This window comes from Rhipicephalus microplus, chromosome 6 (assembly GCF_043290135.1).
Source record: "Rhipicephalus microplus isolate Deutch F79 chromosome 6, USDA_Rmic, whole genome shotgun sequence".
Lineage (NCBI taxonomy): Eukaryota > Metazoa > Arthropoda > Arachnida > Ixodida > Ixodidae > Rhipicephalus > Rhipicephalus microplus.
In genome coordinates, this window is record NC_134705.1 from 88,766,355 (window position 1) to 88,833,624 (window position 67,270).

Genomic DNA, 67,270 nt, shown 5'->3' on the forward strand with positions numbered 1-67,270 from the left:
TTTCGGACGAAAATCATCAACGCAAACGTTTATGATTGTCTCAATGATCTTAGACATGACTGGCAATGCCGATATGGGGCGGTAATTATTAAAAGTGTAGTCTGTGCCACCTTTGTGCGCCGGGCGCACTCTGCCAGCTTCAGTGCTTCTGGGAACACATTCTGTTCGAGCATACAGTTAATAGCATGGATTAAAGGACTGCAAATTATCTCCATTACATATTTCACTGCAGCTGGTTTGATATCTTTGTAGCCTGCAGCAGCATTGTTTTTTAGGTTACGCATGATTTTTGACAGTTTGTGCACTGTAGCTGGTGCCAGTACAATAGAATTAATTGAACTGATTTTCTTATACGCATCTACACTTGGATGTTCATAGCGCACAGATGGACTGTACTCTCCACTACAAATGAATTGGTGGTTTAGCACATTAGCCGCTTCGCCATCATTTAGAATGCCTTGATTTGTAGTTACAACTATGGATTCTGCGTCATTCTTTCTTTGAGCAAGATTGTTAACCGCCTGACAGAACTTCTTTTTGTTATTTTCTGTACTTGCGAGAACAAATTCTCATAACGTATTTTTGCATATCTAAGTTCTGCATTGAGCTTGTTTCGATATTTTTTTGAACTCATCAAACTTTTGCGGGTCACCCGTCTTAACGAAAGTATGATACGTGTTATTTTTAGCGCCAATCTTACTTTAAAGTACGCACGTAATCCACGGCTTTCTAATCTTTTTCTTCGAGGTACGCTTAGTTGTCTTAATAGGACAGGCTAGCTCGTAACATGACATAACACTGGAATAGAAATTGTTATGTTCTTTATTTACATCACTTTGCTGGAAAATCGGTTCCCAGTTTGTCTTTTTGATAAGAGAGCGGAAATGAGCTAAAGAACTCGAATTGATATTCCGATATGTGCACACGCCCATTTTATGCTTTTATCAATTGTCATTGGCGAGACACAAAATGTCGGTAAATGATCACTTATGTCCACTGATAAGAGACCAGCATAGCTACTTGGGTCAGGTGCATTCGTAATGGCGCTGCTGCTGCTGCTGCTGATTTAAGAATCTTACCTTGTAAGCTAAATCGTTAGACTTTTGGTAAACACACGCTCACTTCTTTTAAATGCGAAGCATTTCTTAGTTAACTTCAGCGACTTTCAGCTGATCTATCTATCTATTTGTTTACGTGTTCTCGTGGCCACTCCCTTAACTTGGCGTGAACCGAAATTAGCAGGAGAGGGTAAGATGATTGGACGAATATGACACGCTGGTTAACACATGCATAATGTCACAATTCTGTCGCGTACGTCGTCAAACACTTCCCGCCAGACAGTGGCACATACCCACGGGCGAGTATGCGCCACTCATATGCGCGTATGTGCCACAGGTGATTAACGCTATCTACCAGTTGATTGATTGATATGTGGGGTTTAACGCCCCAAAACCACCATATGATGAGAGACGCCGTAGTGGAGGGCTCCGGAAATTTCGACCACCTGGGGTTCTTTAACGTTCACCCAAATCTGAGCACACGGGCCTACAACATTTCCGCCTCCATCGGAAATGGACGCTATCTACCGAGGAATGATGAGAACACACATGGGCAATTTTAACAAACGAGCGTTAAAATATACGTGACAACGGTAGCCTCGACCCAACGAATACAAAGGATGACTGTCAGGGTCCCAGCTGGAATCGAACCCAAGCATTCTGCGTGGCAATGAAGCATTCTTCATTGCTATACGCCAGGTCACGGAACTACTTTTCAAGTAGGCGGTGATCGTCGCGAAGCGTCAATAGCGGTTGCTGTGCGCAATATCCCCTGATATAAACATTATGCACTCCTTTCATACAACCGTCACGTTCGGTCAACGTCAATCGTGGTTAGTTGCCATGCGCTGAAGTTGATTTATGTAGCAGTGTCCACGGCCAGCATTCTCGCGATCATCAGCGCTTCATTTCAGCTTCTGGTGCTGCTAATACGCATGTTCCTGTTGGCATCATTGCGCAAGTGCGAAAAATTGGTTATATAAACATCTGCAACTCTTCAACACATGTCTGTCCGTGCGGCATTTGTACTTATATTTAGCGTCATTTCATGACGTGTCGTTCAATTAAGAAAAATGCGACAGGCGCGCCTTCCCTCCACATGCTTCGCATAACGTCGATTCCCAAGTTACGTGGAATCTGCCGAATTTTTTCCGTTTCTTTTTTCGCTCTCTATGCCATGGCGAAAACATTTCGCAGGGAGGGGGAGAGGGGAGCATGCCCGATGTGCCACCCCGTGGCTACGTCCCTGCATGGACGGCGACGCGCTCTAGTGAATCGCCAGCTACAACCACGCAACAATTACGACGTTAATCATCGACAGGAAAACCAGAAATCCAAAGAGGTATGTTTGGATGTTGTCCGTTTCCTTTGTGGCTAAAAGTCAAGTCCAACAATATTTGATGATATCTATGGTTATTGGGAAGCCACGCTGGTGCTACCGAATGAGGAAATGTTACATTAGCGACGACGTCAGCCACCTAGTTCTTGTTTACGTGAGGATGCTGCTGGTTGTGAAACACATGCGGCTTGTTTACTTACACAGGACGGACATCCTGCATGCTGGCTCAGTAATGAAATCAGTGAGAACAGAAGGCACTTCCGTTGAGTCAAAAACAATGTATGAAATGCGCTAATCATGTCAGTCATCGACAGTTTCGTGGATTTCAACGGCGGCTTTTTCCCGCTACAGCTGCGGTTTTAGAGCACAATATTAAGACAACAGTCAGCAGACGACGACGAAGTGCTAGAAGAACGTTCCTTGCTTTATGTGCTCCTGCAAATTAGGTTTTTCCAGCCGTGAAAAGCTATTTGCAGTGTTGACGACAACATCAGCTGTGACTCCTGACAGCAGGAAGTGGTGTGACGTTACTGAACACCGACGTTTCACCGTCACCGTGGCGGACGGAACCAGCCAGGATGTGCAAGCGTGGCAAGGGCCTCCTTTACCACAGCGTGCCTTCGGAACCGACGAGCAAGTGAGCCAACCTGGTTCTTCCAGGGTTTCTTACATCAGGGCACCAACACTCATTTTGGGGGCGATGAGGAAAGCTGGGGACATGTCGAACGAAGTAAGCTCTGCGAAAAAGGTGAGAGCGGAAGAGCAGACGGACAACATGCAGGAGAAGACATCGACCTACTCCTTCATTGATGAAGATATTGAATCTGATGAGGAAGCAGATTCTTTCACTCAAGTGACATATAAAAAGAGTAGATTTGAGGGAATTCCTGTGTTATTCCGACCAATAGAGGAAACGAGAACCTTCTGGAAAGTAAACCCAAACGTTGTAGCCTCGGAAATTGTTGCACTTGCTAAAGAGAAAGTGCGTTCTTTCCGAGTGAACAAAGATGGAAGTTTCTCAGTCACCATGAGCTCTCTTGCTTCAGCCAAAAGCTTGTTGTCTTGTGCGCAGGTGGCTGGCGTGCTGGTGAAGCCTTTCATTCCGGAGTCTTATATGCGAACTGTATACGCAAAATCAGACATGTGCCTTTAGAGTACACAGAACAACAACTTACGGAATATTTAAGAGAGGCAGGTGTGATATCGGCTAGACGCCAGACTCGTTACATACGACTAGAGGATGGCACTGTAGCATCGCACCCACTTAGAAGTGTGATTTTACAACTCAGATATGACATACCTATTCCAGAGAAAGTATTCCTTGGGTTTACAAGCCATCCAGTTGAGGAACATCTGGGCCCAGCAAGACGCTGCTATAATTGTCAGAGGTTCAGACATTTGGCGAAAAATTGCCGAGGAACAAGACGCTGCAAAATATGCGCCGAAGACCACCATCACAAGGACTGCAAATCTAGAACACAACCTAAGTGAGCCAATTGCAAGGGGCCCCACGCTACATCGTTCTCTGGATGCCCGCAGAACAAGGCGGCTTCTCTTCAATATCAACATGACATCATCTACGGTCGCACGCAACAGCATGACGCGCCTGAGCCCAACATGAACACCATGAACCCTGCACGGCCTCCTCGACCGCAGGCACCTAAACTCCAGGACCATGTAATGACGTACGCTCAAGCTGCAAGAGGACAAAGAAAGCAAGAGAAAAGTGTGGGGACATCAATAAGCCAGCAGCAAGCTCTACAAGAGTCTCAGGAGGGACATCAAGAGAAAAGTAACCACGTGGTTAACATCCGAGGAAGCACGAGCACTTCGCGTCCGGTAAGTGTAACGCAACCAGAAAACTCCTCTGGGTCGATAGCTCATATTGTCATACCAATGTTATTCTCGGCTTTAAAAGCCATACTAGCCGCGATCCCACAGGCTAACAACCTTCCCGAGGTCAAAGCGATCTTGTCGATGGAACAGGTAGTGTTACAATTAGACACAACAGTCACTGCGCATGCAAGACATGAATAATTGTTATCAAAATGTCGCGTTCTTCCAATGGAATGCGAATAGTATTCGCCCTAAGTGTGCAGACTTCGGAAAATTTGTGGCTCAGAGCTCCTTTCCAGTGTTATGTATTACAAAGGCCGGGAAGACACTACTTTTCAGTTATCGAACTACGTTGTGTATATGTCCTCTAGATCTACAGGACCGAGCAGAGCGATGATATGTGTGAGAAAAGATCTGCCATCAGTACAGTTGAATGCTACATCATCGGATTATCCAGAATATGTAGCATGTGAGGTTAGATTTGGTCGAGTAAATATAACAGTAGTCAGCGTTTATCTCCAACTTTCCACAAATATCTCACTTTCTGCATTGACAGCACTTTTCCAGACGTATACGAAAGCTGTGATATATTGCGGAGATTTTAATGCTCACAATGTCATGTGGGCAAGTGCGTACTGCGATCATCGCGGAAATGACCTACAAAAAGCAATTCAGGATAGTTAATTATGCTTGTTAAATGATGGTTCAGTGACGTTCCTACGGGGTTTCAATTACTCGAGTTGCCTAGACCTCACGTTCTGCTCACATGATATTTCATCTGGGGCTTCATGGCGAACAGGCATTGAAACAAGGGGTAGCGAACATTTACCTATCCTAATACAGCATTCAAAACTACGCTTTTCTAAATATAGGCCCCCAGCAAAAATAACTAACTGGCAAGCATTTCGTTATCATATATCACATCAAGCTGATACTGTTACTGACACTGACAGCTTAGTATCACTCATAGAAAAAAAAGAATCAGTGTTCCAAGTTCGTTAAAATTCCTGAAGGTTACGCTGAAGTAGACGCTGAATACGAAAGACTTAGGGCCATTCGCCGCAGAGCTGAAAGAAAGTACAGACGCACGGGTCTACTTGAAGATTACCGCGAGTGTCAAAAAACGCATGACCGCATGAGACAACTGGATAGACTACGAACAAAGCCCTGGCGGGAATTCTGCACTTTGCTAACGCCACTTACACTCGAGTCAAATTTATGGAATGTTCTGTGCTCTTTACGTGGGACAGTAACACATCAAAAACCATTTAGAGCCTTAGCTTTATTGAAGAATGTACCGGAAACGACCGTTGCGGACGAATTTTGTCAGCATATTACACGACCAATGGCAGCAGGGCACACGCCTGAATACATTAAGTCTGTTGGGGATATTAAAGCATTGATTACTATTTCTCTCAATAGACATCATGATGACCTAGATCATTCGTTTTCACTGTAAGAATTAAATAATTCTCTTGCAGCGTGCCGACAGAGGACAGCAGCTGGTCCTGATGGGATAACATATGCAGAATTAAAAAACCTGGGTCCTGTGACCACGCATACTTTGTTGAAGATATTTAATGATGCATGGACAACAGAGTACCTTCCACCCTCCTGGAAAGTTGCAAGAGTGGTCCCAATTCTCAAACCCAGAAAAACGCCTTTATCGATAGATTCTTTCCGTCCTGTCAGCCTGACTAGCTGTCTTTGTAAACTTATGGAAAAGATGATAGACGCTATACTTCAGTGGTGGGTGGAATGCACGAACGTGCTTCCAGAAAATATGGCAGACTTTCGTAAACGCCGCTGCAGCATGGATGCCATTCTAGACATTATAACTTATGCAGATCATGAGAGGAGCTGTGGAAGAATCGTCGTTGCAGTATTTCTAGATATAAAGCGAGCATTTGACACAACCAGCCACGCTCATGTACTACACGGTTTAATTCAGTTGGAAATAGTAGGCAGAACACTAAGATGGATTGCAGAAATCTTAAAAGACAGGAAAATCTTCATTGACACAGCTGACGGTAAAAGTAAAGAGCATGAAGTTAGTCAAGAAGTTCTACAGGGTAGCGTACTAAGCCTATATTTATTTGATTGTGTTATGGCTGAAATATCCCATATCTTACCCACTAGTTTCAAATATTTCATATATGCAGACTATCTGTGCATTTGGGCATCAGACACGAGCATTCGGGCAGTTCAGCAAATACTTCAAGATGGACTGACAATAATCAATGACTTTTTTAAGAGTAGAGGCATGATTCTTTCTCATGAGAAATTCAAACTTAAGATAGACTCTAAGCGCTTACAACTTGTGCGACAGCATAAATTTTTAGGGGTTATTTTAGACAGACGCCTGTCTTGGGCACCACAGATAAAATCATTAGAGGACAAAGTCAACTCCCTAATCAATATATTACGTCGACTGACCGGAGTGAAATGGGGTAGTTCATGTTCTTCTTTATTGCGTGTACATTCAGCAATAATTCGACAAAGAATAGCTTACTCTGTCCCGATTTTACATGGGATATCACGTAACTTAGAGGAGAGGATTCAAATATTGTTGGCCAGAAGCCTTCGTATATGTCTTCGTGTACCGCGAGCGTCTGCCAGTGCTTTAGTAATTGCGGAGTCTCGTCAACCGACTTTCCATGCTATGAGATTTACGGAAACTTGCCGGCATTATCTTCGGTTGGCACCTCAACACGCTAATCATCCCCTATACCGAGATATTCAGGAGAGATCAGCTGCAAGAATACATAAAACTATATTAAAATTCAAGAGTTTACTGCCTACGCACGAATATTGGCCTCCATCTGCATCCCACCCACCATGGCGACTCTCCCAGTTATTACAACTTCGATTCCGGTAATAAATTGTAAGAATGATATGCCCATAACTGTGATAAAGCAATTAACTTTAACACACCTTTATACCAATTATGAAGACTATATTCACGTGTACACTGACGGATCATGTCTGAAACAAAGCTCTTCGTCGGCATTCTTTGTACCTGCATACCAAGCGAGAAAAGCTTTTAAACTCAGCCATTTCACAACATCCACAACAGCAGAACTCTATGCAATACTCTGTGCTTTACGCTTCATATGTTTACGGCCAGGTCCACTTCGATGGGTAGTTATCAGTGACTCACAGTCCTCATTAGTTCCTTTAAAAGGAATCAGCTTGGGCAACAAAGCTAGTGAGCTCGCGTATTAAATACAGAGGACGTACGCTATAGCAAAAGATTTAAACCACACCATAATGGTCCAGTGGGTGCCAAACCACTGTGGAATCACACGAATAGACATAGCTGATCTCATTGAACATGCAGCACATCAAGAAAGTAATATATCACTGCTACCTCTATCGATGAGCGATGCACGGTGTCTAATAAATAAGCTGAGCCGTCAACTGTCTAAGGAAACTTGGTTCGAAAATGGTGCGCAAAACTCTCTGTTGTATAACATTGATCCCGTTATAGAATTTAATATTCCGTTAAAGGTTAGCCGATCGGTAGAAACAGTCACCCATAGGCTTCGACTTGGTACAGCCTACACGAAGGCTTTCCTGTATAGAATAAGGAAAGACGTGGAGCACATTCTTTTGCATTGTAAAAATCATGACGTACCTCGAAAGAACCTTTTTCAAAAACTCAATTCTTTAGATAAGCGACCTCCATCAATTGCAAAAATCTTGGATCCATGGCCAAAAGGAAAGCTAAAAGCCACTGCAGAGCGTGCAGTCGTTCACTTTCTGGAGGAATCAGAAATAGCTCAAAAGTACTAAACAAAAAAAAAACAAATGCTCTTCACTGTTAACCGCGGTACGTTTCAAAACAGTATTTTCGTGTTCCACTACGATATTTTTGGGAAAACCTTTCTGAAAACATGTCAGTATTTAAGCTACCATATCACCTTAGACATTTTATTGAACTTTCACGTTTTTGTGTGAACACTTAAATTGGCGTGATTACTTGTGTCGTTTTTTTTTTACAAACTCAATGTGGTGCGGACACAATTCTACGCAGTGTAGACCCATTTCTGTGTGGTTTGGACACTCAGTGTTGAAAAACGTTAACTCATTGTGTAAGTGTTGCGTTATGTACATATGTATAGCCTCGCGTTTGCTACAAAATGTGTGATGTTGACTTTCGTGCAAGAGAAGAGGAGTAGCCGGCGCCGCGCATTGGCACCAACCTCTCCTTACATACATTTAATTTTAAAAAAAGACAACAGTCAATCATAAACAGAGCGCCGTGGCTTTCAATGTCCATTCACGTCATTAATTAAGCCACTTGTGTTTCACAACCAGCAGCATCCCCGCGTAAACAAGAACTAAGTGGTTGACGTCGGGGCTAATGTAACATTTCCTCGTTCGGTAGCATTTGCGTGGCTTCACAATGATCGTAGATATCATCAAATCTTATTAGACTTGGCTTTTTGCCACATATTTGAAGGAAACGGGCAACATTCGAACTTACCTCTTTGGATTTCTGGTTTTCCTGTCTATGATAAACGCCGTGTTGGTTGCCTGGCTGCAGCTAGCGATACACTATAGTGTGTGTCACAATCCGTTCACATGTTGACGCGGAGGCACGTCACCCGCGTTAGATAAGCTCTTTGAACTGGTGTCTATTTCGCATGTAATTGTTCCGATGGCTGCCACATCGGCCGGACCAACATCGTTGACCGAAACGCACCTGACGTTCCCCATGCCAATTAAAAGCACGTTGTTGATCAAACCACCTCCAAGGCTAGATGGTAATTTGGAACATTCAATTGCACGTGAGGGTCCACCGTTCCAGTGACACGGATGATTGAGGGGCTCATAGAAGAAAATTGGAGGACCCTTAAGCTTTGCTTTTGAGCTGCACGCGATAGTGAAATCTGGCCCCTAGTGCGCCTTTCAACCGCTAAGTGCATACTTATTAACATGTTTTGTCACATACACACACGCGCGCGCGCAAGCGCAGCGTATATATAGTAATAGTGTTGATTTTTGGTTATTTAACAGAAATTTTATGACAACTTCATGAAAATATTGTACAGTGATATAGTCACATAATCCCGTGTTATGAACTGCGCATAGGCGTGACACTTGTATTCGTGAATGGTCACAATCTGTCGTCCATCGTGCATTAGTTATCTGGCAATTGTTCGACTTGTTCTTCTTGAGACCTGGCCAACCGCAAAAAGCATCGCCTTATGGTCGGTGAAATGGCAACCGCAGTGCTTCACTTTTTTAATTGTGTCGGGAGAATTAAAAGCTAAATCTATGCAAGTGTCGTGGTTTGTTGAAATGGCATTTCCTTGAATGGGCATACATAGTTTCACAATGCCTCACAGATGGCAGCGCATCATCTCGCATTTGCTGTTAGCTTGATCATTGTGTCTGGAAAGGCATGATATGTTTTTCACTAGATGGATGTAGTTGTCCCTTTTTAGAGCTGTTTTAAAGTTGCTGTGTGTTTTTAGCGGCGATGGCTGCACTATCCCGGCCTCTATCGACATAGTTTGAGGCTACCCAAATGCTCCTACGAATCGCCGAATGGGCTTGTTTTCGTCGTGACACCTGTGGGACGAAATGAGTTAAGGACCTTCCACTACATGCCATTTATGTAGTGTTTTTCCCGAAGCAGCTGCAAGTAACACCGTGGCTTCATTCCTATACGAATGAGGTCAGTGGAGATGCTCCAACTCCTTGTGTCGTAGCTTCGCGGCAGTACCTTCAACACGCTACGACGTTACAAGAGGATATGCGGCTTCTGTGGTTACTGCAATACCTAAGCGCAGAGCCACGCACAGCTCGAAATCAAGCAACGATGTTGACGCAGCAACTGTTAATAAGAAGACGTACCGTCGCCGAACGACCACTCAGAAATAAAAGTGCCGGTGGTCACGATCTAGAAGGCCTAGTGGTGGTTCAAGAGAAGTCTCACCATGGACTTCCCAGACCGACCACATGAGACAATAAGCGCAACATAAGGTATAGTCACCATGGCGCAGTCCGAGCGACTTATCTTTGCAACATTGAATGTACATGGCCTCAGGTCATCGCAAAAACAGGCACAGCTCCGTGGACTTTTCTCTCGAAAGCGTCTCGACTTTGTCGCCATGCAGAAGACAAAGATCGAGACCCTTTCTGTCTAAGTATAATGTATGCGTTTCACACGTAAAAGGATTACCTGCGGACTGTTAGCTGCTTCTGAGAAAGAACCTGTCATGTTCGGCATTCAGCACATAGGTTAATAACGAGGGTCGATACATATGTTATTTTGTGTTGCAAGGAACGCCGTGGTGAATTATTAACCTGTATGCGTTTAATAAGATTTGGAAGTGTCTTGAATTATTTAAAAATACGTCCAGTCTAATTGACTCAGACCATGTCACTGTGCTAATTGGTGACTTTCGAGTGCGTATGTGACCTGAACGATCGTAGCAATCATAATGGTCAGCGAGACAGGAGTTGCGAGCTTTTATCCGGAATAGAAGACAACGCAGGGCTCATTGACATTGGTGTGTCGGGCCAAGTGACTGCATATACAAGAGTTCAGGGAAGTTCTTATGCTCCCCTTGACCGGATTTACGTGTCCTCATCACTACTTTCCCGCCAAATCTCCTGTACTACTGCACCTGCATCGTTCTCAGATCGCTGTATCGTTATTGCACAAAATGGTGCAAATTGTAGAAGCCAATTTCGACGACGATGGGCCTTTTTGAAGTTAAACACAGAGATCTTCTATGATTAGGAATGCAATAGTCGTGTGCGGAGAACAATAGCGCAGTATTTTTCAAGAGGTTTACGTTACATGCTGCTTAGGAGCTATTTAAACAAGAAGTTCGTGTTATGGCTATAGATATTGCAGCTAATATGTCTTTCTATAGGAAGAACGAGGAAAAGACACTTAAAAGCTTAAAAGCTTGTGCAATCTTTATGAGATGGAATGGGAGACACCGGAATTGTTTTTAAATAAAAATGAAGATATTAAATGTCAACTTCAAGGTATGATGCCACTCGTTGATGCCGATATACGGAGGAGCATATATTAGAGCTTAATAATAAACATACCTTAAACTTAGAACAGCCAACGCGTCAAGCTTTACTCGATGAAAAACTCCACCCAATTTCTAATATAATCCTAGATCTTTACTCCAATGGTGTTCTTGCAACAGACGTAAGAAACATATAACGTCGACATTCCAGAAGTGCTATGAAAGTGCACTTAGTGCTCTCCCTAACCCTGACGTCAACCTTACCACGAGTTCTGTTTCCCTTTTGAGCCCATTGGAAGACGATGATTGTGCAGCCATTAGTGGTACTAATACAATACAGGAAATTGAGCACGCTATTGACAGCTTACCGTCATCGAAGTCACCTGGCCCTGACGGCATTTCTGCTGAATTTTACAATTTTTTTAATACTGTCTCTCCTATACTGCTGGATATTTTTAAAATAAGTTGTGACATAGAAACACTCCCGAGATCTTTTTGCAAGAACCACACACTTTCGATACCAAAAAATTCAGACAGGGAAAACTTCGCTCTGTTGAGGGTTACCGGCCAATAGCGCTGTCAAACGTTGACTACAAAATTATTATTAGCAGTAGTAGTATTATCAAATAGGTTGCGATTCGCCATGTCTATTCTCATTGGGTCCCAAAAAACATGTGAGATTAAGGGCCGATCCATACAAAACAATATACACGTCGCTCGTACTGTCCTTTAGTACTGTTATGGACTACAAAAACACCTTACAATGTTACAGGTAGACCTTGCAAAAGCCTTCGATCGTGTTAGTCATTCGTTTCTTTTCTCTCCTCTGGAATATGCTAATGTCGGCACTGTTGTGCTTAAAGGCGTCCAACTATGCTATAATCAATCTTCGACCCGTCTTGTTGTTAGTGGTCGCCTGTCGAAACCAGTTTCGATTTGTTCGTCTCTAAAGCAGCGCTGCCCTATGTTCCCACTTCTGTTTGCCTTTTATCTAGAGCTGCTACGCTTAAGTATATTACGATGAAGGAGTATTCACGGATTTGATATATTAGGACCTGAAATCAAAGCATTATCTTATGAAGACGACGTAGGAGTCTTCTGTACAGATAAACAAAGCATAGAAAATGCGTTATCCGTAACAGACAAATTCAGCATAGTATGAGGATCATAGGGGTACTTTTACAGCGCAAACACGACACACCACAAAGAAAGAGACGACACACACAAGCGCTGTGTGTGTCGCGATAGTATGAGGAGCTCGTTTGAACACTTCGAAGAGTTTGGAATTATGGTCTGGCTCGTGGGGTAGCAAATCTAGTCAATATACAGGAATTATTTGGACAAGAACTCCACCGACGTACCTCGGTGTACCGTTAGATGCGTATAGATTCAGTGCGCATTACTCGAAGGAGCGCGTCCCTAAGCTTGATCGACCAGCCCAGGCATTTGTTCCCCATTGCCTATCAATATTTGGGAGAGCTGAAGCTTGTGATACTTTTCCAGCAACAAAGCTCTACTACGTATTGCAACTTATTTATTGTGCAAGCTTTTATGTACAAACGATTTCATTGGATTTTTGCAACTTGCCCCGTCGTGGTGGCCTAGTGGCTAAGGTACTCGGCTGCTTACCCGCAGGGCGCGGGTTCGAATCACGGCTGCGGCGGCTGCATTTCCGATGGAGGCGGAAATGTTGTAGGCCCGTGTGCTCAGATTTGGGTGCACGGTAAAGAACCCCAGGTGGTCAAAATTTCCGGAGCCCTCCACTACGGCGTCTCTCATAATCATATCGTGGTTTTGGGACGTTAAACCCCACAAAACAATGGATTTTTGCAACTTTTATATGGTCTTCTACTTTTGAGTCCACGGGTCGAGACAACGTTTTCCAGTCAGTTAGTGCTGGTGGGTTAGGATTAAAACATCTATATTTATGGCAAACAGTTTCCCGCTTTTTCTTTTTCTGTAACAATTCCCATCCCGTGATTCGTTCGTTCTTGCAGGTTAATCTCGTAGATTGCTTCTCTGACCTAGTCATTTCTTCAAACTTTTCCGAACGACCATGTTTGTGGGGATTCATGCAAGAGGATTATTCCGCAGTTATAGGTTCCTTAAAGCTCGCTTTTCTATAAAATACTTGCACAAAGTGCTCCGTAAGGTATTATACAAAAATTTACTATCTTTGCTTTTTCCGCCTCCGTTGTACCGTTCATTGCACACTAATATGCCAGGCCATGACGTCATGAAATGAGTGCGCAAAATGTGTGTCCAAATTCTAAAGCATCCTTCTATAAACTACATACTGAAACGCGGCCCGTTAAAACATGGTTACAAAGAAAAAGGTATTTTTGTTTCCTGTGTTGACTACGGCCTATGTGATGTGCCAGAGACCATAGAACACTGCTTTGTAAGTTGCAAAGATGCTATCTCGTTCTTGGATGTCCGTCAGCGGACTCCAAGAAAACTTTTGATATTCTTACACTTTCCGTTATCTTTTGCCTACATCACTTGATGAAGTGTCTTTTGATATGTTGTTTTCTCCTGGGTATACACAGTCTATGGAAGATGCGTATGCAAGATCGCAACGCAGCCCCCACCATTTCTTCGAGCTCGCATGTCATTAGAATGGCTGTCCGCCTAAAAGACATGTATGATGAACTGGACTTCAAACCAGACTGGTATGCCCCATCTTGTGGGCCAGGCAGCGGCACTCAGGGCGAAATGCTCACCAAACCATTCGTCTTTGTGGTGCAGGTTGTGGCGACCATCTTCGGAACGGAAGCTGCTGAATATAAATCCGTTTTGACAGACCCATCACATGGCTGGAAGGAGCTTCACGGCATCGAGATTCCGCTGCGTGGTCACCGTTGTCTTATCGAAGAAGCCGCCCTTTCCTTAGTCCCGACTCCGACGCATGCGCCAACATCGGTGACGTCAGCAACCTCGGACCTTCCAACGGCTATAAGAAGCCACGTACCTCCGTCGAACTTCAGTGGGCCAGGCAGCGGCACTCAGGGCTAAATGCTCACCAAACCATTCGTCTTTGTGGTGCAGGTTGTGGCGACCATCTTCGGAACGGAAGCTGCTGAATATAAATCCGTTTTGACAGACCCATCACATGGCTGGAAGGAGCTTCACGGCATCGAGATTCCGCTGCGTGGTCACCGTTGTCTTATCGAAGAAGCCGCCCTTTCCTTAGTCCCGACTCCGACGCATGCGCCAACATCGGTGACGTCAGCAACCTCGGACCTTCCAACGGCTATAAGAAGCCACGTACCTCCGTCGAACTTCAGTGGGCCAGGCAGCGGCACTCAGGGCGAAATGCTCACCAAACCATTCGTCTTTGTGGTGCAGGTTAGTTCCTACTTGCCTACGCCATGTTACCGCAGTGAAAACCGCTTTTTAGTGTTGCTGCCACGCCCACTTGGTAGCTTTTTTTCATGCATTTGTGCTTTTGGCGTGGATTTGTTAGTTTGCGGGGATATTGAAGCAAACCCAGGCCCTTCAGATAAAGAAATACTGCAGCAGCTTCTTTCAGGACAAAAACACATCACTGATATGATGAACAGTGTCTTATCAAAACAAGAAAAAATCGAAAAAGAAGTTGCTAGCTTGACTGAAAGGATGAGTTCCGTCGAAATACAGACAAAACCTTTGATTGAACTGAAAACAGATGTAAACGACTTAAAGCAAAGAGCAACACAGCTTGAGAAAGACTTTGAATTCGCGGTCAAAAAAATTGACGAGTTAGAGAACAGAAGTCGACGAAATAACTTGATTGTTTTTGGCCTGGGGGAAGAAGCTAATGAAACGACTGCTGACCTTACTGAAACAATAAAAAAGGACTTGTTTGAGGGAAAGCTGGGAGTGAATGTCAGGGGCATAGAAAGATGTCACAGATTGGGAAAAAAGAATGGCAAAAAACGCCCAGTAACTATAAAAATACTCGATTACCGAGACAAGGTAGCTATTCTGCAGAGGTGTTCCAAGCTGAAGGGCACCGAGCTGTCGATAAGTGAAGACTTTTCCGCTCGTGTACGTGATATCAGAAAAAAGTTGTGGCAAAGTTCGTCGCGCGAGCGTGCAAGTGGATCTAAAGTGAAGTTAGTTTTTGACAAAATAAGCATTGATGGAAAGTTTTTTTGCTGGGATGATAATAAGAATACAAGATATAAGTTATCTAACCAAATTAAGGTTCGGGGAAACTAGATGAACGATGCTTAGTGGTGTTAAATGTAAATTGCCGCAGTATTGTTAATAAGGCTGAGAAGTTGGAAGGCATGCTTTTAGCACATGACCCAGATATTGTATTACTAACTGAGACATGGCTACGAGATGATGTTTTTGATAGTGAGTTTGTGCCGAAAAATTACAGAGTGTTCCGTAAGGATCGAAATGGGAGGGGAGGGGGCGTTGCTATTCTTTTTAGGAATAATACACGTGTCGTAAATATGCCAGACGTTCAAGACATAGAAAGCGTCTTCTGTAAAGTGTATATTGGCAATATTAAATATCTTCTTGGTGTCGTTTACAGGCCACCAAATGCTTCCCTTGATGTTATCGCAAAGCTTAAGGATTACCTTCATTGTCACGTAAAAACCGAAGATAAATTAATCATAGCGGGAGATTTTAATATGCCAAATATGAATTGGGAAACGTTTATATCAGACCCATGTCAAGCTGCGGATACTCAAATATCCGATATCATGTTTCAATATGATTTGACGCAAATAGTCACCGACCCTACCAGAATAGATCAGGGGACGAAATCTATCCTAGATATATATCTTGTAAGTGGCAATATAAAAGAAAGCATGTTGTGCAGCGTCACAAATGGCATATCGGATCACAAGGCTGTGGTACTAAAGCTAAAGGGAGTTGAACTTAGTCAGCAGAGGATGGTGAAGAAATTTCCCAATTTTTCAAAAGCAGATGATGAATCTATAATTGATGTTCTGGCCTTTGAATATGATCATTTCAATGCAAGTAATCGTAGCGTTGAAGATCTGTGGCTTTGCTTTAAGAGAATGATTGAAGATTGTGTGCAGCGTTTTATCCCTTTAATTACAAAGAAAGTAGAGAATCACAATCCCTGGATAACAAGAGAGACGTTACAGCTGAAGCGAAAGTTGAAACGGTTAAAAAAAAGGTCGAACAAGGCTAACAGTCCTAATTTAAAAACAACTATTTGCAATATACGTGAAGAAATTAAAGAAAAATCTTTTCGTGACAAAGAAAAGTATTTTAACGAAAAATTGCCGTCATTTATTAAAACGTGTCCAAGAAAATTTTGGAAAGAGGTCACTCCGGGCACGTGCTCTACCGATGTATTTCTTTTAGATGGAAAATTAGAGAGTGATGAAAAAGCTGTCTGTACGGCCTTTAATAACTATTTCAACAGCGTCTATACAAAAGATAATAATCATCTCCCACCTTTCGATGCGAACCTACCACCAATATCAGATGTCACTATTTCTGAAGAGGGTATCTTTAATTTATTGCTAAATCTGGATGTTAAGAAATCTGTTGGACCAGATGAGATACCGAATGCCTTCTTAAAACGGTACGCAGAGTGGTGCGCGAAATATTTGTGTGTGTTATATACTAGGTCTTTGAACGAAGGTGTACTCCCTGAGGACTGGAAGATTGCTCGAATTAAGCCTCTACACAAAGCAGGTGATAAAACTCAAATAAAGAATTATCGACCAGTTTCGTTAACCTCTACAGCTTGTAAAATTCTCGAGCACATAATTCACAAACAGATTGTTACATTTCTTGATGAACACAAAGTACTAACAAAAGCGCAGCATGGATTTAGACGTGGATATTCTACCACTACACAGCTGGTTGAAACCATCCATGATTTTGCTACCGCACTAAATGAAGGTGAACAGCTAGATGCCATTTTTATGGACTTCCAAAAGGCCTTTGATAAAGTTTCACATAAAAAATTACTTCATAAATTGCAATATATCTTGAAAAATCCGAAACTTATAGTATGGATACGAGCGTATCTTGAAAACAGGCAACAATTTGTTTCATTTAATGACAGTTGTTCCAGCAAACTTCCTGTGGATTCCGGCGTACCTCAGGGCTCGGTCCTCGGACCTCTTTTTTTTCTATTATACATAAATGATATAACGAATGACCTTTCTGTAAGTGTAAAGCTTTATGCTGATGATTGTGTATTATACACGAAGGTATCAACTGCTGGAGATCAGATAAGGCTCAATAATCAATTCAACAAGGTCGTCTCTTGGTGCCAGGAATGGCAAATGTCAATTAATTACAACAAAACTGTTTATATGAAAATAACACTAAAGAAAAATCCTTTATGTTATCAGTACGGCACAAATAGCGTCAATCTTACAGAAGTTGCAGAATACAAGTACCTTGGAGTATGGATAACTAATGATCTAAACTGGAACAAACACGTCGATATAACTACAGGTAAATGTCTACGGAAACTTTTTTTTCTAAAGCGATCCTTAAAATATTCTACCCCGTCTGTACGCATGTTGGCATATAAAACACTCATTCGTCCAATGTTGGAATATGCTGTAATAATATGGGATCCATTCACTAAACGTAACATTAATCAATTAGAAAAAGTGCAGAACAAGGGCTTACGTTTTATTTATAACTCCTACGGTAGAACATCCGTATCTGAATTATTGGGAAAAAGCGGTCTGCAACCCGTTGTGGACAGAAACCGCACTTGCCGGCTTAAGTTTTTCTATCAATTAATAAATGGTCATTTAAATGTTGACAATGCAGGCATTCTTCGGTATTCTTCCGGTTACGCAACTCGCAAGCGACATAGTAAAACGATAACTCCTTTACCTTCACGGATTAACTGCCACAAGTATTCGTTCTTCCCTAGAACTATTAATGACTGGAATAGCCTGACAAATGATGTCGTTTTACAGAAGAAACTGTCATTGTTTGAAAACAGCATCGCCTAAACCATCACTACACATTGCATTGTATTATTTGTTTTATTGTAATTATTGTGTTAGTCTATAACCCGTATTCTACGTGTTACGTTATTATGTGTTATGTTACTCGAAAAATTTGTTGAAATAAGCGTTTGTGAACCTTCGCCTTGTATATTCAAATCGTACGATTTATTGTGTTTTCATTATTTTTTTGTATGTACCGATTCTCGAACATTTTTTTCCCACCCTGCCATGATCTTTCAGCTGAAGGATCGCAGTATTTATAAATAAATAAATAAAAAAATCTTGGTGAGGCGCTTGGCCTAGTCACCTGTCGTGAATAACACAATTTGAAGAACTCTTGCTGTTCTACTGAAGTTCAGTAATTGTCGAGTGTTTCTTTAGTAACGCTAAGGCGCTTATTGTCGCTCTGTGAATTTACCTATGTTCCATACTATAGGGGTCATTTTATGTTCATTTTAACACACATTGTAATAAATACGATAAAAAAATTGTGGTTTTGTGGTAGGACACCTTCTTGCCACACGACTGGCCCGGGTTCGATCCCCAATAGAACCGAAAATTGTATTCTTGATTTTATTTGCTTCTTTCTCCATTTTTCGCTCACGGACGACGCTCACAACCAACGGTGCTGACGCCAACGGCGGAATTTCCTCGACACGAGCTCTCTAACGCTATCGCGTTAAAAGAAAACAAGCATTCTTTCAGCAAACCCTTGCGGGTCAGTAATTGTTTATTCATTAAAATTTACAAAAGAAAAACAAGAATGTTGGAGCGAAAAGTTAAGGAAATTGGGAGGAGCGCACGATAACTATTTCTGTGAAGACACCTTAACAGAAAAAAAAAACGCAGCATATTTATGGAGTGAATGATAAGTGGGGAGAAGCGTCTGTCCTTTCGTCACTGTTTCCGCTGTCTGCCTGTCTGTCCGTTCATCAGCCTGTCCGTCCGCCCAGGCGTCCATCCATCTAGTGAACACTTCAAGTACCATCCTCTCGCATACAGCCGGTTACTCGTGACAAGGTTAGACTAAGACGAGCTTCGCCCCTACAACTCGAGGCGGATAGTGATGAAAGACAGTGAGAGGGGAGGCAATGGTTTGATTAAAAATCGAGAGGAGTAAAAAAATAATTTTGATTCGCGCAAAGAAGAAGCGCTGGCTAAGCTTGGCGAGTGGAGTAAAAAAAAAGCGTCAGGCCTGCACGGAACGCGCAGCACAGTCACAGCGAAAGCTGGACGAGCGGCCTTTCACAGCCTTTTCTAAACTCTCTTTGGGTAACTGCAACAAACACACTTGCTGGGTACCCACTACGTCATTAATAATCATAATTTCTGGGTAGTAGCTGGGCATTCACTCTGCTAAGCTTTGTCATTCTTCGAAGACGCGTGGTATTTTCTGAAGAGTTGCAAGGAATTTTCTGTTGATTGTTCCTGCAGTGGCTGACGACGATGATGAATTATGCCTGAAGTGCGTTGATTTATTGAATGATATATATGTGGAGTTTAACGTCCCAAAACCACCATATGATTATGAGAGACGCCGTAGTGGAGGGCTCCGGGAATTTCGACCACCTGGAGTTTTTTAACGTGCACTCAAATCTGAGCACACGGGCCTACAACATTTCCGCCTTCATTGGAAATGCAGCCGCCGCAGCCGGAATTCGATCCCGCGACCTGCGGGTTAGCAGCCGAGTACCTTAGCCACTAGACCAACGCGGCGGGGCATGCCTGAAGTGGGTATGCGACGCAGGTAATCGGTGATTAAGAACAAGCTTTTGTAATGGGTGGGAGCATTGGACGACTCACTCGTTGCTCTATTCGCATTGTGTGACGCCTAGTTGTTCCTTCGCTGCTCAAAAACGCTTTATAACTCATAATAACGTCATTCCTTTCCCGACATCAAGCCTGCCTAAGACAAATTTGCGATCAACTTCCAAGCACCGGCGTAGCTCAAAGGTTCTGTATTAGGTCTTTCATAAGGCGCTTTCTTTTCACGTTAGTTAGGTAATCTATCGAAAACCTGACCCTTAAGAAACGGTATGAGAACACAACTTCGCGCAAAAATGGTGACAAGGTGTGTCGTTCTCGCCTGTCTGAAGATACAAAGAAGTCAGGCATGTGGTGTAACAGCGTTGTTTGAAATAAAGAACGTAAAAAAGAGTCTCTCTGGTCTCTAATAAGCAGGAAATGTGATATTACTTGGTTAAGAAACAGATGGCACAGAGAAAGCCCTCCTTGCTTAACTCGCCGAAACAAGTTCGTTCTAGATGTTCTCTCCCACGTAGAGCTCCAGATGAACGTGGCGAATATCCTGTGGACTTTGTGAATGCTTTTGAAAGACCTAATACAGAATGTTTTTCCTGTGCCCCTGTACCGTTCAAAGTATGAAAAATCACATGGTCATGACGTACTAAAGCGAGTGAAAAACATGTGTATACCACACAATGTGAAAACCTTCTTTTTTAAACTTCATACGAGAACCTTGCCAGTAAAAACGTGGCTTGAAGAGAGAGGGATGTATGTACCATGGGGAAGCAGCTGTCTCCTGTGTAACAAACCTGAGGCCATTGAACATGTGTTTATTGATTGTAAGAACGCTATTTTCTTTTGGGACATTTTACAGAGGACTTTAAAAAAAGATTTACCTCTTACTCCATATGGAATTCGTTTTTTTTTGCCTTGCGATAGTTCTGTGCAAAATTTGGATGTTATATTTTTACTTGGTCTTCATTCGGTTTGGCGTAGTATGCTATCGTACAGACACTGTGATGTGAGAGTTCTATCCGTTAATGAGTGTTTCGTGGAAGCTGTTATAAAAGTGCGAGATGTGTATAAGACTACCGACTGTGTTAAAGATGTAATATCTTTGTTTGACGCGTTATCACGCATGAAACACGTGTGATAGTGATTGTCATATTAGCTTGACCTGTAGTCAAGAAGGCAATAAAGAAAAAAAAAACCGGCGTAGCTCAAAGGTAGAATACTGGTCTGGCCCACAGCTGTCCCGGGCTCGAACCCCACAGTGTCCTTAATGATTTTTTCCCATTTACTCAGTTTTTTTTTATTCGAAGCAGCTTTTTGACTAGCCTGTGAAACCCTGTCCCTCCATGCGCAGCCCACTTCCCTGGCCGCAGGTGTTGAGGCGGTACCAAGTAGGTCACGCCTTCGCTCGCAGTGCGCGTGCGTTGACGTCACTCTCTCCTGTCACCGCTCACTGCGTGGCATCCTTCTCGCTTCACCCTCTCCACCATTCGCAATGTTTGAGCGCACATCGAGCAAACAGTCTTTCTTTGATGAAACACACACGAAACCCAACCCGCCTCCCGTGTCTTTGCGTTTCAAACAAACGTTTTTCGATTAAACGCTACATGGAAATTCACGTCTAACCATTCTTCCAGCACCCGCATCGACACCGTTTAAACCGGGTCGACGCTGTGCGCACCGCTGCTGCTTCGCATCCCATCGGGTTTGCCTTCGGGGAGATGGTCCATATTTTTTTTTTCTTATTGCGTGCGATAGTGGTTACGGGCACCAGTGGTGGCGGCGAGTAACTATGGTGACGTGCGTGACCCGTTTTTTTTTTTTTTATTGCATACTGCCATCCACCTCTTGGTGGCCAAGGCAGGAGTGATACAAACTTTCATACTTGCAGCCACATATAACACTACACTTCACGGCGCAGAAATAAAATCGCCACATAACAGGTTTGCGTGGAACATGAATACTCGGGTTACAGGAGCAACACAAGAGCGGTATCGAAAATACAATCCAAATTTTTGTTCCTAACACGAAGTGTAAAAACATCATTAGAAGAACTGAAATCTGCACATACGACCAGACAGCTTTTACTACGAACAGGCAGTGGCAGCTGATAAGAATGCGTTGGGCGCTGCGATGCAGGTGACGTCATGAGGTAGTTCATTCCTGTCGGAAATTGTTCGTGGAAAGAATGAATATCGCCGAGAATTTGTTTTTGTAAGTGGCACCACTATGGTGTTATCATGCTTGTTCCGAGTTTTTCGCGATGTATTGTACTGCATGTAAGTGTTAAAGGCGAGTCCTGAGTGTCCGTTGACTATGTTATAAAGGAATTTTAAGCGATGTAGCTTTCTACGGGACTCCAATGTGGGAAGAGCGGATCTATTACGGAGTTCAGTGACTGAACAGTGTATACTGTACGCGTGGTAAATAAACCGAAGGGATTTGTTTTGGACTCGTTCTAGTAAGTATATTTCTGTTTGTGTGTGAGGATCCCATACAACGTCAGCATATTCCAACAATGGGCGTACCAATGTAGTGTAAGCGACTAGTTTTGTTTTGCTGGTGCAGTGCCTCATGCGATGCTTTAAGAACCACAATCGTCGCAGTGCTGCTGATGTTATACCTTCGATATGAGTTTTCCAGCTCAAATTAAAAGTGATTGTCAGACCAAGGTATTTGTACTGGTTAACGGTTGTTATAGCAATGTTGTTTAACATGTAAGTGAATTCCGAGGGATTTTTTTACGTGTTATGGTCATCTTGACGCACTTTGCTATGTTGAGGCTCATTTTCCAGGAGTTACACCATGCTGTAATAACCGATAAGTATTCATTTAGGGTCGCGTGATCTGTTCTTGATTGAATGGGCAGGTACGCAACGCAGTCATCCGCGAAAAAACGACACTGCACAGTAGATTCGGATGACATGTCATTTAGATAGACTAAAAATAAAAGTGGTCCTAGGACAGAGCCCTGTGGTACCCCAGAATGCACGGGAGCGGAAGAAGAATTTTTATCTGCTATCCGAACGTGTTGGTGTCGGTGGGATAGATAACAATCAAGCCATCGAAGAATTCTTTCATTTGTTAGGATTCGGCGAATTTTAAACATCAAATGGAAATGGGAAACTCGGTCGAAAGCTTTTTCGAAGTCTAAAAAAATCGCATCAATTTGTCCGCCTTTGTCAAGTGTTTTTAGAAAGTCATGAGTAGTGTGAATTAACTGTGTGGTGGTTGAAAAGCCTTGCCGGAAACCGTGTTGATTTGGGGAAAAAAATGGTTACTCTCCAGAAATGAACTTAAGTGTTTGAAAAGGAAGTGTTCCATAACCTTGCCGAAGCAGTATTAAAATTGAGGAATCTACATATTTGGGTAGCCGAGGGAGTACACAACATGTTGGTTTTAAATATTACTAGTTCGTGGTCCGATATACCTGGTACAACTTCAATTGTGTTGTTAAACTTGCAAATAGACTCAGAAACAAAAATAAGGTCCAGAATCGAACTCGTGCCTGCAGTGACACGCGTAGGAGTCTTTACAAGTTGCGTCATGCTACAGGAAAACGCTATATCAAGTAGCAATTCGGAGTGCTGGCAGGGTGTTGTAACGCAAAAGTGATCCCAGTTTATTTTTGGCAGATTTAAATCACCTCCTACAAGAATGTGGGTATAATGTTTGCTTTGTTCGAGCAAGAAATCTTGCAAAGCTTCCAGTACCGCTATATCGGAATTGGGCGGCCTGTAGACAGCGCCAATGAGCATGCTCAAATTTTTATGCCGAAGAACTATCCAAGTCATTTCGACGCACGTCCCGTGCGACAAAACCTTAAAATCCATGCCCCTTTTCAGCACTATCGCTACACCGCCCCCTTTTGGACCTCGGTCGTGACGAACGATTTCATGAGAGCTAGGAATTACTGCCGAGTCGGGAATGTCATTTGGAAGCCATGTTTCAGTAAGGATTGTGACGTCGGGATCATAAGCAATGAGGACGCTTTCTAGATCGACCGATTTGTTGACGACACTTCGAGCATTTATGTTTATTACAGAAAATGTTGACGGGACCGCGTGAGAAAGTGGAGCCGGTAGCGTTCGTTGATGCTCCAGATTGCTGCTGTGTTGCTGTCACTGCACAGCTAACGGAACCCTTGAGTTCAGTGAGTCATCCCACCGATAAAGCTTGCCGTTAACTTTGATCTTGTCAAAGATCAAAGCAACTTTTGCTCCACTACTCCGTTCTTCTCGTGCGCTCGCCCATAGCTTTTTTCGTATTTGTTGAACTCGAGGCGAAAAATCCTCCGAAATGCTGAACTCTGTGCCTTTTAGAATACCGCAGTTCTTTAGAATCCTAGTTTTGTCTCTTCCGTCAACTAGCTTCAGAATGACTGGCCGGCACTTGTTTGCCACTGGCTTGCCAATCCTGTGAATGCGCTCGATGGCGACATTTGGCACCTGAATTATGTGTTCCAAGATGCCCTTTGCAACTTGTTCACCAAGAGGCTGATCAGCATCGTTCTCTTCTGTCACACCAAAAATAAGCAAGTTATTTCGTCGACTGCGGTTTTCAAGGTCGTCAATTTTTTTTGTCAGCCCGTCTACTTGTTTTTGTAGGTCATCTACCTTGGTTGTGTTAGAAGCGACAGTTTGAGAAAGGTCGTCCAGTTTTTTTTCGATACTGGTCAGCGTATCAACCGTTTTACTTAAATGTTGGTTGACTGCGCTCGAACTGTCTTTCAGCTCGCGAATATCATTGATAATCGTTTTCAGCATTGCTTCTGTTGTGGGGCCCGGATTAGGCTCAACATCACCACACGACGACAATAAGTCAACCAGGCATTCATAAACGGCACAGTACGCAAGAAGCAATGACCGTGGGCACGGCAGAAGCACAAGGCAAACATTGTCGTCTCGATAACATGAAAGATTGCGATCGTCTCTCACCTGTACGAAAAACAGGAACGGATTCCTGAGCAACATATTCGCAGAGCTTCCGCCGTGCCCACTGGTGAAGATGGCCCGGTCCAAGCGATTTATACTCTCTTCCATCGCTGACGTAATCGACGTCGTGCTGAGCTGCGCAGCTGGTTGGGGTAGCCAAGAGCGCATGCCCAGGAGTTCGTCGCTGAAGCAGCATTTTGAAGAATCCATGTTCCAGCTGCCACGGTGCCAATCTTCGTTGTTGTCCGGGAGAGCGCTGCACTCCGCCTGCCCGTGACTGGTGGATGAAGCGAAGACCACGGCCTGTACGAAAAACAGGAACGGATTCCTGAGCAACATATTCGCAGAGCTTCCGCCGTGCCCACTTTCCGCCGTGTTTTGTAATATCAAAACAGTCTTTGTGGAAAAAAAAAAAACATGCCACTAGGTTCGTGAATTTTTGCGGAAGCACGGTTTAGCTTAGGTCCTTAAGGGAGATGGGAAGGAGGACACAGAAAGGAAAGGTAGAGAAAGTGAGTGGTGAGGCATGGCCATAGGCCTGAAGGCACTGCGCCGTGTAGCCTTACGGCAGACAGAAATTAAGTGCCTTCTTCGAGAACCACTACCACCACCACCGCAGTTCCCCTTCAGTGTGCTAGGGGGAAGTGAAGGTCCGTCGCAGCGTCGCTCCCCTCCCTGTCCACCCTAGTCGCCACACCCCTCCCTATTCCGTCAATGTAAAGGACTAATTATGCGCTCCCCCGCCCCACCCCAAACGTGAAGAGCCGCACCTCCCCCCCCCCCCCCCGTTCGCATGCCTAAGGGCGTGAGTGCCTCCTTACGATGGAACAGCCGTCTTATTATATATGTCTGTTCGATTTGGCTTGCACTGTCTGCACTAGTTCTGAAAAGTGTCACAGCGGTGCTGGCGGTACTGTGGGCGCGCAGCACCGGTTCAGCAAGTTCAGGTGCAGCCGCCACACTACAGCGCGGCGGCTACTGCCAGGACGAAGATGCAACTGCAGTAAAAGTTTGTCGAATTCCCAATGAGGCATGTATCAATTGCATTGTTTACCAAAACACTGCCGCCATGGCTGTCTCCATGCCGTATAAAAACACACCATATCTACGGAGTGCGTGATGATGAGTGGGGTGAAACGTCCATCAGCCCGTCCGTGCTTCCGTCCGACCGTTCGTTCTTGCTTCCGTCCGTCCATGCGTCAATTCATGCGTCCGTCCTCCGTCAGTCCTCCGTCAGTCCTCCGTCTGTCCATGTGTCCGTCCGTGAGTCTTTCCGTCCGTTCTTCTGCTAGCCTCTCTGTCCGTCTGTCCATGCGTCCGTCCATGCGTCCATCTAGTGAACACCAACGTTACTAGATGCTAGTAACGTTGGTTAACGCTCCAAGTACCGCCATCTCCCATCTCACAACCCTTGTGGCCCATACCCACTTTAGAGCAGGTATGTGCCACCGGTGTATGGTTACATACATACATACATACATACATACATACATACATACATACATACATACATACATACATACATACATACATACATACATACATACATACATACATACATACATACATACATACATACATACATACATATACGAGATGGACAGACCCACGCCATAAGGAGCTTCGTCCTTAAGGATCTGCGCGACAGCGTCGATGATTTCGACAACGGCGATCTTTACAGTAACAGGGGAGGTGTTGACAGGGTTTGTGTTTTAAATGGTCATTTGCTCGTTATACGTGAAAGAGTCGGTCATTGTTCCCAGGTGACGGAACGCTGTCAGATCGTTACTGGTGTATGATTTCAAGAGACTCTTCATACTGTCTAGAACGACGGTTCAGCGTTGTATTATTCAATCCCGTACAGTCAGCCTTCTATGCAAGTGCGTGCGAGCCATAGAGCAAAAAAAAGGTGAAAAATCCCGGGGGTTGTTTGAACGACGGGTCAATTTTCTTCACGCTATGCCATTGTAAGACACGCACGCAAGCTCACTTGGATACATTTTTTTAACCTAAAAGCAGTTTTGAAGGCTAGCTATGCATCTGCTTCAAGCTTTCGTAAAGACAAAGGAGCGCGTAGCTTTCGTCTCGAGCTACATCTTTATTACTTTAACCTTTCTTTTTTCTACGATTCTTACTGAGGTCAACCACGGTGATTTTTTTTTTGCTTATGAGACACACATATAAAAAAAATGACAGCATATCCACCGGGTGAATAATGGAGAGTGCGTGAAGCTCGTACTGCAGGGTCCTCTCGGCGCCGCCACGCAGAATTTACGGCTAATTTCGGTCTCCCGCGCCCGCACGGCGGGGTCGCTTGTTGGAGCGCGAGCCGCCACCGCCCTGCGCGCACGCCGCTCGGCAGCCTTCTCCATCCTCCGTCGACGAGCCTCTATTGGCACGCGCGAAGAACACGCGATCGCAGTGGCGCGATCATCTCTCTCTTCTTGCGTACGTGTGACGTACATCCTGTTTTGATAAAACTCACCTTTTATTATTATTTATCCTTTGCTACAAATTACCCTCTTGTGGGGGATGATTTTGCATTTCCCATCGTATATGCATTCGTTTTATAATACAAACAGTGCCATCTATGGCCGGATAGGAGATTCAACGAGCGGTGGTTACTACGACACCGGGCCGATGGTGTTACCGCCATAAGGAGTTTTGCCCTTAAATATATCTCTTAATAACTGCCGATAAGACACGGCGAAGATTACCCGACGGTGGCACGAGCTTGACTCAACTCTTTTTGCACGCTGTGAACAACACGCTGCTTCATCTGCTTCAAGCTTGGGAGGAGGAAGGGGCGCACACCTTGCATGCTTCATCTTTCTGCACCTCCTTTTGAGCAAGTGCAGGCCGGCAGAGAACTCGTGCAGCTTCTACAGCGACAGAGCGAGGGAGCCCGTGCAGAGTGCGCGCGTGGCACCAGCGAATCGAGGAGAAAGGTGTGCTGCACCTGTTGAATTGATGCCGCCAGTGCAGCCATATCGAATAAACCTATTCCATAAAGCCATCCCGTGGGTCTCACACTGGATGAAGCCGTATTGGACAGGGTAGAACTGCCTGTGTGTTTAGACCGTTTTAACCTACTTCGTACGAAACTATGGAAGGGCACTGGGCCCTCCGAATAAACAGTTTTAGTTCAGCGCACGCAAGGCGGCACGTGCGCAACAGCTAGCGCGCTACGTATACGTTACAGCTGAAGCTGCTTCCTACAGTATTAGTTTAGCGTACGCGACAACGGACACATGCACTGTGCCTAAACTTCAACACCTTAGTCTTAGATTGCTACTTGGCGCCACATAGTGACTAAACAATAAACTATAATAGGCAACTATAGTTGACACGAGTCAAGACATGAGACAAGCCAAGATTTCATCAGCAGCTTCGTCCGACTGCGGACATTCCGGGCATTGAAAGGCATCCCCGTCAGCTCCTTTATTTTCACAGCGATAACGGTCCATTGCACGGGGTCCCCGAATGGATTTAAGCTCCTCGCGTAAGCGAAGAGCTCCAAATCGAGGGCAACCGTAAAATGCATGTGGACTTTACTCGCAGCTATTACCACACAGCTGCTTGTGCTGCTGTTGGTCACAGCCATCTTGGTTTTCCTGCTCTCACCAGGGGGAGATCTCGGAGGGCTACTGCTAAGGTATAACCAATGGCTGTAGCGCGCGCAACATAAGACTCGAGATCTGGTGTACTCATCTCTCGCATGCGCAAACGCTCGCATCGTACAGCGCAAGCGCAGCTATATATGCTCCCTCTCGGACAATGCGTTCGCTAGGCCGTTGCACATGTAAAACTAAAACTCTCTAATATCTAGCAGTAAAGGAAAGGGGGCGTTTAGAAAAAGTGTGTAATGATTTAGAGTACTAGCTACTCTACTATGGGAGAGCTTAAAGCCGTCTTGTGGCTACGCTTAGAAGAACCGATTAATGCCGTCCAACAGCACTTACTCAATCCAGGTGCTTTGGCAGCCTATGCCAGTCAACGTCAGAAAAAAACCAGGAGCATTCGTAATTTATCTGCCTTAGGTTACCTTTAAAGCCTTTGCACTAGATCTGGTTACAGCTGAGAGTTCCACATGATATCCATGGTATATTTACCTGTAACGTGAAAATAACATGTGCTGCAAAAATCTAATTGACTTTCCATTTTGTCCTTCAAACAAACGCCTATACAAGGTCGTAATATCTGAGATGGTGCCTTTCAATTGTCTGGTATGAATCCGTCCCTAAACAAAAGGCAAGATATACAAAATGAAGCAGCCCGGCCGTGGTGGTGAAGTGGCTGAGGTACTCGGCTTCTGACCCGCAGGTTACGGAATCGAATCTCAGCTGTGGCGGTTGCATTTTCGATGTAAGCGGAAATACTGTAGACCCGTGTGCTCAGATTTGGGTGCACGTTAAAGAACTCAGGTGGTCGAAATTTCCGGAGCCCTCCACTATGGCGTCTCTCGTAATCAATGGCGGTTTCGGGACGTTAAACCCCACATATCAAACACCAAATGAAGCGCGCTGCTAGCCATAAGCACCGTCAACCGACCAGAGAGAGCTGCGTTGCTCGTAGAGGACGTCACCAAATGCACTGGCGTTGGCCTGTAGAAGCAGGCAGAACACAGACGCGTGCGTCGCGCTCCATTTCATCCGGATCTGTCTCAATGTTGCTTGTTTCATTCGCTATAGTACGCTGTGCTTCTAACTCTACGTACTCTCCGAAGACAGGGACGCTTCTAGCGGCGGCGCGCGCATCCATGGGACCGAGGCTATCAAACGCTGCGGCCAGCTGTGTACGCAACGGATCCTTCGTGTTTTCTGCAGATTTGTGAAAGTTTTCTTCTTTGGTGGCTCAGCTTAGCCGCAACAAGGATGGTTCAATTGTCGGATATTAGTTCCCTGGGAACTAAGTTTTACCGCTTCCCGAAAGCTGGCTGGCATGAGAGATGCCAACGTGGAATACCGCTTGTTGGCCGTCTATTGTGGATAAAGTTGTTTCAATCACTCGCTTACGCCGAATCACTATCGCGAAGAGACTGTGTAATTCTCGTTATTTCTAGCGCAACGTTGATGGAACAAACTGAGAGGCCTCAGAGAACAGCTGAAATTGCAGTTAGAATTTCATGGGCAATGCTGTAGGTTGTATTCACGTGACGTCAGCTTGGCGGGCGCGGCAGCGAAAAGTGCGCCAGCTGCGCTGCAACCGCGTGGCCACCGTTCTGAATGCCACCATAGCGGTGGCCGGTGACATACCGGCAGTTGAGTCCGGCGGTTCCAACAGGTGTACACAAGTTGCTGCGGGCATGTTGCTCTTGTCTAATTTTACTTGCATTTAAAAGGGGCGAGATTTACCATTTGTGAAGCTGCTGCAGCCATGGGCGATGCGTGCTAGGCTTACTTGAGTGTGTACGCCGAGAAATTGGACGCCGATGCTAAACTGCGATACACGGACAAGGTAGCTCTCTGCAGTGTGCGTTGACCCACTCATTCTGACGGGTGAGGAGGCCGCATTTGACACCAGACTTGTTTCGAAGGTGGAACTCAGAGGCATAAAGTACTGCTTGGTGCATATACGAGAAGTTTTGTGACGCACGAACGACTCAAAGCCAACGAATCGTTGGATGCTTGACTACTGGGATGCTTGACTAGTTAAATCCTATTTGTATACGCTAAAGTCGAGTTTACTCATGAATTTTATACTAGTGCGATGTTTTACGAATCTAGTTGAAGCAGTGGGCTTAACAGCGCTTACAAACTTGCACGTGAAAACACCATTGCACGGGGCACATACAATTGTGGTAGAGTGAACACAAGATTGAAATTCCGACGTGGTTGGCACACCCACAGCTTTGATCAATCGAAGCAAAAGTATCTGGAGCGTTAAATTATCCACTAGTACAAGGTTACAAGCCTCATGCTTTGACGCTAGTGTAATGAGCCAGGTCACTTTGGCGAGGTAAACAAAAGCACGAGTTTCTCATTCAAGCTCGCAGTGTACCGCGCATGTATTAATACGAACAGTTCAACCTTGAGTACTCCGCTGTGTTGTGCTTTTCGCAGACGTCTCTGCCAGAACATTGAAACTGACTGCATTTACTGTGTTATTGTGATTTCTATACTTTCGTGTATCGTTCGCATCTCAATTACTCAAATCTGTCAGAATCCGAGCTCAACAGCGTTTTCATTCCCAGGTAAACCACTCTCAAGCAGTCACCCCACAGCCTTGCTAAAATCAGCCTGGCGAAGACGGCTGAATCACTCGCCAGGACGCTTCGCCGCGACCGGCTACCGCGAATAACATTCGGCAAGGAATGAAATTTCACCGATTTCAAGTTTTCAGGCTCATCACCCTTCCATTTCGTGCGATGGCTGCCCACGAATATGGCACAATAAAAAAATGGCTCAATTTTAGTATCACGCAGAAACACACACATGTGTGCATGATCCTAGCCATGGCAGCCAGAAGTAGTGCATTCTCCGCATTGCTTGCAGGCTGTGCGAATAGCCGAAGCGTAGGCTGCGAGAGCACAGGGTTGCTCGGAGGTGAATACCACCTATAGTACTCAGCCTACCACCCACCGAATTTTCCATCACCATACAAAAAGGCTGGAACAGCTCCCTTATGTGAATGCTATGACAGGTGCGATAACATTTATGCGTGTTGTGCATGTACTTCGGTGGGCCTGGTCGCGTTGGAAAGCACTACCACTCGGAAGTGCTTCCCGACGCGACCAAGCCCACCGAGCTCTCCTTACATTTATGAACCAAACGGACCTGGCCCCTTGTTTGTAGACGGTCTTCTTTTATTATGTTTTGTTTATGCTTTTTACTCATACTCGTCAAAGTCTTCGTCATTCTTTTCCATTCTCGTTTTTCCTCTTTCTCCCCTCTAATCTTTGTTTCCTCTATTTCTTCCCTCCTCCCGAAAGAGTGAGCAGGCGTTGTGCCCCTCCAGGTGGCAGTTGCCAGCTTGCTCTCTCCCTCTTTCCTCTGTGTCCTTGTGTATCTGTGTATGCAAATATAATAATAATAATAATAATAATAATAATAATAATAATAATAATAATAATAATAATAATAATAATAATAATAATAGGCTTGACAGTGATGACAATTCCTTTCATTCTATATCTGTTCAATTCGCAATGCATAACTTTAAGTATCTCTTTCGCACTTTTCATCCTCGTATGTTATTTTTGTGAGCTTTAAACAACAAAAAGCATCGTGCTAAAACCAGTTTTCTCTTTCTCGGCAGTAATTTTGTTTTATTGTGGTTGTGACCGGCTTTCTAACAAACGCACGTGACTCTTTCGCATGAATTGTTTTCGATTCACTTTCGAATAGTTGCATGTAAAAGGCCACTGTCGCAGTTGCTTGCAGTTGCCGGATATACGCTTGCTCTGCAGCCGCAGGTCGCGCCAATGAAGCCTCTGCGGCGAGAGGGCTTCAAAGCTAAAAAAATGCAATTAAGTATAACTAAATCACTGAACAAAAATGTTTACTCACTGTCAGTTTGACTCTTTTTGACGGAATGGTGATGCACGGTTGGGGCACACACTGACCTGTAAACATGAAGGATGCCTAGTAGAGGTATTGAACTTCCTGCCTTGCCACCCTCCGAATGCTATGTGCATTTAATGCGGTGTTCCATTGTCTTCAGGAATGGAGGCACCTTACCGAGTTTCACACGGCCTCCGGTATCGGCACACCGTTGACCAAGCATGTATGTGTTGTGACAACGTCATCATGCTCCGCTCTGTCACTGACGCCATGACGACTTCAAAGTATTTGATTGATTTGTGGGGTTTAACATCCCAAAACCACCAGACGACTTCAAAGTAACGCCACACATCTTGAAAATATCTCTGATGTCGTAATTACGGCATTTGGCGATACCACCCCAGAATGATGTTGTTGTTTTTTTCAACACTTGTGTTGACGAAGTCGACGAGACTCTCTTACTCCTTGGACTATAGACACGCCGAAACGGGACGCCGGTCAATTTTAACGTTTGATGAGGCATATAACGCTATCATCTCAATACGAAAAATCAACGAAGGCACTCGTTTGGGCGTTGTCCAATAGGTTTATTTCATGTGTAACAATACCCAGGCTCCATGCCAGTGTGGCTGCTTTTCAGGATGCCGTACGCAAAGAAGTTGGTGTTTTCCTTCGGTGTGCTAACTTAACCTAATAAAACCCAGTTTAGTGAAGTCAGTGCCCTTCGTTTTTATTGTAAAACCTCGTGTTCGACTGCGCATTTTCGACGTGTTTTTTATGACATCTTCTGAAATTGTTAAGCATAAGGTTTTAGTGAGAAAAATAAAATCCACAAAAGTTAACTGCCACGTCCGACGGACGTGTTGAAATAATAGAATCACGCTGCCCGGCAGCTGATTACATAGGGGTGCATTAGTATTTTTTTTTAACTAAAAGCTTTCCAGTTCATATTGCGACTCACGAATCAGCCCGCGCCATGTTTCTTTTGCACCACAAGCAACAAAACAATGTAATTGTGACGCAGCAACACAGTGGGTATTCAAGATCGCACTATATAATCGATGCAGCATGTGCTAATGCGCCATGCCTTCACAGATGCTGCTACCATAAATGTCGTATTTTGTATGCACATACATGCACATACATCTCCAAACATGCTCATAATCACATACTTCATTTCCGTAGCATATAGATCCAGCACAAACTAGAACTCGCATTTTTGGTTTCATAGAAACTCTAACGTTAGAAAGATTTTCCCAAAACTCTGTTCACACAATAACTTCTACAACACTACAGGTTATAATATTACGGCTCTAACTGAAGCGTGGTTCAACACACAGATAAATAATTTCGTGATGCTACCAGTATTTTTAAATGCTGATTAACCTCACAGAAAAGATGGCGGGAACCTAATAGGTGCTCATTAACTCCTTCATCAAGGCAAATCGAAGCAAGTGCACGTTTAGAAATCGTGTTTATTGCAAGTATTGCATCTTAACCTGCCGGTTATAATTGGTGGATGCTATCACTTGGCTGATGCTGACTGAATCACTGTGCATGCATGTATTTCATGAGGTTTGTCGTAACGTGGCATCGCCAGTTAACCTTTCTTGCACAAGGTGACTCCAATTTACCCGCCACAGACTGCAGTGTAACTCTTACGCGCCTACAACAGAGAACACTGCCCAAAGCCACTTCACAAGCATCTGCCTCATGTTTCGACTAGCAGAACTTGTTAACACGCTAACACGTCAAAGCCTCAATTCATACAGATTACTTGACCTCGTCCTTCTCATCGCGAGAAATTTTAATCAGTAGCTAACATGTCCGGCCTTAGGAATCACTCCTTACTTCCTGCATCAGTTAATCTTAAAATTGTTGCACTCCCGGAAAAAAAATATTCCTCTTTACGATAAAGGGAAGTACGCAGCTACGGATATCGAACTAGAAAATTTATCCGCAAGATTGTTTCTGATTGCTTAAAACACTCTGCCAACGCAAACTGGCTGTTTTTCTGAAAGAAGATGCATGTCGATAAATACACATGCGTAAAAGAAAGGAAGAAATCGCGTTGGTTCAATTCATTACTAAAATATATGAAAAGCAAAAAGAAAAGAGTATTTTGTGCTGTTAAACGTTCTAACACCGAATGTACATGGCAGAAGTGTCGCACAGAGAAAAAAAAATGGAACCTTTTTCTAAAGAAACTAAACATGAATTTTTTTCTCGTCCACACTTGTGAACATGCGTCATGATAACTCGAAATAATTCCAGAAAATTCTGTATCATAATCACTCGCACACACTGGCCCTGCACAACGACAAAAGCCAGCGCATTCCTTAATGTGAAACTGCTGAAGGACCGAACTACGCATTTTATTCTGTTTTTACCAACAAACCTGTTGATAATTTGCATTATTTTTCGTCTCGCGATAATTAAACCCTTCATTTATGATGATAACTCCTTTAATTCTGCTGGCGCCTCAAACACACTTGCTCCCACAAAGCTTTTGTCATCGGCAGCTGTCGACGGCATCAACTCGACAATCCTAAAAAATAACTAAACATGTTATCAGCTAAGTGTTACGTCGTATTTTTCAGCAGCCATCATTGGAAATGTGCCGGTAGATGGAAAGTGGGCAAGGCTGTCCCAGTCCCAAAAAACGGTCCGTCGTCTTCATACCATATACGTCACCACACTATATCTCGGTAACCAGTGTTTGTTCTAAACTAACCGAGGATGTAATACACTCGCACACTTTCAAGCTATAATTGTCGGTTAACTTTTCCACCCCTAATGAGCACGGATTTAGCCAAGGTTTTTAGATGCGGAGCATCTAATACTCGAGGCTTGTAGTGCGGCGCCGTCCGCAAGCTTTCTCCTCGTCCTTCCACCATCTGTGCATCCCTTCCTCCTCTACACACCGCGCGCGCTTCACTCCTCCACCATCTGTACACCCTTCCTCCTCTACACACCGCGTGCGCTTCTCCTCTTCACGAACATTCGCTAGGTGTATAATGTAGCGCGCATGCGCCGTCACGCTTCGAGAACATCGGCAGCTGACGCGCGCGCATGCGCCGTCGCGCTTCGAGAACATCGGCAGCTGACGCGCGCGCATGCGCCGTTGCGCTTCTCCCCCTTCTCGAACATTCGACAGCTGACGCGCGCATGCACCGTCACCCACCATCTGTGCCGCGCGCGCTTCTCCCCTTCGAGAACATTCTCCAATTCTCCTGATTCTCCAGTGGACGCGCATGTGCCGTCGCGCTTCGAGAACATTCAACAGCTGACAGTGCATGCGCCGTCACGCTGTATATATACTCAAGGTCGGCGCTCGCTCGCTCAGTTGCCGCTCGTCGGTTGGTTTGTACGGCGCGTCGACGTCCAAGGTCGCGGTGAAATGAATGCCAACGAATCCACAAACACAATGATCGACGTCCCTTCGACCAGCGCCGCCCTTTCGCATACGTCTATACGTGTTCACTCATTTAACACCCCCTCCTACAACCACGTTAACCAATTTAGCCATCGACCCAAGTAAGTCGCAATTTAACACCCCATTTCACAACCACGTTAACCAATTTAGCCATCGACCCAAGTAAGTCGCACTTTAACACCCCGTTAACCAATTATATGCTCCGCATCCTCCTCAGTGTTCCCCCGAGGGAAGCTGCGGGCAATTTTTTTCTGTGACACGCACTTCACATTGTTCATTGATGACATTAACTCTTACCTCGTTCTCAACGTTTTAGTTAGTGCCCTCTTTTTAGATTTCGAAAAGACCTTCGACAAGGTAATTCATCAGTGACCACTCTTGAAACTTTCTCGCGAAAACCCTAATACCTTTGTTCTAAACTGGATTCATGTTATTTTTTTAGTAATGTGGAGCAGTCTGTTCTGGCTAATAATATTTTTTGTAGCATAAGCCCTAATGGGTCGGGAGTACCTCAATGGGCCGTCTTGTGACCCCTCCTTTTAATTCTGTAGCATGTCTTTCATTCGTTTATAACATGCGGGGTGATCACCCTCAATATCAAGTGGTCAATTAAGGCCTAGACAAGGCTATCATTGTTCCATATCTGCTCAAATTAAACTAACAATGTCTAAGATAGCATATTTAACTGAAATAAGCAAGGAGTAATCGCCATAGTTTACTTGAAGTCAATAAAAACGCTTCGGAAACATGCGGTTGACACCTATGCCACTCAAAAGATGGCGCCACCATCTCATCGAGCGCGTGATTGATTCTACCACCAGCGCTTCTTCAGCGCTTCTGTTACGAACTTCTGCGAGAGACCATTCATTGAGAGAGACCAACAACGGCGTGATGTGAATCGCTCGTTTGTCCGTTCGACGCACTTCCTCGGGTTTCGCAGTAGAGGAGCGGCATTCATCGCAGAATGAAGAACTACATTTTTATAATATATATTTAACATCTCCCCGCCAACATGTAATCTAACATTCGTTTCTTCGCAGGCGATTGCGTCGTTTATAGTTCTATCCATACTGAGGAAGACTCCAGATTGCTTCAGAAGAAGTTGTTGGACATCACTGCTCGCTGTAGAGAACGGGTAATTTCGCTAAACGCTACTAAAACACCGCTGGTGTCTTCTATCCGCAGAAGGAATCTCCCTCCACCACAATAAGTCCTGTGCGGCGCTGAGATATTCTTTGTCAGTACGTATACCTCTGCGTCACAATGTCAAACAATCTTTCCTGGTTCTCTCACATTAAAAACATCCTAAAGGAAACTAATGGCGCTCTAAGGCCCTTTAGAAGGCACTTGCGTTTCTCTCCCCAATCCGTTGAACTACTAGCTTGTCTAACATGTGTCCGGCCTAAGGTGGAATACGGATGCCCTGTTTGGGACCGACAATAACCTAACCTTTCCAAAGCACTTGAAGCTATATAAATCCTCGCAGCCCTCAACATCAATTTAAATAACTAAATTACCACTAAATAAATAAAGGAACTGAATTCTGAGGCCTCTTTTGTTTGTTTCGCACAACGTTAGTGAAAGCAACAAACAATTGCGTCATGGAAACTATTTTAGACCATAGCTGGTTTTGCATTGATTCGGAGCAATGTTAGCCTTGTTTTCAGGCCTCTATTGACCACCTGCGTGACTATGTCACATGTTTCATCAGCGTCATTTCGCAAAAGTATCATAAAACTCAAATCCGATTCACATCTCGATAACCTGGAACTAAAGCGCCTTGTAATTAGGTTGTGCCTTATTCACATATTTCCTATAAGTTCTCTCAGCCCTTCATTATTCTTGCCTGCTCATTGCCCATCCTGCCAAAGGGATCATATTAGAGTAGTGTATATCCACCACCGGCACAAACTGATGCGCTCATACAAGCGTACGACTGCTGCGATTGTACGTTTCTTCTTCACGAAGACTGCAGCAGTGGACTGGAATGCAACATCCAGAAACGCTGTGCTCCACTGTGACCTGCATGCTTGCCTTCATGTATTTCGTCGAATCGGTCACGAGGCTCACTAACAGCCGTCCCCTCATATATCATCGCCTGCTGGGGTGTTTGGGCTGAGTACTACACGTCCTTGAACAACTCCCAAAGGAATGCGTTCATGAACAATGAATGCTTCATAACAGCACAACAGCCAATTAAAAAAACATCATCCCAAGCATTTTTATAATTTTGTAGACGCTTTCTTAAAAGTAAAATACAAAAACAAATAAATTGTCGTAGTACATGTTATTGCGGCCGTTAAGAGCAAACCTGTTATGGAGAGGCAGCCGAAGTTTAAATTTTAAAGAGATTTCATATGGAGGCTTTTCAGGATGACTCAAGGATGGTGAATTCGTTCTTACTTGTCGTTGATAGTCGGTCGATGGTAATTTAACTCGCACCCGTCTGCGATGTATGTACTATAGTACTAGTTGTCGTGTGTATTAGTAGGTAGCCACCTCTCGTTTAGTATTTGGAATGTCCTCTGGATGGTGGTACTTCTATACAATGAATATGTGATGAAAAGATGTGAAACGGCGGTACTTGGAGTGTTCACTATATGGACGGATGAACTCACAGACAAGCAGATGAACCGATGCGCGGACGAACGAAGAGACAGGTAGATGCACGGACGGGCACGTGGACAGATGCACGGACGGACGAAAGCAAGAACGAACGGATGGACTGAAGCTTCGACAGACCTAAGAACGCTTCACCACAATCATCATCATTCAGTCTGTGTAAATGCGATGAGTTTTTAGAGACGATAGTCTTTCTTGGGGACCTTCGACGGAAAAATTTTGGTCTGTCTGTCTGTCTGTCTGTCTGTCTGCCTGTCTGTATATTTGTCTGTTTGTCCGTCCTAACGATACCTCAAACGGCACCAAACGGCCAACCCCATCCGCAGCGTCCACCAATATTTCTCAAGGTTTAGCGTTCATAGTTGTGCGATTGTCAATTAAAAAAGCAAATAGTGCGCATATCTGAGGCGCAATGTCCGCCTTTATACTATAAGAGGCACACACAAGTAACTCTAAGGACTGTAGCGTTTATCGCGCTGCGCTGACAGTGCGCTGACAGTGACAGTGCTGAAAGCGCTGCGCTGACAGTGCTCGAGAAGCTGTTTCCAACGCTTTGCTACGACGACACGGTGTTGGCATCTGTCCTTCTCTTTGAATTCTACACCTTATCACCTCCGAGACTCTTGCGCATCTTTCTACGCGATCGCGCACGCCTTCGTTTTCGAAGATAACTGCCAGATGGCACTGGTGTTTAACGTGCCTAGATGCGCTTGTTCGCCTCCACTACACGCTCGAGGCACTCTAACGCGCCGCCCTCGGAATACTATTCACCAATTTTCTTGCGCAGAACATCAAATAAACGTCTTGTTCACTCTCTCCAGACGAAAGACTATCGTCTTTCGACGACATTTACAATGTAACATGTAGAGTTGGGCCATTTTTTTAATGCGAAGTATTTCTTAACGAACTTTGGCGACTTTGAGCGTATCTATCTATCTATCTATCTATCTATCTATCTATCTATCTATCTATCTATCTATCTATCTAGCCGCCTACGACTTTGAGGTCTCCCGGCCATTTCGATAATGATATCGATACCAAACTTACGATGGCATAACATGACCTCATGAAAAACATATTTGACTAGTCATAACATAAAAATCGTGACATGTATGGCATGAATGTCATGATTTACATTTCACGGCCCTGTAGCTCTTGCGGTGGTTTCCTTCACATGACATGTTTCAATACTGATATGGTATGGCATGATTGCATGGCGAGCACAAGTGGCAGACCCTAACATAAAAATTGTGACATGCAAGTCATGTAACAACAAGACTACATGCCTCGCTCATGACTCGCTTGCGGTCGTTTCGCTAGCGTCACATATACCAAATTTGGTATTACGTTACGTGAATGGACGACGAGGGTACGTGACAGGAGCAAACATGCATGATAATCATGAGACGCGTGACATGACTACATGCCACGCTCATGATGCTCTGGTTGTCGTTTCGCTAGCTTCACGTATACCAAATTTGGTATTACGTGGCATGAATGAATAACGAAGGTATGATACTCGTGCAAACTTGATAAACATTCCATGCGTGTCATGTAACATCTTGACTACATGCTACGCTCATGATGCACTCGCGGCTGTTTCGGTGGCTTCACATGTACCAATCTCGGTATTACGTGACGCGAACGGACGACATAGGTAAATGACACATACAAACATGACAATCACGACATGCGTTTCATATAACAACATGGCTACATGCCACATTGGTGATGTGCTCATGGCCGTTTCACTAGCTTCGCATATGCCGAATTTGGTATTACGTGACGTCAATGGATGACGAAGGTTGACGAAGGACAATGGATGAAGACGACTGGTGCAAACATGATAACGTTGAGATGCGTGTCATGCGAGAACATGACTACATGCCACAGCCAAGGCGCCATTAAATTTCGACGTGACGCGGTTCGCGTGCTCACCGGCGTTCATTCCGTCCGGTCACGCCGGCGTTGCCACGCCAGGCACCGGTGCTTCCATATACTCGCCGGCGCGCGCCGCGCTGTGTTGCTTTGACGCATGCGCGTTTCAGCGCCTCCGGCGTCCCTCCGTCACAAGAAGAGAGAGATGCAGTGCTATCTAGGTAACACATCGGCGCGAAATGCAGCATGTCACAATTCACGCCGGTTGCCGTCGGGCTGCGCCGGCGGACGCTGGTCGAGCCGCTCGCACCTGACGTCAGACTATGCTCGCGTTTTGCTAACGTAGCGTCGCTGTGCCCAGCGTGCGTGCGCGTCTGCGCTACATTGGAGTATATTGGGTCCTTCATGATGCGCTCGCGGCCGTTTTGCTGGCTCCACATATACCTAACTTGGTGTTGCGTGACGTCAATGGATGACGAAAGTATATGGCTGGTGCAAACATTACAATCCTGACACGCATATCATGTAGGAATATGAAAACATACCGCGCTCATAGCGTGCTCTTAGCCGTTTCACTAGCTCCACATATACTAAATTTGATTTCACGTGACGTGAATAGATCACGACATAAACGACACATCCAAGCATGATAAGCATGACACGGAAGTCATGTACGGCATCACTTACCTCCACCTCGTAATGTTGTGCTGATCTCAAAGTGACATATAAACCTTTCTCACTCGTGCTTCGCATATTATCGATTCCCACTGTACGTGGGATCTGCCTTTTTTTGTGTGTGTGTGGTGTGGTTTCTTGAAGTGTGAGGCCTACGGGATGGCTTTCAACTCTCTCATAGTAGAGTACCAACTACTCTGAATCGTTAACCACTTATTCTAAACACATGAAATGGGATGATGTGCTCCTCTTGAACATTATAGGACTAGGGCGGCTTTCTGGTTTCCCACAATAGATTACCAAGTACTCTAAATTGTTACACCTTTCATAAGCACACATTTTGCTTCTGCCAACTGGGACAGCCCATGGCTCGAGAGCAGAGTGCTTATAACACTCTAAAGCGTTCACAATTTAGTCTAAACGATTATGCAAGGTACCCTAGCTGTGCAGGCCAGGATAAGATTTGACCACAGCCTCTCCTTGTGCATGCGCATACATGAGTCTTCTGCATGTAAACTTTCCCGTGAAGCACGCCCCCTCGTAGAAGCCGAGCACAGGATGCTCGCCAACTTTTTTTTTTCTTTAACGGGGAGTGGGTGATTGGGACGTCCGGAAAGAAACCAGCCAGTGCGCAATCTTGGCGGTCATGAATAAGCGTTTTTTTCGTTATTTTAGGTGGGTGACAGTGATTTATTTGTTCTTTAAGTGCAGTGATGATCTGTATTACGCCGAAGAACTCCCATTTAGAGACATGAAAATTATTCATTTCTGAGATTTTTCCCTACAAATATTGACGAAATTCCCAGCATATTTCTCTGCACAACAGTATCGACTTCCGCCCCCGTCCACACACACACGTACACGTGTCTCACGTACTGGCAATTTTTGAAATCGTGAGTAGCCCCTCCACTGCCGCACAACAAAAGCAGGACTATATTTATTCATATACAGTTTTTACGCAGCACATCGTGGTCTTAAAGTTTAACATCAATAGTGAACTAGATATCGCTCCGTGTAAATATCAGAAAGAAATCGCGAAAGCTATGCATGCGTCGCGCCAGAACCGATTACAGCACATGAAGGCACACTGTGACCGCGAATTATCGGTCGTCATAGAAGAATTTAATCACTCCTGAAATTATCTGCAACATCACAAAGATTCTTTTTTTATTCCTTTGGCTCAATATTACAGGCGAAAATTCCTTGAAAAGGGAAAATGCTCGGCACGGAACTGCAGAGAATCACTCACTGTTTAAGTTATATATATTTTAGGAGTGAAGCGCCTTACACGCTCGGTCTGTGAGCGGCTGTAGTCGTCATTGCCCGTCATGGCAAATAGACGGCGTGCATGGTCGCTCGTGAGAAGTTCCGAGAACACCCGTTCGCCCGCGAGAGACAATGCCACCTGCCTTTCTCCGAGGGCGAAAGGAGACTGTAGGTTGTCTAAGGCAAAGCTCTGTGTATTCGGTGGAAGCTATGTGCGATGCAGTCTGTTGCAACGAGGGGACACTCTCCTCCAAATGATATTTACGTATCCCTACAACAAACACCAGTGCGACACACTTTCCAGGTTTCATGTTTTTTTGTTTTTCTTTATTCATATTGATATATAAGGAGATGTTGGCGCACAAGTAAGGTTCCGGCTACTCCTTAGCGCTGGAATGTATATAATACCCATCTTCTGTACACCATGCCACCCACTACGTCCTAGCATATCCAGCATAATTTCCACTATACCCACCATTATTTCCACTTCGCCCACCGTGGTTTCCAGTATACCCACCATGGTAGTTTTTCCGACAAGGGCAGGTTAGGCAAGGAGCTACGTATGTTATCCTGCTAACAACGAAAACCTGATCGAGACGAATTAAGTTTGCATCCTTCATGCCGTATAGTTGCAGTTCACTACTCTCGATATGAGCCTCATTTTTTGCTGGACATCATTTCCAAGTGTTCTTTCAACGGGTACAAGGGTGTCGGAGAGGAAATATTCATGAACACGGGGCGTCGCTGGAGCAGAATTTTCGGCAAGCCACTTTGTTTTGTTCAAAGCTGAAACTTTGTTTTGTCTTCTTTAGTTGCGGCCTTCCTTATCAAGGCGAAAGCCTTGGATGTCTCGTCAAACACGAAATTTCACCGTCGGCGTCACGCGTCACGTGGCGTCGGGGAAGAGTGGTGCAAAAAATCATCACGAGATGATGTCACCATATGAGGTAACGATGACACAGCAGATCGCCAAAATTTGTGACGTCAATATGGCGTAACGGGACGCCACGTCACGTGATAAAGTCGTCACGTCGCATCGTAGCTCAGTCAGAGGTGGTGCGGTCACGGAGGCAATGCAAAATCAGGTGATTTACCTTACCTCTCATCATGAAGGCAGTGCGAAACCACGTTAGGTGCAGAAAGCTTTCGGAAGAAAGGCGGGGCAGCCTTTTTCCTCGAACGATAGCAGAATGGAACGAGCTTCCATGTGACATAGTCGGCCTATCATCAGTTCATGCGTTCACAAATACCGTGCAAGATTATCCGTGATGTTATGTGCAGTTCTTGTCATTCTTTCTCCTTTACAGCTTGAAATGTATGCGGGTAACCATTTATTTCGTGGTATTCTTCTGTTGACGTAAGCTGTCCTTCGGTTCACATGCTTATTTGTTTCGCTGGCCGTTTCACTCATGTTCTGAAATGTTGTATGCGTCTTTCTGGTGTTCAATCACTCGATCCTGTACGTGTTATTGACCCTGTGTCCTACCGCAGTGTATTATTGCAAATGCTGTTGGGCTTGTTTTTTATGTTCGCGTCTTCAGTTCACATTCGGCCACATGTGTTGTTATCATTAGACATATGTGCATTTGTTCTGTTTTTCTTTCTTTTTTTTATTTCGGTTGTCGACTGAAACGATGCAATGTGTAACATTGTTATGTACCCACTTCTGCCACGGTTCCCAAAAGGCAGCCGGCAGTATCTGATAAATAAATAAATAAATAAATAAATAAATAAATAAATAAATAAATAAATAAATAAATAAAACACATGGGCTAAGAGACAAAATAAGATGGCTTTTGCCTCTGAGTCCTCTCAAGTGAATGTATCAGGCACCCTGGGCGTTTTTTCAGAAATGTTTGGTCCAGCGACACGTAGTGTTCACTGGTACTCTATTTGATCAGTCTTCCCTTGAACTTCTGCCTCTTTATTGTAACCTGTTTATCTGTTACTCGATTGTAACAACGGACAACCAGTGCAAAGTGTCACCCTGGTTCAACATTCGCCCCATTGTGTATATTGTAGCTTATTACGGTGACTGCATGAGGTTCTGACGCCACAAAATGAATTGTTCGAGAAACTATAGTACATCGACATGAAGCAGTTTTGTGCCTCTCTGCTCTTTATTTTTTGCTGTGAGTATTATTTTCTCAATTACTACGTCGTCATTGTTTACAACACCGCTCACAATTACGTAGAGAACGTCGCTTTTCATGGAAACATCTAAGTCTTCTCACGAACCCTGCTAATATACGATACTCAGTACATGGGCGTCCCTTCATTATTAGCTGCATGCCGCATCGAGTTTCTCGTTTCGCCTTCAAAAGCGACGATAAACAGTGCAACCCCCTGTAAGCACATTGCGGTAGTGGCACCTGATAAACCCTTACCGCCTACGTGATCGGCCCTCGGTCTACATCTCCTAAGATGTAAACATGATGAAATGTATGTTTCTTACACTAAATCTCCCCCACGGGCTTTCGGGTAAAGTATACGAGATTTCAGGGAAACTGAATATATGAGGGGTATTGCGCAGTATGAGCAGCAGCTGAAGCAGGGCTAACCGAGTTCCAGAATATGGCCGACCCTGACATTTTAGTGGTCAGTTACCGATGTACTCGCCACTCTTGCCAGAAGAGGGCGTGGTCATCCGTGGAAGTGCTACAGACATAGGCATCACACAGGCTCCTACCCGCGTAGCGGTGAATGAATAGGCTCGCTACCGCGCCGCTGGCGGTATCGGCTACCGTGCATCTCGCCTTTCAGTGACCTCACCTAATCGTCTGACCTCCGCGGGCGTATAGCAGCGAGAGTGAAGATGCTAGCGCTGCCAAGTGACAAGGGTGGAACCTTTGGGGCGTGGCGCTCATTTCTCGGGTATCGCGGTGAATTGTGAGTAATGGTCGGCTCCGCGGCCAGCCCCGTTGGTTCAGTGGTGATATTGGCGGGCTGTATGTGTTAGTGCGCCCCTGTGCCTACATGGCTTCGCATGCATCGTCATCTTCTCTTGTAGCGAATGGCGTCCTTTTTTTAAAGGAGATGCCGCAGCGTCATTGTTGAACCAGATGAGCGATTTGCTTCGCAGCCAAAATTAAGTGGCCAGTGCATTACTTATTCGAAGCCCTTACTGCTTTGTTTTGTATAACTTGTTTTATTGTATTGCTTTAGAATATCTAGTGGGTTGTACTGCGTTCACTGTTTAAAAATATTGCTTCCAAAGGCGCAATGACCCTTGTACAGTTTGTTGTGGCGCAGTGTAACATTAAAAGCTTACCTTTATTCAGGTCACGTAGTAGGTATAGCGAAGGCAAGCAATTCTGTCACTATCAATTATGAATTTTCACTTGTGCTAAATTCATAATTACAAGCGAGAGTGAACGATGGATTCGGTTTTTGATTTATAGTCACCCAGTAAGGCGAGATGCCGATATGATGTGTTAACGTGCCGCAAGAAGCTATCACATAGAAGATTAGGTCTATATGAACACTTTAATGGAATACATGTGTGAATAAAACTTACACATGGAAACATTTAGGTGGGTCTATCTTATATTGATATGGTCTGGTTTTATCGTTTCATCTCTAAGACTTAAAGGTTTTCTCTATGAAGCGCAGTCGATGGCAAAGGTGAAGAACTGTTTCTGAAGGCTAGTTCCACCATCAGAACATTTTTCTTCTCTTTTTTTAAAATCTTTTTCAGTGTCCATAGATTCCTAGCGCTGAAGCTAAGCATAAGTGCTTCTGGGTGTGTGTGTGGGGAAGGGGGGGGGGGGGTGTACAATGAGTGAGTCTGAGTGTATGACGTTATTAGTGGTTAGATATCTTTTCGGTCAGTTCAAATGGTTTGGAAATCGCTAAACGAATGCGATTAGAATTTTAAAATTCAAAACCTCAGTATAACAATTATTGTTCATCTATATACTTCCCCATGTCTCGAAAATTTCACCGCCACCGTTCTAGATATAGTTTTCTCTGGCAACAAGCAAATTAGATTGGAGATGATGGGCGTATCCTTGACACGAAATTTCTACCTTGCTTTTTTTTTTTTTTTTGCCCCGCCGTGGTGGTCTAGTGGCTAAGGTACTCGGCTGCTGACCCGCAGGTCGCGGGTCCAAATCCCGGCTGCGGCGGCTGCATTTCCGATGGAGGCGGAAATGTTGTAGGCCCGTGTGCTCAGATTTGGGTGCCCGTTAAAGAACCCCAGGTGGTCAAAATTTCCGGAGCCCTCCACTACGGCGTCCCTCATAATCATATAGTGGTTTTTGGACGTTAAACCCCACATATCAATTTGTTTTTTGTTAGAATAACAGCCGTTGTAGTGTTCAAAGACGCCGCCGCATGGAACACAGATCGCATGGAACACAGATCTCTATAGAGATGCTGAATGAACGCGGCAGACAAATGCGTCGACTGTCCTTGGCATTCAGAGCCCAAAAGACGCGATTAAAGATGGCATTTAGCAGGTTATGGACCATCTTGTTCGGCAGCTGAGAGAAATCAAAGTGCTCGAAAGCTTTAACGTTTATCGCTGTTATATATACCTAATAAACTGTACTTTAAGGGAAAACACTTGTGGTGGGTGGCCCGGCGCGAAACGTTATCGACTTGTTTGCCGGATGCGCAGGCGTACAAACGTGAAGCTTTACGCGTAGACATGTGCGTATGATAAAACATGATTTACACTCTTGTTATCTGATGCTTCTTTCCGCGCATGTCATAAACTTCCTTTCGTTGTTGGATAATTGGGTATGTACAATGTTTGTCCAGTCACGCGACGTGCCGTTTTAAGCTTTTGCTAAGCCCCGCCGTGGTGGTCTATAGTGGCTAAGGTACTCGACTGCCGACCCACAGGTCGCGAGATCAAATTTCGGCTGTTGCAGCTACATTTTCGATGGAGGCGAAAGTGCTGTAGGCCCGTGTGCTTAGATCTAGGTGCATGTTAAAGAACCCCAGGTGGTCGAAATTTCTGGACCCTCTACTACGGTCTCTCATAATCATATATGGTGGTTTCGATACGTTAAATCCCACATATCGATCAATCAAACATTTGCTGATCATTCAGATTAGGACTGAAAAAAGAGAGTTTGTAGCATGTAATAACGTGGTACTCTTTATTTTCAGATGAAAATTCTGGTAAGCGCTAACTCGAGCTTTCGCGCGAGAACACGATGCAGTCGCTCTGTTAACTGTGTGGCTACTGAGCGAAATAATTAACCTTGTAACGACGATTTCGTTTCGTTCAAGGTCATAGACGACGTCTTACGAATCAGTTCGAACTGAGAAGATCAGGTTGGGAATAACGACCTCGCGATACGGTGATATGCACCGCCTTTTGTTGTGCGAGTCCGCAACGGTGGCGTAGCATTCGCGGTGCTGGGCTATATACTGACCCGAAGGTCGCAGGTGCAACCATGACCGTGGCCGTCGCACTTCGACGGAGGCGAAGCGCTACAGACCGTCTACTGTACTGCGTAGATGGCCAAATTTCCGGCGCTTTCCACAACGGCGCGCACTTCACAATCTGACCGAGGTCTTGGCCATAAATTAATATCATTGTAGTCTTAAATAATATGAAGCTGCTGTCGCTCAGTGACCTATCGATGACAGAGCGAACAATTGTGTGAAACTGTTCTTGTTGTCTTAATTGAACTTTTTTTTTTTTTGTGCAAGCGATCAGCCGCTCAGTTAACGGTGGCAATGCGCTTCCTTCGTCTTCCGGCTAGGGGAGTCATGTATGTATGCTTTGCACAATGGATGGTATAGCCGTAAATAACAAGCTTACCCATGACTCCTGACGTTTTATCATTAGAGCGAACGCCTTTAGAAGCTTGGTAAGTGAATTCCGACGTAGAGCACGAAAGTGGATATGGAAGATGTACCCGTTGCTTCCTCAATGTGGACGCTTGCGCACTGGGCCATTCTAGTGCAAGATAGTGAACAGCAATACTCCCATCTGGCTGACCTCCTCGACTTTACCTTTCTCTGTTCGCACACTGCGTGACTATACCACACCATCTCAATAGCCACTTGTCAAGCGCACGGTCTTTATAGTGAGTGTGTGACTCCGCTGTGTGTGGCTTTGTCGCTTGGCGTTTGAGTAATGACTGGGCGACATTACCACGCAGAGTCTCAGCAGTGACTGTGTCTCTCGTTAGGGACTCCGTATAGTGGGTATACAACTCTGCTACCTAACATATCGTTGTACCGAGTGTGTGACTTTGCCCCATAGTGTCTCAGTAGTGGAGGTCTGAGTCAATGAACACTTGGTTGAGAGTATGCGACTTCGCCACATAACCTTTCAACATAGTCACAGGCACATCGGGGCTCAATAATGACCCTGCGCCCCGCGTTGTCTCATTGACTACTCTGTCTGTCCTTATATATTACGAGATCTGCGTTATTCGGAGGTCGCAGGTACGGTTGCTGCCGACGGCAAGTTATGTTTAACCACTTCTTATTCTTCACATTAATATAAAATTCGTTCTAATAACTTTCCATATACTTGCCTTGGCCTTATTGTCTCTTCGGTGTTATTATATTGCGTCAAACACGTGAAACACGGAAAAACGAACCCTTAAAACCCTTAAGTATACACAGCCTATATATATATATATATATATATATATATATATATATATATATATATATATATATATATATCTGTGGGGGGAGGGTACAAAGAAATAACGAACAACTAGAACCCCAAGAAACACGAAACGGCGTATAAACTTCTCGAAACGACTAGAGAGGTATGTGGACATCTAGGTATACTATTTGGCGTTGAATAAACGTTTTTCAGAGGAAGTTTTTTAGAAGGCGTTGATAAAACGTTCTTTACAAAAAGTCTTTTTCAAAACGTTTACTAAAAGTTATTTTCTAGAACTTTGGTTGAATTCGCGGATGAGGTCTCGGGGGTGTTTTCTACGTTTCTTTCTTTTTTGAATCTAAATAATATTCGTTTCACATATTTATGCAGTATATATTTTTACATACTTTTTACATATTTAAATCTAATATTGAGCTCTCTAGTCAGCATTAAGAAATTAAGATGCGCAAAGGCGGTCTGCGCCTGCGTGGCTAGAACAATTTTACTTGTCTGGACGTGTTTTCCGGCTGCTCAGTCACCTCTGGAAGAAGCGGGTTTGAGTCGATTTCTCTCGTGTTTTAAAAGTGTGCTTGCGCTTTGTGTTCGTGTTTTGTGTTCTGTCAGTGTTGTTGATTACGAAGATGCACTATACTCAAGCGAAGACGTGTGGCTTCGTATCGTGAAGCACTCGCCAGGTATGTACCACACTGCTGCTGTCGGCACTTTGTTATCACTGCGTTCACCACGTTTTTCCTACCATGTGCACGATAAGTGAGCTTTTGTTTACGTGGGGACCCAGCTTTTCTGTAGTACTTCAGCAGTGTGAAGGCAAAGCTGTGCGAAGTTAAGCGCGGACAAGTTTTTTTTTTCTTTTGTGTGGAGTGGGAATCATGCACGCGTAGCGGGAATTCGGCGGCGTATTCGAGTAGAGTTTTGGTGGCTGTCCGCCTCTGTTGGCCGTGGTGTTGGAGGAGGACCCTGCTCGTGAGCGACCACTATTTTGTTTCTTAATTCTAGGGCGTTTGTTAGCTGTAGGCGTTGATGCCTGTTCATATTGTGCGCTATTGAAGTGAATGTGTCTAAGGCAGTTTCATCTGCTGTACGTTCCATTTTAAACAGCTACAGTATCGTTATATGTTATGACTACTATCAGATAAGTTTTGGCATGGTTCTGTTTGGCGTCTCTCATTTTTTTCCCTCGTGAGTGGCCGAATGTACGCTAGTGTGTGCATCCGCACCGGCTCACGTCTTTATAAACTGCCGTGATCCTCGAGTTGATGCGTGTTCGTGTGCAGCGTGTAGCATCGTCTTAGGTAGGGCTCGCAAAGGTTGTGCCTACACATAACTGTTCATGCAGCCCAATAAGTAAAATTCTAACTTTCGGTATACACCAGAAACATAGGTTGCCTCATGCCGCCTGAATCCATGCATTTTAAACCATTGGTTTATCCTGAACTGTGGTTTAGAACGAATATTTCATGGCTAAATGTGGCCAAATCGCTGTATCTTACTGTGCAAGCCCTAAATCAGTCATAAATCCACGCGTTCAAGCACCATCGATTTTACTCTTCTAGTTTCCACTATGCTTGTCTTTTGATTTGGTTTATTTAATATTTTGCGCACCTAGCCCAACCTTGGTGATGAAACTTTGCTAAACACTTTCACGCGTATGAATATTAAGAATAGTTTATGGCACCACCTTCTATGAAATTTTCATATTAATGGCAAGCTTAACAGTATATTGCATAAGGTAAATTTCTAGGCCTGCGCTAAAGATGTTGACGGAATCTGTGGTATGTGCAGAATCAACATTTTATTTATCACTCAAAACTCGCGATAATGTTATAAATCATGGTAAGCATGCATAAGTCATGCACGTACTGCTGTTAAAATGTAAAATCAAACACAGTATTTATTTGAGAATAATAAATATAGACTGCAAGTTTTTAAGCTGTTGGCACTGAATGAATTATACAAATTCGGAATTCAGGTTCATCAGATCTTATTGCTAAATCACGGTCAATACCTTCCAAGATTCTGGTTCCCGGAGATTGTTGCAGAAGCTTGCATGCTTTATTGGGATGGTGTTTCGTTCAAGGTGGGTGCCTCATATGTTTTTTTTTTTTTGCATTGACAGCCTGTGGTGCTTGAGTGAGGAGTACTGCCATTTTAGCCAACCAGATTTATTGAAACTAATGACCATAATTTATTGACACCAATTTATTACATTATAAGTACAGTTGTTTGAGTGTGAGCAGCCTGAAAAAAGCTACATTAGTAATATTTGAAATCAAATTTATTTCCAATACTGCTAACCCCAATGATAGGGGCTCTAGCAGGGTGGTACAAAACATATAACAAGGTTTCTTAATAAATACAACAAATTCAGACAATACAAAATTCAACTGACAATATCAACGTGAAATGTCAAAATTTACATTGTGAAATGCAGACAAGCCTTTCGTAATACAAAATACATCAGGGTTACAATTGAAGGAGAGCCTGAAATGTATCACAGTCAACTACCGTTACTACGTCTTTATCGAGTTCATTCCATTCTGTTACAGTTCGGGGAAAAAAGAATATTTAAAAACATTGTTCTTGCATTTAAATGGCACTAATGAGTATGGATGTCGTAGCCTTGTAGAATAACCGCTGGAAAAAGAAATGTAGTCACACGTTCGGCTCTGTAACTTACCCTTGACAATTTTAAACATGAACTTAAGGCGAGCGGTTTTATTTCTAACTGTAATGCTTTTTAAGTCTGCTTGGCGAAGTAACTGAGTAATAGATGATGGACCGTAACTGTTAAAAATAAATCGTACAGCCTTACTCTGAACTCTATCCAACTTACGTGTGTTCGTCTGTGTAAACGGGTCCCAAATAATATTTGCATATTCTAAAATTGGCAGGATTAATGCTTTGAAAGTGGCGAGCTTACAGATGGTAGATGCCCTCTTGAGAGACCTCCTTAAAAAATGAAGTTTAGACAATGCCTTATTAGAAATAGCTGTGATATGACTATCCCAGTGAATGGTATCAGTTATAATAAGACCTAGATATTTGAACTCATTGACACTATTTAATGATTTACGATCAACTGTATATGTATATAAAAGAGGATTTTTCTTGTTACTTATGGACATTACAGCGCATTTGTCGTGATTCACAGCCATCTGCCACGTCCTGCACCAACGCATCACTTTATCTAATTCAAAATTCAGTGCATTTTGATCTGAAGTTGAATTTATCTCACTATACAAAACACAATCGTCAGCATATAGTCTTATTTTAACGCCACAATCATCCACCATGTCATTTATAAAAAGAAGAAACAATAACGGTCCTAAAACTGATCCCTGGGGGACACCCGAATCTACAGGCAGCTTTTTTGAGAAATGTTCATTAAAAACAACATACTGTTTTCGAGATCCCAGGTATGCTTGTATCCATTGACAAAGCTGTGGGTTTTTTAATACTGCCCAACGTTTCATAAGTAGTCTGGAATGAGAGATTTTGTCGAAGGCCTTCGCGAAGTCTAAAAAAACAGCATTTATCTGTGACTGGTTATTTATGGCTAGAGCGAAGTCATGGACAATTTCAACCGATTGTGTTACTGTGGAAAACCCTCGCCTAAAACCATGCTGAGCTGGTGAAAGTACTGAGTGCGACTCCAAAAAGCAGGAAATGTGTTTATGTATTATGTGTTCCAATAACTTGCAGCATGTGCAAGTCATAGCTATTGGGCAATAATTACCAACCAACTGTTTATCTCCATGTTTGAATAAAGGCTTAATTTTGGAGAATTTCCAATCCTCAGGCAGGACACCTCTGGATAACGATTCATTAAAAATAATTGTCAAAATTTTTGAGGACCATTCAGCATATCTCTTTAAAAAGGCATTTGGTAAGTCATCTGGGCCACACAATTTTCTTACATTCAAATTCAGTAATAATTCAAATACGCCAGCTTCTGTGGCTTCCAGATTTTCAATGGGAGGCAGGTCTTTAAACTTGCGAAAAGTGGGGGTGGTTTTGTCATCACAAGTAAAAACAGATGCGAAGTGTTCGTCAAATGCATTGGCTATTTCTGTTTCATATGATGTGCAAACGTTATTTATAACAAACGTGTCTCTATTGGATGACTTTGGCCTCATAAAATGCCAAAAATGAGACGGCGATTCCTACATCACGTGAGTTAACTTTACATCGTAAAAACTGCGTTGTTCGATCTTCATCTTATCTTTTAGTTGTCGAGACAGATCGCGGATCAGAGAACGTGTTGTGATACTCGTGTGCTTTTTTAGTGATTTCCGAAGACGATTAATTTTTCTCTTAATGTGAATTATATCTCGTCTAATCCAGGGTTTCGACATATGTACCTTCTTTTTCTTGAAAGGAACAAAAAGCTGTATGCACGCATGCGCAGTGTTCTTATACTTTAACCACAGAGCGTTAACATCACTCAAACCCAGATTAACACTTTCGCAAAGTTCGTCGTAGGCTATCTCCAGTCTGTCTATGATGGATGCATCGTCGGAAGAATGAAATACTGGCACACGTGTGTATTTAACATCATTTTTGTACTTCAGTGAGTGAAGCTCAACCAAGACTGCCATGTGATCTGAAATACCTGTAACCACTTCGCAGTCAATTTTTCCGGAAATATTACCATTCACAAAGACAAGATCAAGAATAGATTTACTGTTATCTTGCACACGAGCGCAATCACTAACTAGTTGCGTTAAATCAAAACGGAAGGCAATGTCAATAAGCGCTTCATCGTTAATGGGATCAGAACTTCCTGCGTTAAACGAAGACCAGTCGATGCCTGGAAGGTTGAAGTCTCCACATAAAATAAGCTTGTTAGTTTGATTTGTTTTAGACGAAATATACAGCTGTAATTGTTCTAAAACCTCAGGGATTGAGGCAGGGGGCCTATACAAAACTCCAATAACAAGGCTTTCTTTTCTATCGATAAGCTTACAAAATAAAGCCTCAACGCCAGGGGCATCAGGCATGCGTGCTGTCCTGTAAATATTTTTAACCAGCAACGCAACTCCGCCCCCTCTGGAACCACGATCCCTTCTGTACACGTTGAACACCGAAGGCGCAATTTCGCTGTCATATACACCGTCATGAAGCCATGTTTCTGTGAGTGCGACTACGTCGGGGTCATGAAGTGCTATCAGGTGTTCAAGATCGAGCTCTTTGTTCAGAATGCTACGGCAATTCACATTTAACAGTTTCAATGAACGCGGGCTTTCCTGTCACTTCGGCACGTACCTGGGAAGGGCAACCATATCATTCTTGGCCTCGTCCCAAACGAACAGCTTTCCATTCACAGACACCTTTTCGAAGAGTAGTTTAACACGTTCATTTCGTTCCCTGTTTACAACTGTGCTGTCCCATAGATTCTTCCTGGCCTGACGCACCTTTCGTGAAAAGTCCTCAGTTACATATAAGCCCGAGTCTTTTTACACAGTTCACGCAGTTCGCATAAGTTTTTACACAGTTCACGCAGTTCACGCATAAGTTTCACACAGTTCCTCAAAATTTCCAGTTTTTCGCGATAATCTATTAATTTGACGATTACAGGTCTTGTTTTATTAGGCCGCTTTGAGCCAAGCCGATGGCATCTTTCAATTCCGGTTACTGTTAAGTCTAACTTGCCCTTAAAGAAGTCATCAGTTATGCGTGAAGTAAGCGATGGCAGTGTTTCATCTTGAGGTTCAGAGACACCATGAATGATAATGTTGTTCCTCCGACTTCGATTTTCAAGGTCATCTACTTTTTCTGCTATGGAAGTAATGGCGCTTTTCATCGTGCTTACGTGCAACTCAACAGCAGCAACCTTGGTTTGGCATACTGATAGATTTTCTAAACCGCATTCCAATGATTCTAGTCGATCTTTAAATTGAGCTAATGTGTTTGTTATGTCTTTCTGTGAACTGTCAAATTTGTCCATTCGCTTCATCAACTCTTTTTGGCCCGCGAGTACCTCGAGAAGTAGGCTGCGATCACTTAAGTTTTCTGATGATTCTTTGCCACGCACAGACTCACTAGATCCCTTGGGTCCAGGATTCGACTCAACGTCACCGCAGAGGGATAATAAATCCAGTAAGTGCTGGCAAATCACAACAATACGCTCTAGACATTGTGGGCAAGGTAGCAGCACGAGAAAAACATTATTACTTTTAAATGATTTATCTCCAGGTAAATAGCTAACCTGTATAAGAAACAGAAAAGGCTTGTAGCGCATAGTTGCAGACGCGCTGCCACCTTGCCCACTGGAGCTGCAGGACCAAGCCGGCGAATTTATAAGGTTCTCCGTCGATGAGGCTCCCCGGAAGGTGACGTGGAAGTCAGCAGGTAGGATGGGCGGTTCCAGTGAAGGTGGCTCCGTAAAACAGCGGGAATTTTCGTTCATCTTTACGGCGCTGTTCATGCGATGATTACCATGGCTGAGGTCAAAAGATGAGCAGATATGGCCCACCGTTGACGCATGCGTGATCCAACCAAGGGTCAGGATCTGTATAAGAAACAGAAAAGGCTTGTAGCGCATAGTTGCAGACGTGCTGCCACCTTGCCCACTCTGTTCAATAACATAAGTTACCTGCAATGGATATTAGATGAAAGTGCATACCATCATTTATGTGTTGAGGTATCATTGAATTTGCTTTCAACGCACTATGCACGAGCGCAATTCTGGCATGGTTTTGACACATCTGCAATGTGGAAATTGCATTTTTTTTTCATAAAGTTACAGCTGTGTTCGCCAAGAATATCAAGAAAGTTTTGCTTGTAACATCTCTAGTTTGTGTACATCCCGCTTGTTGTAAGACACATTGTTCCAAATAACTTTAAATATACTGACAAATACAGTTTTTCTAGGAGACACATGTCACTTATGTCACTAAATTGTTTTTTCGGTGTTTCCAGCCTATGCATGCACCTTGTACGAATTGAGTGGGAAAGAATTCCGGACAAGCCTATCACCAATGGCAGCTCGTGGAAAAGTTGGCTACTGAATGCACAGCAGCTGCGCATGGCTTCTGTTTCCTATGAAAAGGGAATTTCCCTGAGCCACCTGGTTGCTGTATATTCAAATAGCTCGCATATTCAGGATGTTCAACATTAAGCCTTTTGTTTTCCTTTAAAAAGTCAGTGCTGTAAGTTGTGTGTGTAAAAGTCACCTTTGCAGATATCTAAGTGTTCAGGGGAACACAATGTGCAAGAATAACTATCACTGTCACCCGTGCCCTTGAATAAGATTCAATAATGAACTTATTAGTGACGGCAGCAGGTGACCATGCACATATAAGAAATTTGATCCAGTCACATTTCTGCATGGATCCAAATAATTCTGGCATGCCTGTGCTCAGATATCCCGCTGAAAAGTTTACTTGTGGCTTGCATCATTATGCATGCAGTGAGCACACTACTCCCTGAGGTGCCGCACATAATCTGATCATGGATCGAAGCCATAGACAAGCATTATACTGGTTACCTTTTTACTACCGGCTGGAATAGCAAGCACTGACTGCTTGTCTCACCAGGGAGTAATGTTTTGGTGATCCTCGCTGCCTTGCATGCATAACCATGGAAAGCACAATAAACTTCCGAGTGGGATATCCCAGAGCATAGACATGCTCGAATAACTTTTCCAAGTGGTAGTGTGTAGAAAACACGACTGCCACAAACTGTTCTATGCAAATATACCCACCTAATGTAGGCACCAAACTTTCGGTTCTCTTAGTCGATTGGGCAGCCGGCAGCATTATTGTCTTACTTTGTGTTCCCCTGGACACATACGTCCCCAGGATTTCGGCTCGCGAGCAGGAGGTGCGCTTTCCCGCACGGTGGGGGCGGGGCTCCACGTCACTCTATGTGACCGGAGAGGAAAACGATGATAACTCCTCTCCCTTTCTGATTTTCTCATTGCTCTCACGGTTTCAAGTAGCTACTGTTTGAACCTTTATTTTGCCGCAGTTACAGCATCGTGGTTGCAATAGTGCGAGTTAGGGCCTAGCTCATTAAATGACAATGCACAGCGCCTATGGGCGCTCACGGAATATCGGCTGTTTTACCGCATTTAAATCGCTACCGTAGAGACGTGATTGAAAATATCTTATTGCTTTCTGGGATTTAGGTACTGGCATATGTCTAGTTCGTGATAGTGTAGAGCATGTTTGACTTATCTGAAAAGGCAGTTTTCTGTTCTTAGGACTGAATTTTATTACAAGCACAAAGCACGTCTCTGAATGTGTCAGTGCTGCTTTCTAAGGTTTTATGTCATGTTTGATTTATGTGTAATCTGCAGTTAGTCACTTAAAATTGTACTTTTTGCATTGCAATATGGCTGTAGCAGGTCAATTGTTTTATTTTCACTGTAATATTGACTGAATATTTTGTTTCACTGTTTTTGTAACCTTATTTCACAGTCTTCTCGAATTTAATGCCGTTAGTGCAATCAAGTGATTTTCTATTGTCATACTTCATCATACTTAACTTTGCCAATACCTAACCATTTGTGATATATTAGTGATACCTAATCATGTTTAACTTTGTTAGTACTGACTGACAGAAGGCATTCTGGAATACTGTAACGTTTTTTTCTTAACTGTGTCTTTTGTGCGGGTATTTTGGGATGGAATTAGACTTCGGGGTGTTGCTAAAATCACAATTTGATTGTTAAACACAGATTTGTGGTGAAACCCACTGATTTCAACTACTCATGGTTCTAACATACCTAAATTTAGGCGCACTTGGTGAGAAAAAAAATCAACTGCTGCTTTTTGGCTGTAACAAATTTTCTACCTTTACATATTTGCTACTGGGCCAATGTGTTTGCTAAGCTAGCCTTCTAAATTTCGTTGCACTGGTAGAAGTCTGCTCGAAGAGAACAGTTTGTGCCTTTTGTATGTGTGCACGTTCCTGGACCAAGTATCTAGCCCGTCCCTCAATTGCTTTGCAAAATTCTAGTTACTATGAATCACGCAAGTTTTGGGACAAAGTGTGCAGTCATTGTTATGTGTAATAAAGGTTACAAATATGCAACAAGATTTGTTGAAATTTTGCATTCACTTTTGGATGTGCAGTATATTGCATTCGAGGCAATACCAGAAGCAATAATGAGTTGACGTTTAAAAGCCCATTTTGTCCCCAAGCAAAACATATTATCGTAATGATAGACGGCACTCACTAATTAATTTTTTCAACAATTACGGCACTAATTTTGCTCATTAAAATAGTGCCAGCAATAATTTGATGCCAAATTATGTTACTGTTCCTACTCGTCACTCTCGACAGTGAACAGGTAAATGCAGCGATTGTAAAACGCTGACATTGTGCAGCAAATGAACAACGGGAAACGCTCAACAAGCTAGTTTGCATGAAAAATAAATGTCTAAAAATGGTGTGTAAAGATCTAGCAAAAGTGCTTTTATATTCTTGGCAAAAAGTTTACTAGGCTTCTGATAATATAAGTATAGTGAACATTTACAAAGGTTCTTTAAAAAATCTAGAAAGACATTTTTTAGACTTCTTGCTAGAAGTTTTCTAGCCGTATAATAACGTGGCGTTAGCACAGCTACAGGAGGTTTTCAAGCAGCTTAGGTTTAAATAACATCTCAACAAGACTTCTTATATACTTTTGGACTATCTTTATTTGGACATTTACTAGAAGTTTTTCATCTTTTCTTGTGTTTCGTGGGGCGTTTGTAGATAAGGGAACAGATAGCGTGCAAGCCTACCTACGGCGTGCCTCATAATCATAGCGTAGTATTTTGGAACGTTAGACAACACGTATTATTATAATATGACATGCCCATCCGGGATAACTGCATTGCATGTCCTAGACAATGAAATGCACGTAACGTGTATGTGAGAACCACCATTTCCAGGGAAGCCTGAAAGCACTGATAAAAAAAATAGGGGTGGTTTCAATGACTGAATAGAATACTGTTAAAGTAGTGCAAGAAATTGTGCTCACTCAGATGAAAAATAAAGTTTTCGTTAGCTTTGGTATACTAAACAGAAATTTAGACATTCATATAAAACGGCGTTAATAACTTAGTATTCGTGATGTTGTTTTTTAAACTGCAAATTCAAAATATGGAACAAATATGGATACATATTCATGAACACGTCAGTCTTAAGAAGCGGCGCTGCCTGCTGCACCAAACGCTCACGTCCACGTTTTCAAGCAGCACCAGGTTCCTAGAGCCTTGTAGTTTGGAATTATCTCGTAAAACTGCAACAATACGCAGCTTGATATTTTGAAACACTCGCAAACGACTTGTATAACATATTCACACGTGCGAATGGCGGTCATTCAATTCAAACGCCAAATTGAGAAGGTTACTGCTCGGTTCGGCATTTGAATGTCTCTACTATTCTCAGAGCTCTCGACAAACCTATCAAATTCACGTTCTTTCCGCAACTTTAAAAGAATTTCGTTCCTTAAACATTCAGCAAGTGCTGCCATGTAGCGGCACAGACGCGACACTCTCATTGTGCCTCTGAGATTTTTCGCTCCGTAGCTCGTCCAACTGTTAGCACGCGTCGCGAATAGGGAGGTTTTTTACTATGCGTTCTGGAGTGGAGGTGCGCCCCGATAAGTGACGCCATTCGCCGCCATATTGGAAAAGGAAAGACTCGGAAGCAGACGACAAAGTGCGCTTCGTAGATCCGTCCTCGCAGGGGCCTTTGGAGACTGTGACATGCTTTTGTAAAGCAGTTAAAGATTTTACAAGGCCATGGTGACTTAGTGCGTCGCGTATAACTGCACACTTCGCATCAAGAAGACGCCTTGGATCACTTTTACGTGTAAGTTTTCTAGCTTCGTTCGCTAATGATCGCCTGTTTTTTCTTGCTTTTTTGCGTATTCTGTTAAATTAGAAACAATATCAAAGGTGCGCATGCGTGTGATACATGCGTATAGCTGTATGGAAGGTAACTTGAAGTTTTAAATGCTCGCTGACACGACGTTGTGCATGAGTTTTAAGTTTATGGACGAAGCACTTGTGGCCTATGGCTGTACGTATCAAACATTGGAACGACTAGGACGTCTGAATGCCCTTTCAATTCCAAGTTTTTTGGTGTTGTCTTACAAGACAAGACCGACGGCGTGCATGCATTTTTTTTTTTTTTTGGCGAGTGAATGTTGAATTTGGTGTATGTTTATCGAGGAATTCGCAAACATAGAGAATAATTCCATGTCATGATTATCCGTGTTACAGGTTTCCGAAAAACAGTACGCTGCGTTCTGCCTGGGAACGTGCTGTTCGAAGAAATAGTTGGAGGGCTACGGGCGGTGACCACCTCTGTTCTATTCACTTCGAAGAATGCTGCTTCGACAGAACGGGTCAGACAACCAGACTGCGGCCTGGCAGTGCACCTTCGATTTTTCCTGCTTTCCGAGCCCACCTGCAAAAACCTGTTAGTTTCTACCTCCTGGACGTAGCTTCAGTAGACTGTAGTGACAAAATAAGCAATTGCGTCTAAAACAAGATGAGACCCCTTTGACATTCTATCATGCTGACGAAACCGAAACCAAAACGCCGATAGACGAAGTTGCCAAAATGAGTGAGTGGCGTTATATCAAACATCGAGCTACCTCGTTTCTAGGCTCTTAAGGCTGCGCTTGCCATGACAACACGTGTCGCAACGGAAGCTGCTAATTATTATGCATAACTAACGCCACTGCAATCGTTCTTATAAATGGTTCATTTGGGGTATCTCTTTTGGAGTTTGTCGGTTGCACGCGACATCGGTGCTTTGGTTTTGGTTCCGCCTGTAAGATGGCTTGAATTCGATAACTCTAGGAAAATTACTGGCGACTCCCAGTTTACTTAATTACGTCTCTTCTCTAACTTTAGCTTTAATTATTTCAACTTCATTATTTATATGTCTGGTAATCTGCCGACACACACACAAACACATATAAAAAAGAGGCCAGCAAATGTCACGTTCCCCTTGATCTTGAGTATCTGCAGGCACATTTCTTAAAACACCCAATACATACTACAACCCTTTTGTTAGATCCGAAGCCTCGATATGCGAAGCATCCCTCGACAACAGATTGATCTGAAAGCGTGCAGCTCATAATGGGTGCATGAATCTTATTATTGAATCTTTTGTAGTTTTTGTGCGTTGGCTGTCTTATCACATGTATGTTTTGCTTTTTGCCCCTCCCCTCTACAATGCTGTAAAGCCCTGAGGGTAAAATAAAAAAGAAAGAAAGAAATAATTTTATTCATAAACAAGAAGAGGCATTTATTCGCTGGTGTAACCTAAAAGTAGTTTCCACCTCATTCTTTTTTTTTTTTTTATCGTGAAACTGCCAACCGACGCGCGCAATGCGCGTATTCAACTGCGGCCTATGACGGTTCCGCCCTGTTTTTCCTCTTGCAATATGGCCGCTGGCGGCTTCACTTGCTCCCGTTCGCGGTGGCCGGCACTGCCACTCCAGAGGTTCTGCAGAACCTCTTCGATCGTGAGACGTCTGCTGTAAAATACAATTGCCAATCTCAGAGGCTTCAATTGACAAGGCGTTTTGTTCTTGCGTAACCATTACTGTAACAAACGCTAACCACACTTGAGGCTTTTTGACACCACTTGATGGTGATGACTGATCACAAATTGTCAACTGGCGACGATTTCGGCTTCTTACAGTACAACGCTTACAGTGCGTCATCGCCTCTGCTGTTTATATTTTGTTACTCTTGTAAATAACTACTCCTGCGTGATAGATATGATGTTGAAGATTTGTTTTCAGCATAAATACCTCAATAGCTTTCAGCCCGTGTTACTTCGCAAATCTTGAAGGCCAAGCTCACGTACCCAATTTCCTTTTTTTTTTTGTCATAAATTTTATGTTAAAACTACAACTTCTTCTAATTATTGTGGTTAAATTTTGAAAAGCCAGAAGTTGATATTTTACCTAAAAAAACCAAAGACAAACTTTAATTTCAGCAGAGTTGTAGCGCCACCTCTCCAAAGTTGTCCACACAAGGCAGTACAAGTTTTATGTAACTGTCACAGGGCGGCGCTACCCTACCACGTATTTGGAATTTTGGACTCATCTAAACGCTTTTAAGAATTGAGACGAGCCTTGAGCAGAGGTTTATAACTACAGCCCCAGGTGCTAGGCTAGAAGGGGATGAAACTATTGAATATATAAGAACAAGGGTGACAGAAAAATTTCAACAAAGGAGTGCTTTATGGACCACAATAGACAAGGATGAATCAAGTGGCGCAATGTCTCTTTTTTCAAAACGAGAGTGGGAAAGGGCTGAGGAGAGGGTTCCTAGTAGTACATCAACAGGTCCAGATGGCATTTCAATTAAGCTGATAAAGACATTAGGTCCGAAGTCTAAGCAGGCTTTGAGAGAGGCAGTGAGCAAACTAATAATCGATGGTGAAGTTCCCGACGGATGGAAACTTAGCAGGATGAGCATGATCTATAAAGGAAAGGGGTACAAAGCTGACATAAACAACTACCGTCCTATAACAGTGACATCAGTGGTCTACAGGCTGGCGATGCAGATTATGAAGTAAAGACTGCAGGCATGGTTAGAGGATGAGGGGGGGCTGGGGAACTGCAGAATGGGTTTCGGAAACACAGGAGGTTGGAAGACAATCTGTTCTCACTGACGCAGTGCATCGAAATAGCAGAAAAGGAACACAGGCCCCTGTGGCTAGCATTTTTGGATATCAAGGGAGCGTACGATAGCTTGGTTCAAGAGGAATTGTGGGGAATACTGGACACACTAGGCGTGGAATATGTAGTCACTAATCTTTTAAAGGATATCTATAAAGGTAACAAGGTAGTTATAAAGTGCATAAAAACAGGTATCCAAGCCTGCAGAGGTAAAACGGGGGCTTAGGCAGGGGTGTCCCCTGTCACCCTTACTATTCATGATGTACCTACAAGGATTAGAGGCCAAATTAGAGGGAAGTGGACCGGGCTTCAACCTCTCTTTAGTCAAACAAGCAAAACTCATTGATCAGGCACTGCCAGCATTAATGTACGCAGATGATATAGTGCTAATGGCCGACAAGAGGGAAGATTTGCAGAGATTGATGGACATCTGCAGTAATGAGGGAGATGGGTTAGATTTTAGATTCAGTAAGAAAAAATCAGCAGTCATGATTTTCAATACTAATGAATGTTGTGAGCTTATAATACAGGAGGTCACGCTAGAGATAACAGATAAATACAAATATCTGGGCGTATGGATAAGCAATGGGACCGAGTACCTAAGGGAACACAAAATATACGTGACGACTAAAGGTAACAGGAATGCAGCAGTGATGAAAAATAGGGCACTGTGGAATTACAATAGGTATGATGCTGTGAGAGGAATATGGAAAGGCGTCATGGTTCCTGGGCTGACGTTCGGCAATGCGGGCATGAGATCAGAAGTTCAAGCAAGATTAGAAATTAAGCAACGTGGAATAGGTAGGCTTGCTTTAGGAGCTCACGGGAATACACCAGATCAGGGAGTACAAGGTGATATGGGATGGACATCATTTGAGGGCAGGGATGCTAGCAGCAACATAAATTTTGAGAAGCGATTGAGAGAAATGGGGGAGGAGCGTTGGGCTAGGAATGTTTTCCGCTACTTGTACATGAAGAATGTCGATACAAAATGGAGGAAGCAAACCAGGAAATTGACTGGTAAATACTTAGAAAACAGCAGGTGGCCAAACCAAAAAGAACTATCGGTTAAGAAGAAAGTGAAGGAAATGGAGACTGACAAGTGGAGAATTGGCATGATTAAGAAGTCCGCACTAGAGATATCTATTGAACTTTTAAGCAGGAAATTGCCAAGGAAAGGATCTATGATAATACTCGGCGTAGTTCTCTACTGTTTGAGGCCAGGACGGGAGTATTGCGAACCAAGACATATCGGGCTAAACACGAAGGGGTAGACACAGTATGCAGTGCGTGTGGAGAGGAAGAAGAAACTGCCGAACACTTGATAATGTTCTGTAAAGGGCTTCACCCTATAGTTCAGGGTGATGGCGCAGAGTTTTTCAAAGCACTGGGGTTTAGGGACAGGGAGCGCAAAAGAGACTTTAAGCGGGTAGACTTAACTAGAAGGAGGTTATCTGATTGGTGGCTAAAGTCAAGGCACGAGTGAAAATAAACCCTTCTTTGCAAAGTACGAATGCTCAACCTCACTATTTAAAGGAAAAAAAAATAAATCTAATGGTTAGTTCGCTAAGCATTACGGCTAGGTTGCGTTAGCTGCCGCCCGATTTAAAGGGTACAGCCACATCCATCCATCGATCCATCCATCCATCCATCCATTTAGTAGAGAGCACCTAATTGATGGAACATCTCTAGATTTCAAATAACGTGATTACTAGTGCGTGCGGGCCACGTCCTCTGATGAGCTAACATTAAATAAGAGAAGTAGAAAACAAGGCGCACGTCAATTCATTAAGGTTCGCGTAATTTCTACCTAAGGTAATTGTTTTGACGCCTTCGAACTAATATATTTTTCATGCATTAGGAAGGCTTAGTGCACGTGTAAATTAAGGAAAGGTGTTATTTCACCGAATGTGGAAACTGGGTGATGACGATGAACCTGCGAACGATGAACTTGCGAATTATGTTGTGACCGATAGCGTATATATATATATATATATATATATATATATATATATATATATATATATATATATATATATATAAACCAAAAAGTGGGAGACGGGCAAAAACAAAACGAAAACTTTTTATTTTTCCTACGTTTCGAAACATAGGAAAAACACAAAGTTTTCGTTTTGCCAGTCCTCCACTTTTTGGTATTTTCCACTGGATCCAAGGACACCTTCTTTTTCATATATATATATATATATATGTGTGTGTGTGTGTGTGTGTGTGTGTGTGTGTGTGTGTGTGTATAGTCCAGTAGATCCTCCGTGAGCGGTCACAACGTGGTTTATTTCGACGTTTCAACCTAGAGTATGGTCTTCATCAGGATCCTGATGAAGGCCAGACTCTAGGCCGAAACATCGAAATAAACCACGTTGTGACCGCTCATGGAAGATCTACTTGACTACTTGCAACGCTACGGCCACTCAACCACCATGCCTATATATATATATATATATATATATATATATATATATATATATATATATATATATATATATATATATATATATATATATATATATATATACATATACATATATATATATATATATGCAGGCATGGTGGTATATAAATATAAATATATATATATATTTCAATACAAGAAAGTTTCGTGTATTTGTATACTCTAAAATATAATTATATCGTTTCATTTAAATGATGTTCCAGCGTCAGGAACTCATTCAGGATACGTCAATTTATTTCCGTAAATATAAACACACGACAAATGAAAATATTGCAGCAAACTGGAACCTGACAGAATTATACTGTGCACTGGTTTTGCGGAGTTGCCACTCCGGAATTGCAATGACTTCGGAATTATTCCGCATTTTTGCTGGGCTGGAACGGAGATGGGGACAACGCTTGGAGGAATGTAATGCGAATGACATTAAACGCATTCGCCACGGAATGGAATAGGAAAGGAATATAGGTCTTTTTCTTATAATAGAGCATGTTATATATACGCACTGTTTTTCAAACTTCAAACATTAGTAAGTCAAAACCTCAAATTCAACAATAAACCCGTATATTTAACGGGTTTGGCTGATTACAAGTACGCGGTACACTGATAAGCAACCTGCCTAGTAGAATCTAAGAAAACTTGTTGTTGGGCTAGTTGGTAGATCATTTCGAAAAGTTAATTAGAGTGCGAAAACTTGACACGATCACTCACACACGCACACACCCATGCATCAAACACACAGCGTTCACTTCCAACTGATTTATTCATAGCTCGAAGGCTTGAATATATACAGGACACATTGTGCGCACACACACCAAAGAAGGCCAACAGCATGCATTATCAAAACGTACAGTTAATCAATGTCATAGCCTTAGAGCGATAAACTGAAGTTCGCTTGGTAACAACGAAATTGAAGGGGCGCTTACACAGTTATCTTTATTTTTTTCAATGAAAAAGGCTTCTAACACTTCACGTGCAGTTTTACTTGCGCTTCTGCCCAGAATCTTCGTTTCAGAAAATCGTGCGTCACAACCACACTAGATGACATGCGCAACAAGGAGCGCATACTTGTCATAGATCTTTTCGTTAATTTTTGGGCGTGTTCCCTTAATCGGTCATTAAAACACCGTTCGGTTTCGCCAATGTTCACTTTTCCGCAGGATAAGTGTATGGAGTATGAACCACTTCTGCAGGTATGAATCACTTCTGAGGTATGAATCACTTCTGCAGAAGTTTAAACGTGTAACACGGGAAGCGATGACTGCTACCCAGCCCTTAAGGATTAGGCCACAAGTTGTGCCATATATCTATAAGGTCTCGCACAACCTTAAGAAAGTCGCGGCCAGGCACGGCGTACCGATGGTGTTTTCCGCACCAGAAAAAATTGGAAGACTGTGCCAAAGTGTGTGCGATAGAAAGAAGCGCGGCTGTCAGAAGAAACATGAGAGGGCCTTTGTTAAGTGTTCCATGGGGGTTGTGTACTCCATACCCTTATCCTGCGGAAAAGTGAACATTGGCGAAACCGAACGGTGTTTTAATGACCGATTAAGGGAACATGCCCAAAAATTAACGAAAAGAGATGACAAGTATGCGCTCCTGGTTGCGCATGTCATCTAGTGTGGTTGTGACGCACGATTTTCTGAAACGAAGATTCTGGGCAGAAGCGCAAGTAAAACTGCACGTGAAGTGTTAGAAGCCTTTTTCATTGAAAAAAAAATAAAGATAACTGTGTAAGCGCCCCTTCAATTTCGTTGTTACCAAGCGAACTTCAGTTTATCGCTCTAAGGCTATGACATTGATTAACTGTACGTTTCGATAATGTATGCTGTTGGCCTTCTTTGGTGTGTGTGCGCACAATGTGTCCTGTATATATTCAAGCCTTCGAGCTATGAATAAATCAGTTGGAAGTGAGCGCTGTGTGTTTGATGCATGGGTGTGTGCGTGTGTGAGTGATCGTGTCAAGTTTTCGCGCTCTAATTAACTTTTCGAAATGCCTAGTACAATCTTGTACTTATATAGAGTGTAATGCTGTGAAGCTTGTCGTTAATAATTGTTCACGGTGTCCGTCGTGTGGAACCCCTACAGCAACATGTCCCCTCCCCCGTCACGTGACATTCTCTTTTTTAATCTCGGCGGCGCCCCAACCACCCGCCGTCTCCCCACATTTCACTTCTTTGTCTTTGCTCCTATCGACATCGGCGACTCGGTCGCAAAGCTTTTTTGCCCCCTTGCAATGCTTGTGACCTTTACTACAGCATTTAAAAGTCACGAGGACCGGGCCGCGTCCGTTGAC

General features: G+C 43.6%; 1 long non-coding RNA gene across 1 annotated transcript; it reads left to right on the forward strand.

The window, feature by feature from the left end:
• Positions 1 to 49,646: 49,646 nt before the first annotated feature.
• LOC142765361 (uncharacterized) lies at positions 49,647 to 57,892 on the forward strand. Its single transcript, XR_012884207.1, has 3 exons — positions 49,647 to 49,828; positions 54,902 to 54,964; positions 55,787 to 57,892. It is a non-coding gene; the product is annotated as an uncharacterized LOC142765361 (long non-coding RNA).
• Positions 57,893 to 67,270: the final 9,378 nt, after the last annotated feature.